General features: G+C 39.0%; 1 long non-coding RNA gene and 1 other non-coding gene across 4 annotated transcripts; one reads left to right on the top strand and one right to left on the bottom strand.

Moving 5' to 3' along the window:
- The first annotated feature begins 15,416 nt into the window (after positions 1-15,416).
- LOC108946584 (uncharacterized) lies at positions 15,417-38,074 on the top strand. Of its 3 annotated transcripts, XR_011408480.1 has the most exons (7): positions 15,417-15,567; positions 16,351-16,504; positions 17,135-17,194; positions 19,151-19,357; positions 33,445-33,537; positions 33,623-33,721; positions 33,807-34,189. It is a non-coding gene; the product is annotated as an uncharacterized lncRNA (long non-coding RNA). The 3 variants fall into 3 exon arrangements; XR_011408479.1 differs by lacking the exons at positions 15,417-15,567; positions 16,351-16,504; positions 17,135-17,194 and adding exons at positions 17,848-18,024; positions 37,839-38,074 and having other exon boundaries at positions 33,807-34,138; XR_001970898.2 differs by lacking the exons at positions 15,417-15,567; positions 16,351-16,504; positions 17,135-17,194 and adding an exon at positions 17,848-18,024.
- Positions 38,075-65,686: 27,612 nt separating this feature from the next.
- LOC117278861 (small nucleolar RNA R71) lies at positions 65,687-65,793 on the bottom strand. The gene has a single exon (XR_004509220.1). It is a non-coding gene; the product is annotated as a small nucleolar RNA R71 (small nucleolar RNA).
- Between the last annotated feature and the right edge of the window lie 6,296 nt (positions 65,794-72,089).

The following is a 72,089-nucleotide window of genomic DNA, read 5'->3' on the forward strand; positions in this document are numbered from 1 at the left end:
GAAATTATTCAAATGAATTATAAAAATAATCTTCGAAAGTAAATTGACTAATATTCCTTAGTAAAGGTGACTAATATGGTTTTGTTCGCGTATGCTAATTTCTTGTTCAATGCTATACAAATATGTTTTGGTTGAGTGTATATATATATATATATATATATATATATATATATATATATATATATATATATATATATATATATATATATATATATTAATTTTGTGCATGCATCAGATTATGGCACCTGATAAGCAATGGATGAAACTTATTCATGATCGGCTTGATAACACTTAGATACTTGGGGTGGAGAACTTCCTGGATTATGCTTTTAAAAGATTGAGAGAAACGCATGAAATACGTTGTCCATGCGTCAAATGTTGTAATGCAATTTCAGGCACACGTAAGCTAGTTAGGTCACATTTAATTATACACGGATTATCCAAAATTATACCCTTTGGTGTCACCATGAGGAGAGATTAGGTGAGTCCTCTTCAGATTATGAATTTGTAGATAATAATATCATTGAAGAGGGTGATAGGCTATTTGAAGAGGAACCAAATATTGAAGCAAAAAGATTCTATATGATCTTAAAGGATTCTGAGCAACCATTGTACCATGATTCAAAAGTTTCTAAACTTTCTACTATGGTAAAGTTGCTTCATATTAAAAGTATTGGTAATTGGAGTAATACGTTATTTACAATATTATTGAAGCTCTTGAAGGAAGATTTATTGCCGGATGGATCAAACTTGCCAGATTCATATTACGAAGCAATGAAGATAATTCGACACCTAGGGCTTTCTTACAAGAAGATTGATGCATGTAAGAATTATTGTATGTTATACTGGAAGGATGATAAGTCTCTTGAGTCTTGCAAAGTTTGCGGTGCATCTAGATGGAAGAAGGATAAACGTAGTGGGGAAACCAAATTTAAAAGTGAAAAAAAGATACCATACGAGATTTTACGTTTTTTTCCTCTAAAGCCAAGACTTCAAAGATTATTTATCTCCTCGAAAATTTCTTCTCTGATGAGATGGCATCATGACAAAAGAGTTGATGATGGAATAATGAGGTACCCGACTGATTCAATAGTGTGGAAAACATTTGATGAACTTCATCAATCCTATTGTAATGACCCGAGCGGTCGTTTTGAGAGTATTAGCCCCGAAACCCTAATTATAGCTCTCTCTATTTTATTTTTGGGCTTTGTGACTTGCCGGGAGGATTTGTTTTTGGTTTCAGAGTGAAATAGGAAACGTAGTCCCTGAATTGAGAGTTCTAGGAATTTACAGTAGTTTGAATTGTGTGAAGACGACTCCAGAATGGAGTTTCGACAGTTCCAATTACTTCGTAGGGTGATTTAAGTCTTAGGAGAGTGTCCGGATATTCATTTGGAAGTCCGTAGGTCATTTTAGCATCAATTGGCGAAAGTTGGAAAATTCAATGATTTTTAGAAGGTTTGAACGGGAATGGACTTTTTGATATCGGGGTCGGATTCTGATTCCGGAAGTTACAGTAGGTCCGTAATGTCAATTATGACTTGTGTACAAAATTTGAGGTCAATCGGACTTGATTTATTAGGTTTCGGCATCGGCTGTAAAAGTTTGAAGTTTTAAAGTTCATTAGGCTTGAATCGATGCCCAATTCATATTTTAACGTTGTTTGATGTGATTTAGAGGCTCAACTAAATTCGTATGATATTTTAGGACTTATTAGTATGTTTGGTTGAGGTACCAGGGGCCTCGGGTTGATTTCAGATGGTTAACGGATCAAGTTGAAGTTTAATGAATGGCTGAAGTACACCAATTGTGGTGCAACCGAACTTGCGCAAGATTGACCGTAAGTACGGGCCCACATACGCATGAGGCCAAGCGCAGAAGAGGACCTAGAGAAGGTGTCATGTGGTTGTAGATGCGACCTGAAGGCCGCAGAAGAGGAGTAGCTTCTGTGGAAGTATGAGCGCAGAAGCAGAAAGGCGAGAGAGGCATGTTGATCGCAGATGCGGACGAGGTCCGCAGGAGCACATGCGCAGAAGCTCACCTTGGTCGCAGGAGCGGAAGCGCAGAGGCGCATTTGGGTCTGTAGAAGTGGACGAGCCTGGACTAAGTTAGAACAGCACATGCAATGGAAATTCTGCAGGTGCGGAGCGCAGATGCGGCTGTGGGTTTGCAGGTGCGACTTCGCTGGGCAGAAAAGGGCCAATTACGAGGGTTTAATTTCATTCTCCATTTTGAGAACCTAGAGAGCTCGGATTGAGGCGAAATTCCGAGGGTTCTTGAGAGTACATATTTTGATAAGGATTCTTGACTCGTTTTTGATTTATTTCCACTAAGATATCATTTATTCTTACTTTAATTAAGAATTTGGGTTGTGAAAAAGGTGGAAAAATCCTTAGGCCGAATTTTGAGGTTTTGATCGAGAATTTTGTATCGGATTTGAGTAATTTTAGTATGGGTGAAGTCGATATTGAATGGGTATTCGTATTTTGTGATTTTACCTTCCGAGACGTGGGCCCGGGTACGTTTTTTGATTTTTTGCTAAAGTCGTAGATTTAATATTTAAATTAGTTTCTTGTAGTTGTATTCATGGTATGTAATTGCTTTTGGCTAGATTTGGGCCGTTCGAAGTCGGAAAGTCGAGGGAAAGGAATTCTTATATTGATTGAGCGAGATTTGAGATAAGTGACTTGTCTATCCTTGTGTGGGGGAACCTACCCTTAGGATTTGGTACTGTTGTAACAATTTGTGAGCGTCGTGTATGCGATGTGATGAGTGTGTACACATGCTAAATTTGGAAATTCCGGTTCTTGCTGAGTAATTTTCTTTTACATTCCTTAACTGAGTTGACTTAGCATGTGTAACTATCATGTTTAGCCTGGTATCGCATGTCTACGTGTTTTAATCCTTAATTTAAATTCGCGCAACATGCTTAGTTGAACTACATACTTCTATGGTCTTGTATTCAATCTTTAACTGTATGATTCATTGCTGTAAATTGTTCAATAGGTTATCAGTTGCATATTTACTTTTGGGACTACGAGGCGGTACCTCAGGAGATCCCCCTATTACATATTTACTTTTGGGACTACGAGGCGGTACCTCGGGAGGTCCCCCTGTTGTGTATTTATATTTGGGACTACAAGGAGGTACATCGGGAGTGCCCCTATTGTTTACTTTTATTTGCTGTTGTAACAACCCGGCCGGTCATTTTGAGAGTATTAGCCCCGAACCCCTAATTATAACTCTCTCTATTTCATTTTTGGGCTTTGTGACTTGCCGGGAGGATTTGTTTTTGTTTTCAGAGTGAAATAGGACACGTAGTCCCTGAATTAAGAGTTTAAGTTCAAGGAATTTACAGTAGTTTGAATTGTGTGAAGACGACTCCGGAATGGAGTTTTCGCGGTTCCAATGGTTTCGTAGGGTGATTTAAGTCTTAGGAGAGTGTCCGGATATTGATTTGGAGGTCCGTAGGTCATTTTAGCATCAATTAGCGAAAGTTGGAAAATTGAATGATTTTTAGAAGGTCTGACCGGGAGTGGACTTTTTGATATCGGGGTCGGAGTCCGATTCCGGAAGTTACAGTAGGTCCGTAATGTCAATTATGACTTGTGTGCAAAATATTAGGTCAATCAGACTTGATTTATTAGGTTTCGGCATCGGATGTAGAAGTTTGAAGTTTTAAAGTTCATTAGGCTTGAATCGATGCCCAATTCATATTTTTAGCGTTGTTTGATGTGATTTAGAGGCTCAACTAAGTTCGTATGATATTTTAGGACTTATTAGTATGTTTGGTTGAGGTACCAGGGGCCTCGGGTTGATTTCAGATGGTTAACGGATCAAGTTGAAGTTTAATGAATGGCTGAAGTACACCAATTGTGGTGCAACCGAACTTGCGCAAGATTGACCGTAAGTACGGGCCCACATACGCATGAGGCCAAGCGCAGAAGAGGACCTAGAGAAGGTGTCATGTGGTTGTAGATGCGACCTGAAGGCCGCAGAAGAGGAGTAGCTTCTGTGGAAGTATGAGCGCAGAAGCAGAAAGGCGAGAGAGGCATGTTGATCGCAGATGCGGACGAGGTCCGCAGGAGCACATGCGCAGAAGCTCACCTTGGTCGCAGGAGCGGAAGCGCAGAGGCGCATTTGGGTCTGCAGAAGTGGACGAGCCTGGACTAAGTTAGAACAGCACATGCAATGGAAATTCTGCAGGTGCGGAGCGCAGATGCGGCTGTGGGTTTGCAGGTGCGACTTCGCTGGGCAGAAAAGGGCCAATTACGAGGGTTTAATTTCATTCTCCATTTTGAGAACCTAGAGAGCTCGGATTGAGGCGAAATTCCGAGGGTTCTTGAGAGTACATATTTTGATAAGGATTCTTGACTCGTTTTTGATTTATTTCCACTAAGATATCATTTATTCTTACTTTAATTAAGAATTTGGGTTGTGAAAAAGGTGGAAAAATCCTTAGGCCGAATTTTGAGGTTTTGATCGAGAATTTTGTATCGGATTTGAGTAATTTTAGTATGGGTGAAGTCGATATTGAATGGGTATTCGTATTTTGTGATTTTTACCTTCCGAGACATTGGCCCGGGTGCCTTTTTTGATTTTTTGCTAAAATCGTAGATTTAATTTTTAAATTAGTTTCTTGTAGTTGTATTCATGGTATGTAATTACTTTTGGCTAGATTTGGACCATTCGAAGTCGGAAAGTCGAGGGAAAGGAATTCTTATATTGATTGAGCGAGATTTGAGATAAGTGACTTGTCTAACCTTGTGTGGGGGAACCTACCCTTAGGATTTGGTACTGTTGTAACAATTTGTGAGTGTCGTGTACGCGATGTGATGAGTGTGTACACATGCTAAATTTGGAAATTCCAGTTCTTGCTGAGTAACTTTCTTTTACATTCCTTAACAGAGTTGACTTAGCATATGTAACTATCATGTTTAGCCTGGTATCGCATGTCTACATGTTTTAACCCTTACTTTAAATTCGCGCAACATGCTTAGTTGAACTACATACTTCTGTGGTCTTGTATTCAGTCTTTAACTGTATGATTCATTGCTGTAAATTGTTCAATAGGTTATCAGTTGCATATTTACTTTTGGGACTACGAGGCGGTACCTCGGGAGATCCCCCTATTGCATATTTACTTTTAGGACTACGAGGCGGTACCTCGGGAGATTCCCCTGTTGTGTATTTACATTTGGGACTATGAGGAGGTACATCGGGAGTTCCCCTGTTGTTTACCTCTATTTGCTGTTGTAACAACTCGGCCGGTCGTTTTGAGAGTATTAGCCCTGAACCCCTAATTATAGCTCTCTCTATTTCATTTTTGGGCTTTGTGACTTGCCGGGAGGATTTGTCTTTGGTTTCGGAGTGAAATGGGACACATAGTCCTTAAAAGGGGAATTTTAAGTCGTAGGATTTGACCAAAGTGCAAACTGTGTGAAGATTACTCCGGAATGGAGTTTCGACGGTCCCAATAGCTCTGTAGATGAATTTGGTCTTAGGAGCGTGTTCGGATGTGAATTGCAGGTCCGTAGGTCATTTTAGCGTCAATTGGCGAAAGTTGGATGATTTTTGGGAAGTTTGACAGGGAGTGGACTTTTTGATATCGGGGTCGGATTCCGATTTCGGAAGTTGGAGTAGGTTCGTAATGTCATTCATGACTTGTGTGCAAAATTTGAGGTCAATCAGACTTGATTTGGTAGGTTTCGGCGTCGGATGAAGGAGTTTGAAGTTTTAAAGTTTATTACGCTTGAATCGATGTGCAATACGTATCTTTAGAGTTGTTTGATGTGATTTAGAGACTCGGCTATGTTCGTATGATGTTTTAGGACTTGTTGGTGTATTTAGTTGAGGTCGTGGGGGCCTCAGGTGATTTCTGGATGGTTAACTAATCAATTTGGACTTGGGAGAATGGTTGAAGTGCACCAGTTCTGGTGTAATCGCACCTGCGCAAGATTGACCACGGATGCGAGCTCGCAGAAGAGAGCATTTGGGCGCAGATGTGGGGCTGGAGGAAATGGTATGTGGTCGTAGGTGTGATGTGAAGGCCACAGAAGCAGAGTCTCTTCTGCGGAAGAGTGCTTGGGAGGCCTGTCCGCAGAAGCGGATGGGTTTGCGCAGATATGCGCCCGTAGAAGCGGAATTTGGCAAGGAAGCTGGGACGGAAGAAGCGGCTGGGAAGCTCACAGAAGCGAGTCCGCAGGAGCGGATGAAGAGATCGCAGGAGCGAGGGAAACCGCAGAAGTGGGTATGTTGTCGCTTCTGCGATGCCGAAGATGCGGCTAGGTTTTCGCAGAAGCAGAAGTGCTGGACAAAACATTTAAATACAAGGGTTCACTATTTTGCTTCATTTTAAACATTTTGAGCTCTGGTCTTGGCAATCTTTGAGAGCATTTTCGAGGTATTTCTTGAGGTAAGTCTCTTGTACTCATTTTTGATCAATAATATTGTTTCCCCGTTGATTTTCACACCTAGTTTGTGTGTTTTTAAGGCGGAATTTGGGAGTTTGAGGCTAGGGATTTGGAGAGTTTAGTTTGGGGATTTGAGTGGCGACTTGGTGTAAGATTTTAGTAAAATTGGTATTGCTGGAATCGTGGTCGAATGGGTGTTCGTATTTTGTGACATTTACTCGATTCTGAGACGGGGGCCCGGGTCGACGTTTTGGGGCGATTTTTTGTTTCTTTGCTAAAGTCGTAGTTTCATTATTTAAATTAATTTAATATAGTTGTATTTATAGTATGTAATTTCCTTTTGGTAGATTTGGGCCGTTCGGAGTTGGAAAGTCGAGGGAAAGGCATTCTCATTGACTGATTGAGCTTGATTTGAGGTAAATGACTTGTCTAACCTCATGTGGGGGAAATCCGCTTAGGATTTGGTACTGTTGTAACAATTTGTGATATGTGAGCGGCGTATACGCAAGGTAACGAGTGCGTACACTGGCTAATTGTGGAAATTCCGATTCTTGCTGAGTAGTCTTCTTTCAAATTCCTTAACTGAATTCCCTTAGCAAGTGTAGTTGTCATGTTTAGTCTAGTATCGCATGTCTACGTGTCTTAACCCTTTCTTGAAATTTGTGCAATATGCTTATGTGAATTACTTGTTTCCATGATCTTGTATTCAGTCTTTAACTGTATGATTCCTTGCTATAAGTTAGTTGCTCCATAGGTTATGAGTTGTGTATTTAATTTTGAGACTACGAGGCGGTATCTCGGGAGACCCCCCGGTCGTGTATTTACTTTTGGGACTATGAGGTGGTACCTAAGGAGATCCCCTTGTTATGTATTTACTTTTGGGACTATGAGGCGGTACCTCAGGAGATCCCCTGTTGCATATTTACTTTTGGGACTATGAGGCGGTACCTCGGGAGATCCCTTGTTGTGCATTTACTTTTAGGACTACGAGGTTGTTATGACCCGATAGGCCATCTATAGTTTTAAACCTTAAATCTTTGTTTCGAAGCCTTTAATAGCTCCTTTAAGCATTCCTCGATTTGCGTGAGCAATCCGGGTGTTTTTCCGTAAGGCTTTTATGTTAAAAATTGATAAAATATGAAATATTTCCTTAAATATTCATTTGAGTTAACTTCTGTCAACACTTTGAGCAAACGGATCCGGATCGGTGTTTTGAAGGGCCCGGTTGGTCCGTATCGTGATTTGGGACTTTAGCGTATGCCCGAAATCGAATTCGGAATTCCCTAGTTTGAGTTAACGCAATTTGTTGAAACTTTGAAGTTTAAAGTTTTATAGAATTTATAAATTGGACTGATGTTTGACTATGTTGAAACTATATTTATGACTTGTATGTCAAATTTGATGAGAAACAGAGTTGGTTTGACGTGATGCGGACGTCCGGTCGTTAAAATAGAAGATATAAAGTTTTATTGAAAATTTCATGTGATTTGGTGTCTGATTCGTAGTTATAGGCGTTATTTTGGTGTTTTGATCGAGGGAGCAAGTTCGTATGAGATTTTTGGACTTGTGTGCGTATTTCGTTTGGAGCCCCGAGGGATCGGGTGAGTTTCGGATAGCCTACGGACCTTAGTTCTTTCAAAAATCTGATTTTTCTAAACATCTGGTGGTTTCTAGTGTTCCCTTCTTCGCGTTCGCGAAGGCACTCCCTCGAACGCGAAGAGTGAATTGGGCTGGGTAGGATTTTCTTCATCGCAAACGCGGTAGCTGTGTAGAGAACGCGGAGCAATGGGGTCTTACCCTTCGCGATCACGACTAGATTCCCGTGAATGCGTAGGCTTGTGACCTGGGAAGGGGGGATCATTGTTTCTTCTGCGTGAACGCGAGCATTGGCTCGAGGACGTGAAGGCCAGAGGGGAGCAGCTTTCGTGAAGCCGTGGGAGGACTCGCAAATGCGAAGGCCATTTAGGCTGCTGTAGTTCGCGAACACGGCAGGCCCTTCGCGAACGCGGCAGACCCTTCCCGAACGTGAAGAAGGCCTGACGTCCAGTGATTAAAAACAGACGAAAACGGTATTCTTTCATTTTTTCATAAACTCTCCATTATAGCTCTGCCTAGAGGCGATTTTTAAGATAAAACTCAACATCAATTCATAGGTTTGTACACTTTAACTTATTTTCTTCTATTTCTAACATCACCCATTAATTTCTAGCCCTAATCTTTGTTCTTCCATGGTAGAAAACTAGGGATTTAGGAAGAATTGAGGGTTTTTGTAAATTAGGGATTTAGACCTCAAATTGAGGTCGGATTCCGATACTAATTACATAATCGGGCTCGGGGGTGAATGGGAAAATAGATTTTGGTCTGAACCTCAGGTTTTGACCAAGCGGGCCAGGGGTCGATTTTTGACTTTTTGGGGGAAACTGTGGAAATCCTAAATTTATGCATTGTAATTGATTCCTTTAGCAATATTTGACAGTATTGAATCAATTATGGTTAAATACGAGTGGTTTTGAGATGGATTATAGGGGAAAGGCTCTGGGAGAGCTTTGAGTCGACTTTTGGAGCAAGGTAAGTGTCGTGGCTAACCTTAACTCGAGGAATTAGGACTTGTTTGCCTATTTGCTACTTGTCTAAATGTTGGATACAATGTATATGTGAGGTGACGAGTACTTATGCATTGTTGTTGGGTTAAAGCATGCGGGTGGGACTTGTTCCTTGTAATTTATTTCTTTCTTTGATCTTAATATCCATGCTTAGACTAGTTAATTACTAAATTGATTGTTCTTTCCGCACTTATGGACTATCTGTGATAATTGAGCACTGATTCTGAAGTAGAGATTTGTATAGTTAAACCATTGTTTACATAAGACTTGATCTTGCTTATTCTATCTCCCTGTTGTTATATGTTCATTGTCACATGGTATGGGAGAGTGTTAATGCACGAAGGGTGATGATGTGCCGTATTTGAGTGTTAGTGCACGAAAGGTTATGTCGTGCTATAATTGAGAGTTAATGCACGAAGGGTTATGCCGTGCCGTATCTATTGTTCAAGATGAAATTGAGAGTAAAAGCACGATGGGTGATGCCATGACATATTTATAACTTTATAGTGAGATGGAGGATAAAAGCACGAAGGGTGATGTCATGCCCTTATTACTGTTTCATGGTGAGGCTGAGAGTAAAAGCATGAAGGGTGATGCTATGCAGGTTTATTCATTATGCTCGTTCATTTTGTTGATTGAAGGCTTATTGAACGATTCTTGATATTATTCCCTGCTATAGTTACCGTATCTTGTGCCCCTTTCGCATGTCCCCTCCCCACTAGTACTTGTTAATTCTTTATTTGTTGTAATTTTGTACGTATATTTTCATTCGTACAGGTTTATTTATGTGGGTGTCCTATCATAGCCTCGTCACTACCTCGTCGAGGTTAGGATTGACACTTATATAGTACATTGGGTCGGTTGTACTCATACTACATTCTGCACTTCTTGTGTAGATTTTGGTACTGGTCCCAGTTGTTCGTGAGGCGTACCAGCTCGGATTGGCATTTGGATACTCAAGGTAGATCTACTGGCGTCCACAGACCTTGAAGTCCCCTTCCACTTCCCCTATTTACTGTTCTTTTCATTCAAGACAATTGTATTTAATTGAAACCCTATTTATAGAAACTCTAGATGCTCGTGAACTTGTGACTCCAGATCTGGATTGTACTAAAATATTATGGGTTTTATGATATTCCGCATTCCGTATTGGTTTCATTTTGGTTTAACTAGTTTTACTTGTTTGAATTGATTAAAAATTGGCTTAAGGATCCTCTAACATTGGCTTGCCTAGCAAGTGAAATGTTAGGGGCCATCACGGTCCCAAAGGTCGGAATTCCGGGTCGTGACAAAGGAGATACCTCGAGAGCGCCCCTATTGTTTTCCTCTATTTGCTGTGCTATTACCTTTCTGAAATTTTCTTGTTGTTCATGTCTCAGTCACTTCATTGTATTTTTATATTTTCTGCCTCATTACCTTTTATTCCAGTAGGGTCCTGACTAGACCTCGTCACTTCTCTACTGAGGTTAGATTAGCAAAATTGTCACGCTTCGTGGTGTACCGGTATCTATCATCTCTGACCGGGGTACGCAGTTCACATCACGGTTCTGGAGAGTCGTACAACGTGAGTTGGGTACTCGGTGGAGTTGAGTACAACATTTCACCCTCAGACGTACGGACAGTCCGAGCGAACTATTCAGATATTGGAGGATATGCTTCGTGCGTGTGTGATGGATTTTGGGGGTGGTTGGGATCAGTTCTTTCCACTTACGGAGTTTGCCTACAACAACAATTATCAGTCGATCATTCAGATGGCATCGTATGAGGCTTTGTATGGTAGACAATGTTGGTCTCTAATGGGTTGGTTCCAGCCGGGCGAGGCTAGGCTATTGGGTACAGACTTGGTTTAGGATGCCTTAAAAAAGGTTAAATTGATTCAGGATCGACTTCATACAGCCCAGTCTAGGAAGAAGAGTTATGCGGATCGGAAGGTTCGCGATGTTGCATTCATGGTTGGGTGCGGGTCTTGCTCCAAGTTTCGCCCATGAAGGGTGTTATGAGGTTCAGAAAGCTGGGCAAGTTGAGCCCTAGGTATATCGGGCCTTTTGAGATTCTTGATAGGGTTGGAGAGGTGGCTTACCGACTTGCTCTACTACCTAGTCTCGCTGCAGTTCATCCAGTATTCCATGTTTTCATGCTCTGGAAGTATCACGGCGATCCGTCTCATGTGTTAGACTTCAGCTCAGTCCAGTTGGACAAGGATCTATCTTATGTTGAGAAGCCGATGTCCATTTTGGACAGGCATGTTCGAAAGTTGAGGTCAAAGAGCATTGCTTTAGTGAAGGTTCAGTGGAGGGGTCATCCAATCGAGGAGGCGACTTGGGAGACCGATCATGATATGCACAACCGTTGTCCTCATCTTTTCACCGCTTCAGGTATGTCTCTATACTCATTTAAGGACGAACATTTATTTTAAGAAGGTGAGGATGTAATGACCTGGTCGGTCATTTTGAGTGTATTATCCCCGAACCCCTAATTATTACTCCCTTTATTTTGTTTTGGGGTTACGTAACTTGTCGGGCTGATTTGTTTTTGGTTTCAGAGTGAAATGGGACACACAGTCCCTAAATTGGGTGTTTAAGTTCTAGGAATTTATCGTAGTTTGAATTGTGTGAAGACGACTCCGAAATGAAGTTTCGACGGTTCTAATAGGTCTGTAGGGTGATTTTTGTCTTATGAGAGTGTCCGGATGTTGATTTGGATGTCCGTAGGTCATTTGAGCGTCAACCGGCGAAATATGGAAAATTGACTGATTTTTGGAAGATTTGACCGGGAGTGGCCTTTTTGATATCGGGGTCGGATTATGATTCCGGAAGTTGGAGTAGGTCTGTAATGTCAATTAGGACTTGTGTTCAAAATTTGAGGTCAATCGGACTTGATTTGATAGGTTTCGACATCAGATGTTGAGGTTTGAAGTTTTAAAGTTCATTAGGCTTGAATCTATGCGCAATTTATATTTTTAGCATTGTTTGATGTGATTTAGAGGCTCGACTAAGTTCTTATGATGTTTTAGGACTTATTAGTATGTTTGGTTGAGGTCCCGGGGGCCTCGGGTTGATTTGGAGGTCTAGGTCCCAGTTTTAGGGCAACCGAACCTGTGCAAGATTGACCGCAGGTGCGGGCCCGCAGAAGCATGAGTCCAAGCACAGAAGCAGGCCTATGGTCGCAGGTGCGACGTGAAGGCCACAGAAGTAGAGTTGCTTCTGCTGAAGTGTGAGTGCAGAAGCAGAAAGGCCAGGGAGTCATGTTGATCGCACATGAGGAAGAGGTCCGCAGGAGCGCATGCGTAGAAGTGCTCCTTGGCCGCAGGAGAGGAAGCGCAGAGGCGCATTTGGGTTCACAGAAGAGGAAGAACCTAGGCTAAGTTAGAACCGCACCTGCGATGGAATTCCGCAGATGCGGGTGTGGGTTCGCAGGTGCGACTTTGTTGGGCAGAAAAGGGCCAATTCTTAGGGTTTAATTTCATTCTCCATTTGTGAAGTTAGAGAGCTCGGACTGAGGCGAAATTCCGAGGGTTTTTCAGAGGAAACATTTGGGTAAGGTTCTTGACTTGTTTTTGATTTATTTTCACTAAGATATCATTTATTCTTCCTTTAATTAAGGATTTGTGTTGTGAAATTTATGAAAAAGGTGGAAAACTTCTTAGGCCAAATTTTGCAGTTTTGATCAAGAATTTTGTACCTTTTGAGCAATCCGTAGTTTGTGACCTTTACCCGTTTCCGATATGTGGGCCTAGGGTGGGGTTGACCTTTTGGAGTGATTTTGATTTTTTGCTAAAATCGTAGATTTATTATTTAAATTAGTTTCTTGTAGTTGTATTCATGGTATGTAATTGCTTTTGGCTAGATTTGGGCCGTTCAGAGCCGGAAAGTCGAGGAAAAGGCATTCTTATCGATTGATTGAGCGAGATTTGAGGTAAGTGACTTGTCTAACCTTATGTGGGGGAACCTCCCCTTAGGATTTATTACTGTTGTAACAATTTGTGATATGTGAGTGCCGTATACGCGAGGTGACGAGTTCGTACACGGGCTAAATGTGAAAATTCCGGTTCTTGCTAAGTAGTCTTCTTTTAAATTCCTTAACTGAGTTGGCTTAGCATGTGTAGCTGTCATGTTGAGCCTAGTATCACAAGTCTACGTATCTTTACCCTTACTTAAAATTTTTGCAACATGCTTAGTTGAACTACTTGCTTCTGTGATCTTGTATTCAGTCTTTAATTGTATGATTCCTTGCAGTAAATTCGTTGTTCCATAGGTTGTGAGTTATATATTTACTTTAGGGACTATGGGGCGGTACCTCGGGAGATTCCCCTGTTGCATATTTACTTTTGGGACTACGAGGTGGTGCCTCAGGAGATCCCCCTGTTGCATATTTACTTTTAGGACTACGAGGCGGTACCTCGGGAGATCCCCCTGTTGTGTATTTATATTTGGGACTACGAGGTGGTACCTCGGGAGCGCCCATGTTGTTTACTTCTATTTGATGTGTTGTTACCTTTCTGTAAGTTCTCGTTATTGATTTCTCAGTCATTTCATTGTATTATTATATTTTCTACCTCATGTCCTTTTATTCCAATAGGGCCCTGACCTGACCTCGTCGCTACTCTACCGAGGTTAGGCTTGGCACTTAGTGGGTACCATTGTGGTGTACTCATACTACACTTCTGCACATCGTTTTGTGCAGATCCAGGTTCTTCCTATTAGACTAGATACCAGTGAGCTGGACTGTACGTGAAGACTTCAAGGTATATATGTCAACGTCCGCAGACCTCAGAGTCCCCCTCTATCCTTATTATGTTATTTTCCTTATTCATTTTAGACTCTGATGTATAGAGACATTTAGTATCATCTCTTAGAAGCTTGTGACTTATTTCTGCCAGATTTTGGGAGTTTTAAATTAATTGAATCGCAGTTCGTATTTATATTTCATATGTTGAGATTTGAGTTATGTTTTATATTCAGTTATTCCGCAAGTTGTTAGGCTTACCTAGTCTTAAAGACTAGGTTCCATCAAGATACTCTATGGAGGGAAATTGGGGTCGTGCCACTTTTGCATATGAGCCTCGTAATATTCGACTTGGACTTGCTAGCGATTGTTTTCAACCATTTTGAAATTCCAAAACTTCATATAGCATTTGGCATGTGATACTTATTCCTTATAATTTACCACCATGGCTATGCATGAAGAAAGAAAATTTTATTTTGTCGATGATTATTCCTGGTCCTGATAGTCCTAGAGTTGCTATTGATGTTTATCTACAACCTTTGATAGAGGAATTAAAGGAATTGTGGGAATCTGGAGTAGAGACCTTTGATGCGTCTACTAAACAAAACTTTATGTTACATGCATCTTTATTATGGACCATTAACGGTTTCCCAGCATATGCAGATTTATCTAGATGGAGCACAAAGGAAAAACTACCCATGTTGCAATAAAGAAACTCACTCAATTAGGTTACAAAATTATAAAAAACAGTGCTATATGGTCATAAACACTTTCTTCCTCTAAATCAAAAATGGAGGAATAATAAAACATCATTTGATGGCACTAAGGAGCGAAGGATCCAAAGAAGAAGATATACTTGATCAAGTGGCTGATTTAGATGGGTTACAACTAATGAAGGATCCAAAGAAGAAGATTAAAATATCACATGAGAGTAGGGGTGATAATTGGAATAAGAAGAGTATTTTCTTTGATCTCCCATATTGGAGAACTCTTTTATTGCGGCATAACTTAGATGTAATGCACATTGAGAAAAATATATATGATAATATTTTGGGGACAACTTTAAATATCAAAGGAAAAACAAAAGACACCATAAATACTCGGTTGGATTTGCAAGCAATAAACATTAGGAAATAATTGCATTCGATAAAATTTGGGAATAAATATGACTTACCAACAGCATGTTATACATTATCTCCTGAAGAGAAGCACAAGTTTTTCAGTTTCTTGAAGAACTTAAAGGTCCTAGATGGATTTTCATCAAATATTTCGTAGTGTGTCAACATTAAAGATCGCAAAATTTCAGGTTTAAAAAGTCATGATTGCCATGTTCTTCTACAATATGTACTCCCTCTTGCTCTACGGGGTATGCTATGCAAATCTATGTGTGAACTGCTTATTGAGTTGCCTTTATTTTTCAACGTGCTTGGATCGAAATGTTTAAGTGTGGATGAACTAGAGCAGATAGATGCCCAAATCCCCGTTTTTGACGTCATAAATCACTTGCCAATTCATTTAGCTAATGAAGCTAAGATTACTGGACCTTCTCAATATCGATGGATGTATCTAATGGAGCGATATATATACTTAGCAATTGAATGTATGACCTTATATTCAAGGTATATACATATAATGGAAACAAAGTTTAATCGCTTTGAACGAAATTATGATGGTGGTATTATAGAATCTGATAAAGATTTAACAATTTTTTGTCAACCTGGAAGAGCTTTAAGAGGTGGCAAACCACACAAACTTGATTCAAATGAACTGGAGCAAGCACATTTTTATAATTTGAAGAATTGTGATGAAATTCAACCATTTATGGAGTAAGTAATGACTTGTTTCAATAATTTACTTTTATATATTTCTCTATTCTTTTCATTAAAATGACATGTTGTTATGCTTTAATTATTTGTAGAGAGTTCACTAACTCTAGTTGATACCTCTCAAGAAAATTATGATAGGTAATTCATTAGTTGGTTAAAAGAAAAGGTGAGTGCTAGTTAACATTAATATTTTTTAAACCATGTATGTAAATATTATTTTCTAAACTACGTGCTTAACCGCCAGCGATTTCTGAAAACAACCAAGCCTTTTGTATTAGCGAACCAAGCATCACAAATTTTTTACGTTGACGATCTTTCCAATAAAGGTTGGCATGTTGTACGAAAAGTTCAACCTCGTGATACTTTTGAGGTTCTGCAAGAAAATATTGATGATTTAGAGGAGTTAGATAATTCTTCAAAACTGAAAAGGAAAAGATCTCATGAAGGTTTGGATATTTATCAACTCCTTCATTTTATTAGGCAATTCACTTGTGATAATGGAAGTTTCGTACTGGATTCCATTTGATTTACAAGTTCAGAAAAGGTATCTAAAACTATAACTGTGAATTTTCTCTTAACTGATTATATACTCTTATATGATGAATTTGACTTGCTAAATATTTTCTTATCTCCAGGTTTCTATGCGTCATATTTCTGTAAATTTTCTTTATTACTGTTGTCTATGGCTATCTAATTTCCTAGCTTCTTTTAAAGACATTTGTATCTTCATATATGATAAAATTGACATGATAGACATCTGTTACTCAATTATTTCTATGCTAGGTTGACATGAATCCATCAAAATATCAGAAGTCTAATATAAAGTCAAGTTCGAAGACAGTTAAGCATGTGTACGTTCCACCTGGTACCTTAGCAAGGGGGCGAGGGCAAAGCTTCAGAGCATTGGGTTCTATAAGAGTAAATGTTGAACAACGAGGTTTGATTGGCAAAAGTAAAGCTTTTAATGTATTAGATTCTGATATGAAAAAGTTAATTCATAATGATAGTCCTGCACCTCCTGATTTTGATCAAATATTCGAAGGAAATACTCCCCTTCCTCATGAAGAAGAAGAGATGTGGGGCACTCAAAGAAGTAAAATATGTATTTTATTATCTCAAGCTATTAGAGTTTTTTATAGTTATTGTACAAGAACTATTTTTATATTTGTTTTAAATTAGAATTTGTAGGGCTATGTGAATCTGAAAAGATAAAAAAAGTGAGAGGAATGAATAGGTGTAAAAAGGTTGCAGGACCCAAAGTCAGAAAAATGTTGTGCTTCCTGTTTTTGATCAAATATTGGAAGGTGATACTCCCTTTTCACATGAAGAAGAAGAGATGCAGGGCACTCAGAGAAGTGAAATAAGTATTTGATTATCTCATGCTATAAGACTTTTTTATTGTTATTGTACAAAAATTATTTTTATATTTGTCTTAAATTGAAATTTGCAGGGCTATGTGAATCCGAAAAGGTAAAAAAAGTGAAAGGAACGAGTAGGTATAAAAATATTGCAGGACTCAAAGTTGAAGAAAATGTTGCGCCTCCAGGTTTTGATCAAATATTGAAAGGTGATACTCTCCTTCCTCGTGAAGAAGAAGAGATGCAGGGCACTCAGAGAAGTGAAATATGTATTTCATTTTCTCAAGGTTTTATAGTTATTGTACAAGAACTATTTTTATATTTGACTTAAATTGGAATTTGCATGGCTATGTGAATCTGAAAAGGTAAAGAAAGTGAGTGGAACGAATAAGTGTAAAAATATTGCAGGACTCAAAGTTAGAGAAAATGTTGTGCCTCTTGGTTTTGATCAAATATTGGAGCCATTTCCTCGTGAAGAAGAAGAGATGTAGGGCACTGAGAGAAGTGAAATAATTATTTTATTATCTCAAGCTATAATTTTTGTTGTTGTTATTGTACAAGAACTATTTTTATATTTGACTTAAATTAGAATTTGCAGGGCTATGTGAATCTGAAAAGGTAAAAAAAAGTGAGAGGAAAGAGTAGGTGTAAAAATATTGCAGGACTCAAAGTTGGAGAAAATGTTGCTCCTTCTGGTTTGGATCAAATATTGTAAGGTGATGCTCCCCTTCCTCGTGATGAAGAAGAGATGCACGGCACTCAGAGAAGTGAAATAAGTATTTTATTATCTCAAGCTATGAGATTTATTTATTATTATTGTACAATAACGATTTCTATATTTGACTTAAATTTGATTTGTTGGGCCATGTGAATCTGAAAAGGTAAAAAAAGTGGCAGGAACGAATCGGGATAAAAACTCAAAGTTGGAGAAAAGTTGCAAGTCACTTTCTACCACAATAAGGTTGTTGGACAGCATCATGTTTCATTTACCAGATACTTAAGTATATTGGTTCGTGATCGTAATATGTGCCCATTGCGGGTACACTCATGGGCAGACATCGAAGAATATAAGCTACAACACACATGGGAAGTTGTTACTGTAAAGATTTAAAGCGTTACTTTCTTGATTTGCCTTCTCCATTTCTTCTTTCACAAATGAAAGAAAATACATGTGAGCTTACATCATTGCATTCAATGGTTGGTTAATTGCATATCATATTAGTATATTTTCCAGATGTGCTCTGGGGTGTTTCTTGCTAGATTGAATGATTTCACATCATGGAAGCCACACTCTTAGAAGCTATTGAATTGATAAATTCTTGGTAGTACACAAATGGAAGTTCAGTTCAAAGTGCATCAGAATACATAGACTACCTTATCATTAAATTGTCCGACGGAATATCTACCTTAGCATTCACTTCAAAGTGCATCAGAATACATAGACTGTAAGTCTTAGCTAGGACCTCTGCCTATGCTTTCCATTTCGTTCGGATGAATATCTGCTATATCAATCTATATCTAGCTGAATGCATTTGACAGATGAAGCATTGGTGTCCATTTAGAAAATCACCAAGTACTCTCGTACGAATTTTCAAGTAAACCCTTTGTGTTCTTGCCCTGGTTGCATCATATTATGATTGGCCAGTATCCACTACACATTGTATTGTAGGATCTATGGTTGGTTTTGGTCTTGTTTATGGGAGAACTAGTTAGCCTACGCATGACTAATGTGAATCTTGATAAGTTAATAAAAGTTTGGCTATACATGGACACTAGCTTTTGATTCAATAGTTTCCAAGTCCTCAAAAAAGGACTTTCAGAATAATTAAGATAAATCTAGCTCTAGTATTTTATGAGATTATGTAGATGCATGTATTTGTAATTGATTAACTAATCTTCCTCATTTTTAATTGTGGCATACACCTGACTCTTCTAGTATCAATATCTAATCATGCATATTTGCTGCTCCAAATTTGTCTAACTTTTATTTCGACTATTGCAAGTATATTTATGCATAAGCATACTTCCTTTGCCTGTTAAATGGAACTAAATATACACTCATGGTCGCTTCACTTTTTTCTTTTAAGAATCTTCCCTATCTATCAATTAGAACCCGTATAAACTTTTTAAGCTTTATCATGTCTTTTGATACATACAGTTAAATTTCTATTTTTCTAGTTTATAAAAAAAGCTTCATATTTAATGATACTTGTGAAATATTGTAGGACAAATTTGACAGTGATGACATAAATGATCAACGAGATCATGTCTTGAAATATATCAAAAAGTTATGGAACAATTGGAGAGGATTGATGCACAATAATATTATGTCTAAGCCATTCCTTTATGCTCTGAAAGATGTACCAAATGGGGTAGACAAAAGTGATTGGGAATGGCTAGTCAAGTAGCATTGTTTTACTGAAAAATTTAAGGTATGAATTTATAGCTATTGTAACGACCCGACCGATCGTTTTGAGCTCTAGCACTTCGTTCGGAGATTTGAGGCCATAAGTAGCTTCACTTCAGGTATTATGACTTGTACGCGTGGTAGGGATTGAATTTCGGGAAGTTCGGAGTTGAATTGGAAAGAAAATTCTCATTTCAAAAGCTTTAAATTGGAAGAATTGACTAAGATTGGATTTTAGAGTAAACGACCTCGAAATCAGGATTTGAAGGTTCCAGCAGGTTCGTATGATAATTTTGGAGTTGGGTGTATATTCGGATCGGGATTTGGATGCCCCGGGAGCGGTTCAGTACCTATTGTGGAAGTTAGCATTTTGCAAGAATTTCCATTAATTTGAGTTGAAGTGCATTTCAATCTTATCGATGACCGTTTAGAATTCCAAGTATGAGAATAGTTCTGTATGGTGATTCCGGTATTGGGAGCATGTCCGGAAGTGGATTTGAAGGTCCGTAGGTCATTTTGGAGTCGTTTGGCGAAAGTTAGAAATTTGAAGGTTTTTGAGAAGTTTGACCGGAAGTAGACTTTTTGATATCGGGGTCGGAATCTGATTCTGGAAGTTGGAGTAGGTCCGTAATGTCAAAAATGACTTGTGTGCAAACTTTGAGGTCAATCAGACGTGTTTTGATAGGTTTCAACATCAAATAAGGAAGTTTGAAGTTCTAAAGTTAATAAAGGTTTAATTGGAGTATGATTCGTGGTATTAGCATTGTTTGATGTGATTTGAGGTTTCGAACAGGTCTGTGTTATGTTATCGGACTGGTTGGTGTGATTGGACGGGGTTCCGGGGGCCTCAGGTGGATTCCGGGTGGTTAACAGATCGAATTTGAATTTGAGGAAGAGTTGAAGAAGCTGGGCAGCTGGTGTAACCGCACCTGCATGAAGAGGGCCGCAGGTGCGGGAGATACTTCGCAGATGCGGGAGGAGCCAATGCTGATGAGAATCGCAGAAGAGAAATGATTTGCGCACCTGCGATGGCGCAAGTGCGATGTCAGTAGTCGCAGAATCGGCAAGGGCCGCAGGTGCGGATGGAGTTCCGCAGAAGCGGCCTAAGAGCCGCAGGTGCGAAAAGGTCACTGGGCAGTGTGGTTTCTTTAAAACAGGACTTGGCCCATTTGTCTCCCATTTTTCATTTAGTTTGGGCTATTTTGAAGAGCTTCAAGGGGAGATTTCAGCAAGCAACTCAAGGCTAGTGATCCCCACTTATTATAAGTTAAATACATGATTTGAATAAGAATTTAAACATGAAAATTAGTAGAAAGTGTGTGTGTGTGTGTGTGGGGGGGGGGGGGGGGGATTGGTAAAATTTGGTATTTTGGATTTTTACCATGAATTTGGGCATGAAATTGGGAATAAATTCTACATTTGAGTTCGTGAGGTTAAGGGTAATGGTTATCTTCAAACAATTTCAGAATCCGAGCACGTGGGGCCGATGGTGCTTTATCGACTTTTTGAGCGAAGTTGGAAATTATTGTAAATATGATTATAATGAGTATTAGAGTATATATTTATGGATTTGCTCATTTATTGGCTAGTTTTGGAGCATTGGGCATCAATTTGAGTTGATTGAATGGCCTGGGAGCCAGTTATGAAACTTCATAGCGAGGTAAGTCTCATTTCTAACCTTGTAAGAGGGAATTTACCCCATAGGTAAAATAAATCAATATGTGCTCCTATTTGTGGGGGCTACATACGCATGAGGTGACGAAAGTCCGTGCGTAGCTGCTATTATGCTTAAATCCGGGTAGTCTAGGACCCAAAAGCATGCTCTACTTGTAATATTTGCAACCTTGTTGTCAATTTAAAATGCTTAAACAATATCGAACTTGGTAAATAATTTTTTCTAAAAAGCTAAACATCATTTCTTGACTATAATTGCCATTTTCTTGGATAATTCACCCTTGATGAATTCTCAATTGACTGTTTGAATGTGATTATCTTTGTGGAACGGGCCGAACGCCTCGGCAGATTAAATAGATGCATTTATGGTTCGCGTCATTCGTCCCTCTGGCAGTGCACAATTTACTTATTTGTTTGATCAGGCCGTACGACCTTGGCATGATTTGCGCATGACTTAATTGATTTTTTTGTAATTATGGATAATTGATATGGCCTCATTGGCTAGAGATATAAATTGTTAAAAAATGAAAATAAATTTGGAAATCCCCTATTAACAAGAGAATTATTTAATTGCCTCATGTTATTGTGTTTACCGTTGCCTCATAAAATCCATAATTTATCATATCATTGGTATATTAATTATAGCCCATAGTAAGTGTTCTAGTTGACCCCTCGTCACTACTTCTTCGAGGTTAGGCGGGATACTTACTGGGTACACATTGATTTACGTACTCATGCTACACTTGCTGCACAGTTTTGTGCAGGTACACATATGTTTAGCGGTCTTGGGGGCGCAGAGGCGCGATTATGGAGGGGACTTAGGTGTGCTGCATTCTATACGACGCTCCGCAGCCAACAGAGTCTCCTTCAGAGTACATAGATTTTTCCTGTCCAATTTGTATTCCGGACAGCTGTTGTATTTTATTTTACATTCCTAGTTAATGCTCATGCACTTGTGACATCATATTTTGGGATGATTATGGGTTGCACTGTATTAGAATTTTTAAAGATATTATTATGTATTTTGTAAAATCCATCTTCTTTAGTATTTAAATTAAAGGAAAATATGATTTCAAAAGTAACAAAAATGAGAAACCAATTAAGTGTTTATTGTTGGATTCCCTGATAGCGGTGTCTGGCGCCATCATGACCTTTATGGATTTTAAATAGCTGTCACGACCCGACCAATCCTTTTAAGCATTTACACTTCGCTCGATGTTCGAGGGCATGAGTAGCTCTGTATGATGTATTTTGACTTGTGTGAATCATCAGTTTTCACTTTCAGGTTATTCGGAATCGAATTGGAAGAAAGAATTTCATTGTTGAAGCTTTAAATTGGGAGAGTTGACCAAGTTTGACTTTTTGGCATTTGACCTCGAATTGGAATTTTGATGGTTACGTTAGCTCCGTTGGGTGATTTTGGACTTAGGATAGCGTCTGGATTGTGATTTGGAGGTCCGTGGTTGAATTTGGCTCGAAATGCAGAAAGTTGAAATTTGGAAAGTTTGACCGGGAGTGGACTTTTTGATATCGGGTCAGATTTCGATTTCGAAAGTTGGAGCAGGTCCGTAACGTCGAATGTGACTTGTGTGCAAAATTTGAGGTCAATCGGACGTCATTTGATAGATTTTGGCATCGATTGTAGAATTTGGAAATTTTGAAATTTCTTAGGCTTGAATCTATGTGTAATTCGTGTTTTCGATGTTGTTGGAGGTGATTTGAAGATTCGATAAAGTTCGTATAATGTTATAAGACTTGTTGGTGTATTTGGTTGAGGTCCCGGTGGGCCTCGGGTTGATTTCGGGTGGTCAACGAACTTGGAATGTGATTTGAGAACTTGCTGAAGTCGCAGGTGCGGCAGGTTGAGCACAGGTGCGGAAAGGGTGGAGACCAGCAGGGGTCGCATGTGCGATGGTTTCTCCGCATATGCGATAGCGCACATGCGGACCATGGGTCGCAGGAGCGGAGCTAGCCGGAGTTAGTCATTTTCGCAGGTACGCCCAGATGCTTTGCACCAGCGGGCGTGTATGTACGAGCCCAGGCTCCGCAGGTACTTAAGTGCCTGGGCAAAACCTATATCAGCGAGGTCCGAGATTTTTGGCTTCATTTCATCATTTTGAGCTTGGATTTTATAGATTTTGAGAGGGCTTTTCAAGTGGAATTCCTGAGGTAAGTTCCTTGTCTTCATTGTTTCTTTAATAATTATGTTTCCCCACTGATTTCCCACCTAGAAGGTGTATGTTTGAGGTGTAAACTGGGGATTGAAAGCTAGGGATTTGGAGAGTTGGTTTTGAGGATTTGAATGACCGATTGGTGTCAGATTTTGATGAATTTGGTATGGTGGGGCTCGTGAGTGAATGAGCTTTCGGATTTTGTGACTTTTATCGGATTTCGAGATGTGAGCTCGAGGGTCGACTTTGGACCGATTTTGGATTTTTACTATAATTTCGTATTTTGTTTGTGGATTAATTCCTTAGCCTATATTGATTGTATTGAACTGCTTGTGGCTAGATTCGGGACGTTTCTAGACAGATTTGAGTTGTTTTTGGTTAGTTTTGAGCCGTTTAGAGGTCGGAATGCGCGGGATGGCATCTTTGGAGCATCGCTTGGCTTGCTCAACATTGGTATTAGCTTGTTCGAGATAAGTAACTCTTCTAATCTTGGAGATGAGGATATAAAACCCTGAAATACATGTTATGTGATTTGTATTGAGGTAACGCACATGCTAGGTGATGGACGTGTGGGCGTGCACCATGTGAATAGGGACTTTATTGTTTCCATGGCACTGAATAGTGGCCCTATTGTGCTGATATCCTTATTTTCACCATGTGATAAAGTAATTGAGTTTTCAATCATGCTAGATATCATGTTTAGGCTTTATGCCAATACTATTGGGACCCATAGTGGTCGTTTCTTGCTGTCATCTCACTGATTTCATTGATATTTCGTACTCAGTCATATTCATGCATTCATATCATATCCCAGTCTCAGTTGTTATTTATTAATACATCATATTATTATTGTCGTGCTAGTTTCATGACATTTTGAGCCCGTGAGTGAGACTCGAGAGATTGATGAGTGAGTGAGACCGAGAGCCTGATTATGAGTGATAGTTATGGGATTGGGTTGCACGACGTAGCATGCTATATTGATTTATGCATGGATCTGGCTTATGATAGTGCTTGGGCTGTAGGAGCCCCTCCGGAGATTGTAACACATCCCTAATGAGCGCGGATGATATTATTGATGGATGGATTTCCCTGGACATGGATTTGTCCGAAGCATTATATAATTGGAGATGGATTTTCTCCATGGGGCCGGATTGGCCTTCCTCGATACTAAGTGACTGATGGTCAGTGATGTATATATTCCGGGATGGATCTTTCCTAGGCCGTATAGGCCATATATAGTATCGAGTGGTTGAGCATGATGAGTGAAAAGTGTGAGACAGTGAGATTGAGTACTCTCAGAGTATGAGTACATGATTCATCTCTGAGATACATGGTATTGGCATGCACCCATGGCATACAGGCATAGAGATGCATTTTCCCTCATGTTGTACGGTATCACGTCATTTATGACTTTTACACACATTGATATGTGAGCATAGAGAGGTATTTCACACTTGCTATCTAGAAAGGAAATGAAACATCTTACTTATTTTGGAACGCGCGGGATGGCATCTTTGGAGCATCGCTTAGCTTGCTCAACATTGGTATTGGCTTGTTCAAGGTAGGTACCTCTTCTAATCTTGGAGCTTAGAGTATGAAACCCCCAAAATACGTGTTATGTGATTTGTGTTGAGGTGGCGCACATGCTAGGTGACCGGCGAGTGGGCGTGCACCATGTGAATAGGGACTTTATTGTTTCCATGGCACTCAATAGTGGCCCTATTGTGCTAATATCCGTATTTTCACCATGTGCTAAAATAATTGAGTTGTCAATCATGCTAGATATCATGTTTAGGCTTTATGCCAATACTATTGGGACCCATAATGGTTGTTTCTTGCAGTCATCTCACTGATTTCATTGATATTTCGTACTCAGTCATATTCATGCATGCATATCATATCTCAGTCTCAGTTGTTATTTATTAATAAATCATATTATTATTGTCGGGCTAGTTTCATGACATTTTGAGCCCGTGAGTGAGACTGGAGAGATTGATGACTGAGTGAGACCGAGAGCCTGATTATGAGTGACGGTTATGGGATCAGGTTGCACGCCGTAGCATGCTATATTGATTTATGCCTGGATCTGGCTTATGATAACGCTTGGGCTGTAGGAGCCCCTCCGGAGATTGTAACACACCCCTAGTGAGCTCGGATGATATTATTGAGGGATGGATTTCCCTGGACATGGATTTGTCCAAAGCATTATATAACTGGAGATGGATCTTCTCCTTGGGGCCGGATTGGCCTTCCTCGGTACTGAGTGACTGATGGTCAGTGATGTATATATTTCAGGATGGATCTTCCCTGGGCCGTATAGGCCATATACAATACCGAGTGGTTGAGCATGATGAGTGGAAAGTGTGAGACAGTGAGATTGAGTACTCTGAGAGTGTGAGTACATGATTCATCTCTGAGATACATGGCATTGGCATGTACCCTTGGCATACAGGCATAGAGATGCATTTTTCCTCATATTGTACGGTATCATGTCACTTATGACTTTTACACACATTGATATGTGAGCATAGAGAGGTATTTCACACTTGCTATCTGGAAAGGAAATGAAACATCTTACTTATTTTGGAAAGGATTTATGGAAAAATTTACAGTTTTCAAACTATCTCATATTTTTTGACGATTTCGGTAAAGGATTTAGGTTTTCACTGTTATTCTTGAAAGCATAATTTTTTCAAGAAATTGTGATAAAGTTGAGCATTTTTTTTCTAAATTGCTTTCTTATTTATATGCCCTACGTTGTTATGAACTGCTATTGGTTATTTGTGTTGGACCCGACCTATGTTCCAGCTCGTCACTGCTTTCAACCTAAGGTTAGGTTTGTTACTTACTCAGTACATGGGGCCGGTTGTACTGATACTACACTTCGACATGTTGCGTGCATATGTTGGTTGTTGTTGTTGTTGTTGTGCTCAATGGTTGCTGGATTATGTACATGCGTTCCTATTTTAGCTGCCTCTTGTTCATGGCAGACATAGATTTATAAAGACTCTGTTTATATACTTTTCAAACAGAAGATGTATTTTACTTCATATCAGCTTTGTAAATTCTATTCTTAGAAGTTCATGATTTATACTACCAGTTCTTGGAAAATGTATTAGTTTCATATAATTTCTTTGAATAATTGTCTTATTAATATTATTGGAATTGGATAGTTGTTATTTGGATTACCTAGCGGGTTGGGTTAGGTGCCATCATGACTAGTTGGATTTTGCGTCGTGACAAGGTGGTATCAGAGCTCTAGGTTCATAGGTTCTACAAGTCATGAGCAAGTGGCTAGTAGAGTCTTGCAGATCGGTATGATGACGTCCATACCTATCTTTGAGAGGCTACAGGACATTTAGGATATACTTCCCATCTTTCTTTCCTTATCGTGCGACATTGATTCAGCTTGAAGCGTAACCCTTTGAATTTCTTCCACGCATTCGTATGCGCATGTTAGTGCTCGATATTGGTTGTGCACCGGCGGCTCGTAATTCCATGGTTGAGGTGCGAGATGTGATTTTGGCATGCTGATGATGGGCCAGTCTGGATGACTTAAGGCTGGGTTTTGACGGTAGCTTGAGCACGGAGATTTTGATTGTGTGAGCACATGCTTTTGGGAATTATAGGTCCGTTGGTATCCCTATTAGTGGGATTTGTGAATGTATGACTATGTGGTGAGTATGATGTAACTGCGAGACGTGTTTAGATTGTTCGAATGTGACGAGAAGAGTTTACTTGAGATGTAGCAAGGACTATGGGGTGTCTGATTTCTATCTTGATTTGGCATATGGTCTCGAGTTATGGGTGTGTTGAGGGATCTATCATGTTATTTAGTTGTGGAGTGAAGTAGATTCTCATGTCTTGTTGATGAGTATCGAGAAGATTAAGTGATTGCGTAGTAGTTGTTACTGTGGGAGAGTATAGAGAAATGTCAGTTTGAGGCAAGCCGGTGGGTTATCTCCTACGAGGTGTCCTGAGGTTGTGTGATCCCTATGATATTTTGTAGAGAGTTCTCCTTTACCAATGAATGATAATTGTGCGATTTGAGTTTGGATTGGTTGTAACAGTTGACCCGACTATCACGAGGATGAATGCGAGATTTGCAGATGATTTGAGGTATTATATGGTTTGTGTTACATGAGCATACGAAGGATTTAGTTGAATTTCAGTGCGGGATTCTGGCAGTAATAGAGTATGGGTATCGTGATGTCTTCGAGTATTTTGTTCTGTGGCTTTGAGCCTAGTGGGGGAGTCTTCTATCTACGAGTTGATTGCACGATTATGTGTTGTATTGGTTTCGGTTCGGGGTATACTGGTGAATCAATTATGAGGAAATTCGGGATGCAGGTTGTATTACACTCTATGTGTATATGGGAATCATAAAATAATTGAGTGGTTATTCGTGAAGGGTGTAATGTACATGAAGTAGGAATCTGCTCATTTGCTTAGGAGTGTAGGTTACTCCCTTGGGTGTTGGTGTGCTAATGGGGCACGGGTCGTTCGGTCTGTTTGGTCGATTTAATCGAGATTTGAGTAGAGTGGATGATTCTTGAGAATGGTTTTAATGGATTCAAGATTTATATGTAGCGATTTGGAATTTTCAAGATTTGTATATGGGTAGAAACTGAGAGTTACATTGGATGGTGTCGAGACTTATGGCATTTTTATACCGTTGTAGATTATGCATTTTAGCATCAAGAAGGTGAAGAAAACAGTTTTAGGTTCACGTAAGGTCTCCTTAGAGTGGGTGTCGCGATTGTGGTGCTTAGGGCATTGTGGTTTTATACTAGGGTCTCTTGTATGGTGAATTTTGGTTAAGGATTGTGGTGTTCAAGCAAGGAGAAGTATCAATTCGTAGGCAATTTGGAAGGGACTTGGAGAAATAGGACAGCATGGTAGTAGGTTGGATCAGCACAATAAAGGATATAATCAGTTCTTTAGGTACCTATGATGTGGCTAGTCTCCACAGGTGTTTCGTGGAAATGCTCTTGGGTTTTGGCGAATTGCGTGGCTTGGTTGAGTTAGAGAGATTCGGCTCTGATAGCTTACTTATGTGCAAATGGGTTTCAAAGAGTTCTCAATGGTTTTTACCACGGTTCGAGGAGTATATTTCCTATCGGCATGAGGAATATGTTGCATATTGGAATTTTCTCTGTGATGAGATCAAATGGAAGGTTTATGAATGATCGGGTATGTATTCTGCTTGTGACTTAGAGTTGATTATAAGATTCTTGTACTCTTCGTAGGATGGCATGGTAGACGCGGTGTATTGCGTGTGATTGAGATTTGCTTGTGCAAGGTCATAGTTCAGTTTTAAAGGGAAGGGCATAAATTCGTAGGCAGCATGGACGGTTTCAGATGACTAGGCAAATGATATTACTAATCAGTATGGCCTGATGAGAGTAAACATTTTAGAAGGGGCAATGTGTTTTGATTTATGGGCACTTCATTGGTATTGCAACGCTCTCCTGGTTGATCGACTGCTGATATTCAAATTTTTCCATGTGGCATAGAAGAATTTTAGAAGTACTCCTCGTGGGATGATCGTGTATGAAAGATGTGTTAGACATTCTGGCGGTGGAGTTGGGATCAAATATAGAATTCGTGTGTTCTATGGATTTGGAGATTGGGAGTTCTCAAGAGAATGTTGTTTTCATGATTGTGGATTGTGAAGTCATGGACGAAGCTAGCTAGATGATAGTATGTGTTATGATTCAGTCATTTTGGGCCTTCAGAGGGTTATTTATCCATGTGTGGGTGCCCAGAGTTGAATTTGGGGGCCCAATGGTAGGCCCAACTAGGATGGGTATTCTATGTCTAGTCGGATTGGTTGGCTTCGTACTGCTATTATTGAGGGATGTGCCATTCGGCTGTTGTTGAACTTATTCGTGTTCTGAAATGATCTGTGAGTTACTCTTCTATGCTATGAAGGGTTGCGATTCGTGGGTTATATGCACACACGGTGTGGTTCTATTTGGGCTTTATAGCAAAATTTGAGCGAGGTGAATATTTGAGTATTGCATGATTGTTTACGCGTTGGCTATCTTCTTTCTGGATTGTGGTATTGTGCTATTGGCTCTCCAGGGTTACAGTAATGCACTTTGGGCATGGTGGCTGAAGTATTGTGGTATTGTGCTATTTGATGTCGAATTTCGTGTGGTTATTGATTTTGAGCATGGTGGCTGAAGTATTTCATATGGACTAGTGTTTGGACGGGGTCACGTATTGCAGCAGAGTTACGTTGAGATATGATCCCTTGTGTTACATTCATGTATTTTGGTTCTACGGTGTGTGATAAATTCTTAGCATTGTCTTGTGGTGGTACTTTTTGAGGTTGCAGGATAGTTCTCCCGTCTAAATCAGTTTTCTATGATTTGAGTATATATGGAAGGTGCTTATTGGTGCACAGATTGCATGTGTTATGGCGTCATATTGTATTGATGTGGCATGTCACTAGAGTGGTCGTGTTGGATGAGATGAGATCAATGGACCTAGAATGGATACTATCGGAATTGATTACAGCATGTTTGGAAGGATAATATCGAAAGTCTGCTTAGAATTTGCTATAGTTCTTGTCGAATGAGAGGGAATTCCAAGACTGGTTGATCTAGTGAATGGTTATGAGTTCTGCATGTTTCTTTCATCATCGGCAGTGTATGAAGGATTTAGAATGAGGTTTTGTTTGATATGAGGTTGATTACTGGTATTGGGTTGTTTTGAGCAGCTACTATAAGTTGAAATTATCACTATGAGTATTTGAGTTATGTGGTACATCATGTGATTACATCTTGGGTTATGGTGAAGGCTTGTTACAAGTTGTTCAAACTTATACAGTATGTAGATGCGATATTCTGATCATATAGAAATTTTGGATGTTGGAAATTGTATTTTTAAAGTTTATGGGCTAGGTTGAATTAAGAAACTATAGTTATGCTATGTTGCCGGGCCTATATGGGATAGGGTGACGTGAGATGACCCCCGGGGTATGTGCATGGTAAGGTTGCACGGCGATTTGATGGCTTTAGGAACAACTCTTGGCACGTTCGAGGATGAACGTATGTTTAAATGGGGGAGGATGTAACGACCCGACCGATCGTTTTGAGCATTTACACTTTGCTCGGTTGATTGAGGGCCTGAGAAGATCCGTATGATGTATTTTGACTTGTGTGAATCATCGGTTTTGACTTTCAGGTTATTCGGAATCGAATTGGAAGAAAGCATTTCATTGTTGAACTTTAAATTGGGAGAGTTGACCACAGTTTGACTTTTTAGCATTTGACCTCGGATTGGAATTTTGATGGTTCTGTTAGCTCTGTTGGGTAATTTTACTTCGTAGTGCATTCGGATTGTTATTTGAAGGTCCGTGGTTGAATTTGGCTCGAAATGGCGAAAGTTGAAATTTGGAAAGTTTGTCCGGGAGTGGAGTTTTAAATATCGGGGTCGGATTCCGATTCCGAAAGTTGGAGGGAGTCCGTAATGTTGAATGTGACTTGTGTGCAAAATTTGAGGTCAATCGGACGTGATTTGATAGGTTTTGGCGTCGTTTCTATAATTTGGAAATTTTGAAGTTTCTTAGGCTTGAATCCGTGTGTAATTCGTGTTTTCGATGTTGTTAGAATCCGTGTGTAATTCGTGTTTTCGTGATTTGAAGATTTGATTAAGTTCGTATGATGTTATAAGACTTGTTGGTATGTTTGGTTGAGGTCCTGGGGGGCCTAGGGTTGATTTCAGGTGGTTAACGGACTTGGAATGTGATTTGAGAACTTGCTGAAGTCTGAGAGCTGCTGGTGTGACCGCAACTGCGAAGAGGGGACCGCAGATGCGATGCCGCAGGTGCGGCAGGTTGAGCGTAGGTGCGGAAAGGGTGGAGACCAGTAGGGGTCGCAGGTGCGATGGTTTCTCCGCACCTGCGATAGCGCAGATGCGGACTATGGGTCGCAGGAGCGGAGGCAGCCGGAGTTAGTCATTTTCGCAGATGCGCCTAGATTTTTCGCACCAGCGGGCGCGCAGGTGCTGAAGTGCCTGGGCAGAACCTATATTGGCGGAGTCCGAGATTTTTGGCTTTGTTTCATCATTTTGAGCTCGAATTTTAGAGATTTTGAGACTGATTTTCAAGTGGAATTCTTGAGGTAAGTTCCTTGTCTTCATATTTTCTTTAATAATTATGTTTACCCACTGATTTCCCACCTAGATGGATTTTGATGAATTTGGTATGGTTGGGCTCGTGAGTGAATGAGCTTTCGAATTTTGTGACTTTTGTTGAATTTCGAGACGTGGGCCCGGGGTTCGAGTTTGGACCGATTTTCAGATTTTGGCTATACTTTCAAATTTTTCTTGTGGAATTAATTGTTTTAGCCTATATTGATTGTATCGAACTGTTTATGGCTAGATTCAGGACGTTTGGAGACGGATTTGAGTTGTTTTTGGTTAGTTTTGAGCCGTTAAGAGGTGGAACACGCGAGATGGCATCTTTGGAGCATCGCTTGGCTTGCTCAGCATTGGTATTGGCTTGTTAGAGGTAAGTAACTCTTCTAATCTTGGAGCTGAGGATATAAAACCCCGAAATAGGTGTTATGTGATTTGTATTGAGGTAACGCACATGCTAGGTGACGAGCGTGTGGGCGTGCACCATGTGAATAGGGACTTTATTGTTTCCATGGCACTGAATAGTGGCCCTATTATGCTGATATCCGTATTTTCACCATGTGATAAAGTAATTGAGTTGTCAATCATGCTAGATATCATGTTTAGGCTTTATGCCAATACTATTGGGACCCATAGTGGTCGTTTCTTGCTGTCATCTCACTGATTTCATTGATATTTCTTACTCAGTCATATTCATGCATTCATATCATATCCCAGTCTCAGTTGTTATTTATTAATACATTATATTATTATTGCCGTGCTAGTTTCATGACATTGTGAGCCCGTGAGTGAGACTGGAGAGATTGATGACCGAGTGAGACCGAGAGCCTGATTATGAGTGATAGTTATGGGATCGGGTTGCACGCCGTATGATGCTCTATTGATTTATGCCTGGATCTGGCTTATGATAGCGCTTGGGCTGTAGGAGCCCCTCCGGAGATTTTAACACACCCCTAGTGAGCGCGGATGATATTATTGATGGATGGATTTCCCTGGACATGGATTTGTCCGAAGCATTATATAACTGGAGATGGATCTTCTCCATGGGGCCGGATTGGCCTTTCTCGATACTGAGTGACTGATGGTCACTGATGTATATATTCCGGGATGGATCTTCCCTGGGTCGTATGGGCCATATACAGTACCGAGTGGTTGAGCATAAAAAGTGAAAAGTGTGAGACAGTGAGATTGAGTACTCTGAGAGTGTAAGTACATGATTCATCTCTGAGATACATGGCATTGGCATGCACCCATGGCATACAGGCATAGAGATACATTTTTCCTCATGTTGTACGGTATCACGTCATTTATGACTTTTACACACATTGATATGTGAGCATAGAGAGGTATTTCACACTTGCTATCTGGAAAGGAAATGAAACATCTTACTTTTTTTGGAAAGGATTTTTGGAAAAATTTACAGTTTTCAAACTATCTCATATTTTTTGACGATTTCGGTAAAGGATTTAGGTTTTCACTGTTATTCTTGAAAGCATAACTACTTTCAAGAAATTGTGATCAAGCTAAGCATTTTTTTTTCTGAATTGCTTTCTTATTTATATGCCCTACGTTGTTATGAACTGCTATTGGTTATTTGTGTTGAACCCGACCTATGTTGCAGCTTGTCACTGCTTTCAACCTAAGGTTAGGTTTGTTACTTACTCAGTACATGGAGTCGGTTGTACTGATCTTACACTTCTGCATATTGCGTGCATATGTTGGTTGTTGTTATTATTGTTGTGCTTGATGGTTGCCGGATTTGAAGATGTACATGCGTTCCTATTTTAGCTGCCTCTTGTTTATGGTAGACTTAGATTTATAAAGACTCTGTTTATATACTTTTCAAATAGAAGATGTATTTTATCTCATATCAGCTTTGTAAATTCTATTCTTAGAAGCTCATGATTTATACTACCAGTTCTTGGGAAATGTATTAGTTTCATATAATTTCTTTGAATAATTGTCTTATTAATATTACTGGAATTGGATAGTTGTTATTTGGATTACCTAGCGGGTTGGGTTAGGTGCCATCACGACTAGTTAGATTTTGGGTCGTGACATTAACTTTGTATTATATTAAGTGGCTGACCAGAATTTTGCTGGTGTGTTGTTCATTTAGGAGACAAGTACAAGAAACTCGGTCAATAGGTCTAATTTGAGTATGCCTCATCGTACGGGTAGTAAGCCAATTAGGGAGATCATTTATGAATTGGTGAGTAAATATTATAGTTATATTCTATTAAGAAACCTCATCTTTGTTATAAAGATTTCTTTGACTTATTTATTTAAATGTGAAGGGAGGTAAAGATGGTAATCCACCAGATGTGGCAATTATTTTTTTTGAGACTCGTAAGAAGAACAACAAGCTTGTCGAACCTAAAACCAATGAGAAATATGTATGTTTATTGATAAATTTTAATTTACATTATTTATTTATTTATTGTGTTGTATTATTTTAATTGAATTAATTTTATTTTACAGGCTAAAATCAAAGAATTGGTGTAATCTGAATCGTCTCTTACGATCATTGAGGTTGTAGAAAGGTGCTTCGGACCTCAACGAAAGAGTCATGTAGTTGAATTTAGTATTGGAATAACCGCTAAGGAGTTGAAAGGTGGTAACTCCTCTAAAGATGCATTGTTGGAAAAACTGAATGCTACTGAAAAAGAAAATGAATCACTAAAAGGACGCCTAGAAAGTCTAGAGAGTAAATATGATGAGCTAGGGAGTAAATACGCACATCTTGCAAAGATAGTGTTTGATCAGCCCTCATCACCATCTTCAAATGATCAATAGATTGAATCATTTAACAGGTTAGTAGATTGAAAATCCTTTTTTACTCTGTGATGTGTGAGATCGATTTACCACCGTCCAATATCGTCCTTTGAATTGTTGCATAGCTGGAGAAACTGATTCTATGGTGTCAGCTGTCTGCTTCTCATTCTTATCATATCTAAACCCATCAGTAACATCCAATTATAGAGCTGCTGCTATGGGAGTTTGTCTAGATTTGCCTTGAGTGTGAAGCACCTGCCTAGATGTTTTATCCACACTAATCTGCCCCTGTTCAAAATTTGATTACTGCACGGCTTCATTAAGTTTTTCCTTAACCCCAATTGCTTCATTACCTCAACAAACTTGAGTACATCCTCGATCTGAAACACGATCAACAATAGGGTCTTTAGAAATCTTCTTTTCCTCCTCGTAAACCTGAGATACCCTATTCACAGTTGTAGCTTTAGAACCTGCTGTTTTTTTCAAACAATTCAGCAGGTACAACAACTGGTTGATCATGTACATGCACCAACTGTTGATATGGGCAATAGAGGGCCATCACCAATGGTTCCTTCACTAAATGTTGGGTTTCTTAGTCTGCTCAATTTTTGGCCAACAATTTCTAGCATAGGTGGAGGTGCCACCATTGTTCTTCTAACATTGTTATTTCCTATCTCCTTGACACTTGTTGTATACTTGCTGTCACTATTCATTCTTATACAAAGTGTATCAAATGCTACCTATTAGGAAAGCAGTACTGGTTTTGTAGAATATGACGGAGAAGGTTTCTTTAGTGTAGGGACCATGCTCCAAGTTATCCTCTTCTTATTTTTGTACAATTTGATGGGATAAGTTCTCTTTTTACTTTTAATTTTTTATAATTAGTAAGATGATAAAATTATCACTTTTGTTAGAGATGGAATAAACAGAGCGCATAGCAGATTCTTTAGACAAACAGAACAAAATTTACACTCTGGACACTTCCTTAATGTTTTGGAATCTCAGTAGGAAATTCCAAAACCTTTGTACCATATGTTGCCTTAGGATCCTTCAAAGCAGCAATAGCTTCAGGAGATGATTGAGCTCGATTCCCATTAGGAGTTGGAGCATCAAGTACCTATCCAGCTCTTTTCTCCTTCCTATCTATTGATAGTTGCATCTTAGATTATTCAAGTTCCTTAGTTATCAACTGTCCAGCTGCATTAGCGTATTGCTCAGCATCTTCAGTTATAGCAGTCCTTTCGATCAACCACAGATGCTTTTGCATTCTTCAGGACCTGTAGCAGCACTAGAACCAGCTGTTATAGGCAGTAGCTTACAAATATCGCATCATTTAGCTACATCATCTGATTCTTGCCCCTCACTAGCCACAACAGAAGCTTTAAAACCTGTTGATTTATCAGCTGGTTCACCAGCTGCAACAGTAGGTTGATCACACCGTGCCACTGCCACCGCCCCATTACCATACATCTTAGGATTAGTTTGTAATGCTGAGTTCAGAGCCTTGTAAAGCCTCACCAAGGCTGTAGTAGCACGGACATCACCTGTAGGTTTAGATTGACCCTTCACCACCTTTGAAACATCACCTACAGGAGTAACTGGACCACTATTAGTTAGTTCTTTTCTAGTTTTTGCGACCTGCTGCTGCCCAGATTTATTCTTAGCAACAACTGCTGTATTTTGCATCTTATTAACATCATATCCTTGATGAACTACAATGGACTTGTTCCCATTACTATTAGCAGCATCCAAACCTGTTCCCTCAACCACCTACAACTGTTATTTATCATTCAACAATTGCCTCAGATCACCTTGAAACTTCCCCACCAAAATTTGATCTTCACAATCCTCGTCTACCCCATTCCTTACACTGTCTTGAGTCCTTGACCAAATCAAATACACGACGCCTACAACAAGTATAATATAACGGCAGTTTTCATCACAATGACATCATATTAGTCCCTAAAAGGAAATTATTGATTGTGTCCAACGTGACGAAGACACCCCTGATTATGTTAATTTCTTGTTGATTTGGCCCATTATTATTAGTAGTATAATTTTCATAACCCATTTTTATTTAGCAGGGGGAACAAAGGGCGACCTGATCAAAACCTCAAACTCTAGAAAAAACGTCTAATTCGTGCCGTGAACACACCAAAATTATCTTTAAGCCCTAATTGTTTGTACAATTTCAAGTGTTGTTTCGTAATGAGCCATAGAAAAAAACAAAAACTAGCTGGGTAATAATAAGAGGGCACATTACTAAGCCACATTAATCTATATACAATTTAGTTAACATAAAATATGTTCTGTATCAAACTGAGACTCCTTACCAAAAACACTACTAGAAATTCGGTAAAAACTGACCAAAAAAACCGACCAACGTTGGTCGATAATGGCCAAAAACCGACCAAAACGTGACCATTTACGTGTGGACGGTATTATTGTGGTCGGAAAGGAATACCGACCAAAGTTGGTCGGAAATGACCGACCAACTTTGGTTGGTCAATTAAATTCAAAAAAAAAAATATTGCAAAACAAACCGACCAACTTTGGTCGGTCAATTAAATTAAAAAAAAAAAATATTGCAAAACAAACCGACCAAAGTTGGTCGGTTTTTTCCGACCAAAGTTGGTCGGTATTTTAATTATGTAATAAAAAGATTCACCATCTGGGAATCGAACTGGGGTCTGTACTGTGGCAGGATACTATTCTACCACTAGACCATTGGTACATTTCGTTTTAAGATTGTCTTTTATTTGATTTATACTCTTTAATTGTATGTTCGCACGAAAATAACCGACCAAAGTTGGTCGGTTTTATTAAAAAGTAAAATTACCGACCAAAGTTGGTCGATTTTTTTAAATGACCTGCCGAATTAACCGACCAATTTTGGTCGGTTTTTTAAATATTAATTTTTATTTATTTTAATTGAAAAACCGACCAAAGTTGGTCGGTTTCTTGAAACATAAATTTCGCGGGACTCAAAAATAATTTTCCGCATTTTTGCGCCAAAGAAAACTGACCAAAGTTGGTCGGTTTCGTAAAAAAAAAAATTAAAAAAAAATATTTTGAAAAACCGACCAACTTTGGTCGGTTTTTTGGTCGGTTTTTTGACCGACCAAAGTTGGTCGGTCGACCTTGGTCGGTTTTTGTCGAGTTTTTAGTAGTGAAAAAGTATGTTTGAACACTAAGGATCGTTGGAACACATTCAGTGATATTCCTATGTTGACGTCATATACTTAATATAATGTAAGGCCTTTAATTGTACTATTTTACCCAATTTAAACTCTAATCTCATTGAGTTGAATTCTTGAAATAAATATATTAATACGTAATACTAGTATTTGTTTGTGAGTGAAGTTTTAAATTTTGATTCCAACAAGGAAATGGGATTGAAGTCTAAGAGTCGTTATTTCTATAAACCCCCACTTGTTATCTAAGTACCAGATCATCGAACTGAAGTCTGCATTGTGAGTCATCCTTTCCCTTTCTTCTTTTTCTGGAAATTTTAAGCTTTAGACTACATTTTCAGAAGTTGAGCATATGCCTATAGGATCAACATAGAAAAAGATTTTATAGTCATTCGAATAGGCCGGTTCATCAATTTCAATTTGTATTTTTTCACTTCAAAATTTTCATCTTTATATTATACTTTAGTATGATCTTCTTTAGTTATTTATTCTTTGTCACTAAACTAACATAAATTTGTTATTTTAACAAATTAAAAATTTGAAGTCCAAAGAACCTATCCTTGAAGAAAATGTAGAGAAAGTTGAAGTATAAGAGATTTTTGGTTTGTGAGGGATGATTTAAAGACATTGTCTTATGTACAAATATATGCTGCAATTTTACTTTTTTTCTTTTCAGGAATTATTAAAAATGATGTCTTACAATTTGGATTGGTTTCTGCTAAATATGATACTTTAGTTTATTATACTAAAAAGATATCAAGTATTTGGTTTATTTTCTAATATTGTTGAGCGTGTATGAAAGCATATAAAGAATTATTACTATTCATGTAATTCAAATTTTAGTAATTATATTTATTACATTTTCATAGTAGCGAAGAAAAATGTGGTCATTAAAATTCTTTAACGACAGGTTTCTCAAATAGATAAATGACCATTAACGAAGGAAATTTTGTCTGTTAAAAGTAATTATACAATCAACAAAGGGAATATCGGCCGCTAAAATCACTTGAATTGACTTAATTAGTTGTTGTGATTAGAGTTTTTTAACGACCGGATAACATTTTAGCGAGGGAAAAATCCTGTCGCTAAGCATGTATAACGAACGAAAATTATATTGTTGCTAAAGAACCTTTAACGACAGGATTGTAAAACCAGTCGTTAACTTTTAACGTCAGAGCTTTTAACGACCGGTGACGAGCGAATTTTTTTCGGTCGTTATCAACTTATAACAACCAGAATTGGACTTTTAACGACCAAATTTCCTCTCTCTAAAGGCCTATTTTCTTGTAGTGCATTCTCATCAAAATTGTCGCTTTATTGAATATCAAGTAGGAGACAAAGTGATAATGAAAATCCCAAAGCGATACTTGTTTGCATTGTTCCGCGACCCTCGCCTGTACATTGGACCCTTCTCCATTAAGAAGCGCATTGGGAAAGTTACATATCGGGTGGATACCCCAACCTGGTGGAAGATTCATCTAATCTTCCATGTCAGCCTTCTGAAACCTTTTGGAAGACATGGAGGATCCTTCGTAGAGACAACTCACAATACCTAGTATTCTAGGCCCTAATTCAATTGGGAAAAGGCATGTAGAAGCTATTCTCGATGACCGAGTAATTCATGCTTCAAGGAAAGATCACCAAAACTTCCTGGTGAAATGGCAAGGCTTGTGATACACGGGAGAATACTTGGGAGTAGGGAACAAACCTCAAATCCTACAAGAGCCTGATCGATGATTATATTACAAATAAGGCACCGAGGACGTCGCCAACTCAGGTAGGGGAGAATGTCATGGGTGGCTTTCCAGCCCATGACCCCTTGGATGTGCCCCATGGTATCCTGGAAAGCCTCCTAACTCCTAGCACCATGGACGACCCCGTGGTCTTGGCTGTGCCAGGTGACAAGCGCTCTTGTGCCTGTGTCGCCCCATCGATTGGCCTCGACAGGGCCAAGCCGCAGGCAGATGCCAACAGCGCCGCGCGCGCAGACTCTGATGCTAAAGACAAGGTTGCTACCAACGGACAAACTTCTATCTTGTAGGAATCTATGTCCTTTTATTCTAAATATAGAGTAGGTTTACTTCCTGTATTTTCACTATGTCTCTCTAGCTTAGTTATGTCAAGTCCTGTAACTTTGGTTTATTCTTTTTAAGCATTATTAAGGGGGTCAAGCAATCAAACATTCAAACTAGCAAACAATTTTCTGTATTAGTGTCTTTCCCCTCGACACCGTGTTGCCTTTCGGTAATAGCTTTCATTAATGCAATTAAGATTTCTTTCATTGTCATTCTCTTTTATTTTCTCTCAATTACTCTTGACATTGGTTTTCCCGTACTGTACTGACAATCTCGTCTAGTGTACAGAGGGGACCCTAGTTTGCAGATAGTAACTGCACATACATCAGTTTCTTAGCCTTACGGTGCCCTTCCAAGAAATCTCAGGAAGGCGCCGCGTAACAACATACGTGATCGAAAAATAATAAGTTGATATGTAGAGTATAGTTCTCATGAGAACTTGTGATTAACTATCAACTAAATTAAACTTAAATGGTTAATCTATTCAAGTGAGCTTCTAAAGTGTGAATATTTAACTAAAACTAATCTATAGTAGTAAACTAAAAAGTTAAGGAAAAACAAGTCGGGAAGCTTAGAGATGAATTCAACGAGAGAGAATATTCCAGAGCCATGGGTCGGCTAATAATCCCGTTGATTCATTCTCTAAAATTGTCTAATTAATTTATCTAATTTATTGATTGACAGTGTTAATATTATTCATATCACTCTACTAATGTATTACTTACATATTCAAGCTAACCTAACGCCTATATTTCTATGGAGTTAAGATTAGAAAGAACTCCTTAATAATTCATTCATAACAACCAAGCAATGTGATTAGGTGTAAGCCTATCTTAACCACAAATTCATTGCCCGTGGTTTAGGTTCAAGATCTTGCTGTATTCAATCGTATATGCAACCAAGAATTCTCACCTTTGAGTTCAATCCTAAATTCATATATTGTATTTAATTGGTAATCAAGCAATAAAATAATTAAGTAAGATTGAATAAATAAATCAATATGATAAAATAATAAAAACTATTCAAGCTTCAGATACAACGTTCATGTAGTATTCATAACCCAAGAACTAATAAACTATGAGATTAAAAGAAGAGAAGAGAAGAAATACTAGTCGAAAGCTTGCTAATGTACTCTTGATGTGAATTTTCCTTCAAAGTGATGTCTCATCCTCATAATTAGGTTTAGAACCCTTTTATACAAGTTAGGGACGTTTAAGGCCCAAAATTATCTTCTCTATGTTGAAATAGGATAATTCCCGAGATTGGGCACCCTGGAAACCACATCGCACTAGCCTGGGTGTTCAAAATTTTGGAGTAATGTTTCTAGCACCACATATAACTGTAGGTACTAGCCTGGACACTAGAATTTGTCACTTTTGCTTTTTCAACTCCGACTCGTGTGTATTCATTATTTACTTTGGATTGATTCCTAAACATATAAACATCAAAAATTATCTCAACGTATTACAATTACACAATAGAACCAACAAGAATAGAGCAAAATGTGAGGTGAAGCACATACAAAAGTATATATTCTTGGCCAGACATCAACACCCCACACTTAGGCTATTGCTCGTCCTCGAGTAACCTAAACTTTACTACCTTAATAACACAACTCAAGATACCACATCACGAGGGAGCATATAGCAATTAAATATACTACATCTATTAATACGGTTGAGGCCAACAATTAAACATGGGCATACACAATTCATACACTTCCCAACTTTCTCATGCCTACGTATAAGTAAACAATCCAAACATTCAAATAACTTTCCCATAACCACCTCACCTCAAAGACCGACTCGTCACCCTAAAGCATTCTCAACTTTCACACTTTCTCCAACAAGAGAAGCTTAATAATATCACCTATCGGTCATGAGATCATGTGCCATCACCATCAAAGACGAGAGTTTATATAGTCCACACGTTCAAATATGAATTCGAAAATAATTTAAGGACATCACATATATGAATAAAAATTACTCCCTTTCACAAAGAAATTCATGTGCATCCCGAGGTTGTACCATAGGATTGCCCATAGTGTATGTCTCTACTACTTTAAACTTGCCAAGTCTAGGATTAATTAGGTCTTTATAGGTTGTAATGTATGGTAGGATATATTTGGATATTTGTGACTCATCCTCCTAAATACTTTAATACATCACACATCAACTTCAAGCACATACTCGTCATAACTAATTCAACAATTTTCCACAGAACCATAGACAATTAAGATCTTTTCCTTTATGGACATCTATATCTTTTCCTTTTTGGCATATTATCTTTTTTTGTACATTTCGGCATTTTGTTTTTGCTTGTAGTGTGGATGTCAAAGAAAAGGACTACAGGTTCAAATAGGCTAACTAGAGATAATTTTATTAGTGAACAACAAAGTAAATCAATGATCAATCAAAGAAACTCCTACATCATCTCGCAAAAATTAATTATTTCACCTCGATTAACACACGGGGAAAGTTCGAGATTAACACAAGATATCACAGAATGTCAAGTAAACCTCACATCGCACAATGCACATGACTCACTTAGGATGATTTCATATCAAATCTCAGGTCAAAGAAAGTAATGACATAGCCAAAACATATTAAGCAATAAAGCACTAGATGACGTACGAGTCAAGAAATTGAGAAAAGACGTCAGAAAACAGGATATTCAATTCAACTAAGGCCTCACATTCAAATCATATCAGGAAGGTGATTCACATGCCAAATACTAAATATGCTAGCATCAATTAAATCAATAGGCATCTAGGAAAAAAATTAGTTTTCCTTCCTATACTAATCATAAAAAGATAAAAATACCCGGTTCAATTTATATCCCCTGAAAAAAGAACCGGTACCCGAAGAAAAATTAAGGAGAATTATTACCTACTTAATACTAACTAAAAACAAAAGAAAAATATTTTTGAATTTTCTTGTTGGACCTTAATCCCTCAAGAAAGTTGTCCAAGAAATCCATTGTCGGGAAAAGGGCAAATTTTCTATTTTTGATTTTTGATTTTTTCCTCTTTTTCAAAAAATAATTTTTTTGATAAAGCAATCACTAAGCTAGAAAGGAGTACTACAGCCAAGCTAAAAATAGCACTGAAAATTACCAGAGAATCTTTCCACCCTACACTTAGAATTGTGCATCGCCCTCAATGTACGCCATAAATAACAAGAGGGCAATAGAGACTCTCTGGTAGGCCAAAGGCCGAAGCGTTAGCAGCTTACAATATACTCTGACTTCTCCTAGGCCTGGTCTTCGTGTGGGAACTCTTATATTTAGTTTCAACCATTTGCTCGATTTTTCACACGCCTACTGGCTTAAATTTCATGCTCCTACTCCTACAAAATAAAAAATAACACTACAAAAATAACATATTAAAAAAAATAAAAATAAAGGAAAGCAGTAGACTTGGTTCCTCCCAACGAGCACCTTATTTATAGTCGTGGTTATACCAACTTTACCACTTTTTCTTCCACCTCGAAGATATCAATTGTATCCCCAATTTTGGTTCAAGCTTGCGGTCATGGTCTGGGGTGGTGGTACAAGGCCAACATAACCAAGTAACCAATATCATATTTTACACTTCTTGGCATTTAAGTGAGAGATGCCATCCTGTCTCCTTGGAATCTTTTAGAATATATGCACTGTGTTCTCCATTCTTAGACTCCTTCATAGGCTCGGATGACTCAATTTACATGTCACCACCCAACACAATATTGAAAAATATTTAAAATGATGTCTAATGAGCTCCAATTCTGAAATTGCATTATTTTTGACATTTCCACCTTCACACGCACTAGAGTCACAAGAATGATATTGTCTAGTAAGGTCCCATAAAAGTTTGTCAAGGATTTAAGGATTTATAATGCCAAAGTCAGGCTATATTGTTCAGATTTGTGGACTATGAAATGCATCGTCAAGTGGGTAAAAAAAAGTGGCAGGAGAAGACGATTTTGCGATCAGTTATGCGGACCACAAATCGGTTCCACTGACCACAGAATCATCACGGACTGAGGCAGGAGTAACTAAATTTTGAGAGGTATTTTGTGGTGGGTTATATGCACTGCATAGCCATTTTGCGGACTGCATATCCGTCATGGAATCAGTAGGAGAAATTTTGAAGGAGATTTTGCGGTATAATATTTGGCTTAAAGTATGTGTATTTATATGCATGTCGCCTCGCATTTTACTCACATTTAATAGATTTCGGATGTATAATATAATAATTTATTCTAATTCATGGAAATATTTTATGTAGGAATCATCCGGAAGAATGTGGGATGAAAGTGCACGAGTTGAAGTAAAAAGAGAACAAAATCGGACAATGCAGTGCCCAGGCCAACGCGTCTCGCTACCCGTGGCGTAACTTACATGCCTGAATAATTTTGGACACTACTCAGCACCAGGGCTAGCGCGTCGTGCTACACTGGAAGCTGGGTGATGGAAAGTCTCCTATTTTGCTCAGGACAAGGTTCTTTCGGCCCTACATACCCCCAACTCATATAAAAGGAAGTCTAAACCACTTTTGGATGGGGAGATGCTGCTTTGAGAGGGAAACACAAGCACAAAACACTCAGGAGCAAGGATTCTCAGTTTTTCTTTAGCTTTCTTTGTATTTTCAACTATTCAACACTTATTACATTATTTAACTTTATCATGAGTGGCTAAGAACCTTATTATTCTAGGTTATGGGTCATTATTGAGTACTGTAGTTTGACGGTTGATTGTGTTGCTTGAGTCTATCCGATTAATTTGTTTATTCAATCTTGCACTTAATTATTCTATTCCGTAGCTAACAATAGAGTACTATCTATGAATTTATAGTTGAACTCGCAAGTGAGAACTATAAATTGCATATAGGATTGAATAGAGTAAGTTCTTGAATTTGGGCATCGGAGAATAGATTCGCAATTAGGATAGATATATTCTAGTTGTCTTACTTGGTTATTTTTGCAGCAAATGCACATGCATTTTCGTTAATTCTGATTCTATAGATATATAGTCTTAGGTTGGTTTGAATAGGTGAGCGGAGCATCGAAAGAACTTCACGAGCATAATAAACCTTGCTAATCAAGAAATTATATAAGTCAAGTGATTTCATCAACTGGAATAACGCAATAGGAGAGACATTAATCCCATAAACTCGAAATATACCCATCTCAGTGAATTCTTTCTAAGTGTTTGTTTGCTCTACTTGTACAACGATCCGACCGGTTGTTTTGAGCATTTACGCTCCTTTATATTTTCTACGAGGTATTATGACTTGTGTGAATTGTCGGTTTTGGTTTTAAGGTATTTCAGAGTTAGCTTGGAAGAATGAATTTTCATATTGGAAGCTTAAGTTGAATTAGTTGACCGGATATTGACTTATGTGTAAACGACCTCGGAATTTAATTCTGATATTTTTAATAGCTCCGTATGATGATTTTGGACTTAGGAGCGTGTCCTGAAAATTATTTGGAGGTCCGTAGTGAAATTAGGCTTAAAATAGCGAAAGTCGAATTTTTGAGAAGTGTGACGGGGGGTTGACTTTTTGATATCGGGGTCGAAATCCGATTTTAAAAATTTTAATAGGTCTGTTATGTCATTTATGAATTGTGTGAAAAATTTGAGGTCAATCGGACATGATTTGATAGGTTTCGGCGTTGTTTGTAGAAATTAAAATTTTCAAAGTTCATTAGGCTTGAGTTGGGGTATAATTCAGGGTTTTAGCATTGTTTGAGGTGATTTGAGGGTTTGAATAAGTTCGTATGATATTTTAGGACTTGTTGGTATATTCGGTTGAGGTCCCGAGGGGCTCGAGTGAGTTTCGGGAGGTAAACGGGTCGATTTTGGAATTAACATGTTGGTTGAAGACTGTTGGTGTATTTTTCTGGTTTCCTTCTTCGTGTTCGCGAGTGGGCCCTCACATTCGCGAACGGGAATTTGAGGCAGGCGATATTTTCCCTTCGCTTTCGCGAGAGGGTCTCGAGTTCGCAAAGAGAAGCTGGAGTCAGACGAGGTTGTTCATTGCGTTTGCGATTGGGTATCGCGTTCGCGAAGGGGAGCTCGCATTCGCGAAGAATAGTTTGATAAAGCATCGCATTCGCGAGCAGTGTCAGGCGTTCGCGAAGAGCAATGGCAGCGCAATTTTTTGCTTCGCGAACGCGAGGCACTGACCGCGTTCGCGAAGAAGAAATATCTGGGCAGAGAGTTTAAGTTCAGAAAATGGGACTTTGTCCCATTTTCCATTTCTGATGGATTGGAGCTCGGGAAGAGGCGATTTTCGGGAGTTTTTCAAGGAAAAAAATGGGGTAAGTGTTCTTAACTTAAATTACCTGAATTCATGGTTGTTTTTATCATTTAATTGGTGAATTAAGTTGGAAAAGTTTGAAAACCCTCTTGGATAAATTTGGGGATTTGAGGGCCGAATTGTTATCGGAATTTAGTAATTTTGGTATGATTATTTTCGTGGTTGAATTGGTGATCATGCGGGCCCCACAGGCAATATTTTAGCTAAAATTCGAACTTTTATGGAAAAATTATATTTTTATATGGAATTAATTTCAATAAATTTTATTGACTACAACGAATTATTTGTGGCTAGATTCGAGGCGTTTGGAGGCCAATTCACGAGGCAAAGGCTTAGCGGAATAAGAATTTCATGTTTTGAGGTAATTAACAGTTTTAAACTTGGTCCCACGGTTATGAAACCCCGGAATTTGGTATCATGTGATTACTTTGGTGGTGCCGCACATGGTAGGTGACGGGCGTGTGGGCGTGCACCGAGGGGATTTTAACTTGGTCCGTCCCGTGGAAATTGTAAAGTTGAATAACTTGTTGTTAGCTATGTGCTCTCCATGTGTTGTGTAAATGTGATTGTAAGTCATGTTAGACACCATGTTTAGACTATATGTTGGTATCGTTGGAACCCACAGAGGTCGTGTACATGTTGAACTATCTGCTTAATTGTCGTTTTGTACTCAATCACAATTTACTTGATTATTTTATCCCAGTCTCTATTGTTCATTATTGATGCATCATATCATTGTTGTTAGGCTGATTTCATGATTTCTGAGAGCTCGAGAGACTGGAGAGATTTATGACTGAGTGAGGCCGAGGTCCTGATTGTAAGATATTATTGTAGCACGTGAGTTATCCGTGCAGCACGTGAGTTATCCGTGCATCACGTGAGTTGTCCGTGAAGATCCAGATATTATACTATAGAATGTGAGTTGTCCGTGCAACACGTGAGTTTTCCGTGCAGATCCAGATATTGATACCATAGTATGTGATTTGTCCATGCAGCACATGAGTTGTCCGTGCAGATTATAGTGCTTGGGCGGTAGATGCCGTGTTTCGCAGACCTTGTCTCTTCTTCCCTATCTCCTTGTTTACTGTATTTAGTTAAGACTATCATAGACCGTATTTTCCAGACTTGTAATCATATTAGATGCTCATGTACTCAGTGACACCAGGTTTTGGGAGTATTTATATTTGTACTTGTGAGATTTCTTCCACTGAATTTAAATCATTCTCTTTTCAAATTTAAAAGAATACGTAGTTTATTGATATTGTCGGCTTGCCTAGTATTGAGATAGGCGCCATCACGACGGGTGAGAATTTGGGTCATGACAAGTTGGTATTAGAGCCTAGGTTGCATAGGTCTCACGAGTCATGAGCGGGTTTAGTAGAGTCTTGCGGATTAGTACGGAGACATCTGTACTTATTTCTGAGAGGCTGTAGAACTCTTAGGAAAATTTCCCTTCTTGTATTCTATCGTGCGGAAGTGATTAAGCTTGAAACATAACTCTTTGAATTCCTTCCACGCATTCGTGTGCGCATGTGAGCGCTCAGTATTAGTTGTGCATCGCTGGCTTGTGATTTCATGAACGAGGTTCGAGATGAGTATTCTGTATTTTGTTGATAGGATAGTCTAGAGGACTTGAGGCCGAAGTTAGACCGCAGCTTAAGTTCGGTAGTTTCGGTTGTAAGAACCTGTGCGATTGGACATATGCATTTGGTAGTATTCCTATGAGTGGAATTTGTGGCTCGATGAGTGGTTCAATGACTATATGATAAGTATGATGTGAATGTGGGATATGTTCAGATGGGTTGAATGAGACAAATAAAGTTTACTTGTGACTCAAGATTTTGCTATTGGGTACTTGATTTCTGTCTTGATTTGACATATAGTCTCGAGTTGTGAGTGTATTGAAGGATCTTTCACGTTGTTAAATTGTGGGACAAATTAAATTCTCATGTCTTGTCAATGAGTTTGGACTCAATAAAAGTAAGGGGTTATGTAGTAATTGTGGTTGCGAATGGATATTTCTAATATTGATGGCACGAGAAAGATGATCTTCGAAGAGGCTTAGGGTCGGTAACATTTTATTGGTTCAGGTACGCAGAGATACATTTTGATTTTATGCAACAGTTGGGCAGTAAAGTGTGAGGGAAGACATGACGGGAAGTGTTTCGCGGTGGTTGAAGTACAAGCAGGTCAAGTAGGAGAAGTAGAGGTTGAGAAGTTTCTTAAAGGAGATGTTTTAACCAATGCAAGAGTGGCAGATCAACATATGGATTCTGTGGTAGGGTAGTCACCTGCCTTGAGAAAGTGTAGAGCGGTTTGGAATCGTGATAAAATGTGATTTGGCCTACAGGATTTATTTGGAGTGATGGTTACTGTACGGAGAAAGATTGAATATGGCAGAAAAGAGTTTGTTTGAAATGAAGAGGGATGTGAAGATCTGATTATCATTTCAGGCGCAATATGACTTAAGTTCGGAAGGTATTGTTGAACTTTTAGTTGATGTAAATAAGGAAAGTGCAGACTTATACAAATGGTGGGCGAGCATGAGCTCATTAGAATTTACTGATTACGTAGTCGTTTCACCCAATGCAACGTAATTGGAAGATATCGGTAAGGAATTCCACAGGTGGGTTATCTCTGGTAAGCAGTTAGTGGTGGCGTGATGTTGATGAATCTTCTAGGAGGAATATTACTTGCTACCCGGTAAGAGGTCGAGTGTGTGACTATGGCTGGTGATTCAGAATGTCCATGAGAAGCTTAACAAAAGACTTCGAGAGGCTTGGCGGGTTAACGGTACGAGATCTTAGTAATTGAGAAGGGGAAATCCTTGCGGGTTCTAATTTTATATAATTGCAGCTTAAAACTAAGTGGGGGAGCATGCTATTGACAATTTGATTTTATGGTTATGTATTAAACTTTAGTTTTTGGTCAGAGTCATACTCGTGGATCAGTTATAACTTGCGGAGATGGAGATCGAGGATTACTCGAGTAAGGAAATTCCTGAATACGGGTTATATGGAATTTTATAGAAATATGAAAATTATGGAATGATTAAGTTGTTATTTTGAAGGATGTAGTGCACACGAAGTATGAATTTGATTGGTCGAATTAAGGCATGGTTACTTATTTGAGTGTTGACTGTGACAAAGGTGCACATGTTTTTAGGCCCGTTTGGGGCGGAATAAATTAGATTTGAGCAGAGTGGATGACTATCGAGAGGGTTCTAATGGATTCAAAATGTATATAAGGAAATTGAAACTTTTTCGAATTCGTATATCACTAGAATCAGTTACTCATATTGGATGGTATCGGGACATGCAGTAATTCTGTTTGACTATGGATTCTACATTTCCGTATAAGAAAGGAAAGAGGAACAATTTTAAATTCGCATAACGTATTTTAAGAGTGAGTGTTGCGGTTGGGGTATTTATGAATGTGCCTAAGAAGAATACAGTGGCTTATGGGCCTTAGTGAGATGTGGTTTTATGTTAGGATGTCTTGTAGTGAGCTTTGGGCAAGGATAGTAGTGTTTTGACAAGGAGAAATGTCGACTTGAGGGTGATTCAGAAGAAACTCGGAGAAAATAGGACAAAAGGGTAACATGCTGGATCAGTATGGTAATGGTATTCTCGGTTCTTTTGGTTCTTATAATGACGTTGGGCTTTACGGGTGTTTTGTGGCAATACTCTCGGATTTGGCAACTTGTGTGGCTTGGTGGAGTTAGAGGAATTCAGTTCTGTTAGCTTGGTTATGTCCAAATGGATTTCAAAGTGTTCATGATGGTTTCTACCATGGTTTGAACCGGATATTTTCTACCGGTGTACGGAATGTGTTGTGTATTATGATTTCCTCCTGGAAAGAAGCAAGAGAGAGGTTTCTAACTAATAAGGTATATAATTTGCTGGTGACTCAGAGTTGATAATGGGATTCTTATGCTTGTCACATGATGCCATAATAGATGTGGTGTGTTGTGCGGGAATAGGATTTACATGTACAAGGTGACAGTTCGGTCTTGAAGAGAAGGTAACGAATGTTGGACAGCATGGTCCATTTCAGATATTTCGATGAATCTTATAACTGCTCGGCAATTCCTGAGAATGGTGCGCATTTCAGAAAGCGTGTTGTATTTTGACTTACGGATGTTCATCGGTATTGCAATACTCACCTGGTTGATAGACTGCTAATATTCAAATTATTTCTATGTGGCACGGAAGAATTATGAAAGTATTCCTTATGGGAAGATCGTGAATGGAAGATGTGTTAGTCATTCTAGTGTTGGAGTTGGGATCATTTATGGTGATTCATGTATTTGATGAATTTGGAGATTGGGAGTTCTCAGAAGTATACTGTTTTAGGTTGCGGCCTGTTGGCGGTGAGTATTTTATTTTAACTCAGTGTAGGCACTAGTAGTGTTAATTATTTGTGATAGCTATGCGCTATAAGTGTGCATATATGTGAGGTTTGAGCCAATGTGCGGGCATCGGGGCAAGTATTCATACCCGAAAGAATGCTTAGGCTATGATATGCCTAGAGTTGACTGTTAAGCGTAAAGTTACAACGTTTCTCGTGTTCGTACCTTTGTTGAGAACTATATGGGCTGCATTTGAAGTTACAAATAGGCTAATTCCCCTGAATAAATGGGGTAGTTACTATTTCCGCGTTAACTTGCCCATTTGAAGTGTGATAATAGACTTTGCACATGCTTACACTATGACGTGCTACTTATGCCAGTCCAGGAGCATGAGAATCTTATTTCATTATCATATACAAGTGTAGTTGTTTAATTGCTCATGTATGATATGCTGGGACTGGAGGCCTGTGACCATGCCTGGCGATTCATATAATTGGCACGTGAGTTGTCCGTGCCGTGAGTGGGAATTCTATTTTTATAATGATTTATCTGATCTATTTATTTCCTTCTTCTACAATTATGCACATGCACCTATTGTTATCCTCTTCCCGAAATTTGAGGAGTTGGTTGTAACATTGCGGTGGTGGTGATGCTTGTTGAACTTGCAATATAGTTCTCTTCCTTGAAACATCTCCCATATTTGGGTACACGGATTACGCAGTTGTGGCTTGAGTTATATTGATGTGGTGTGTCCGTGGGATAGTTGTGTTTAATAATATTAGGTCATTGGACCTAGAATGGGTATTAACAGACTTGATTATGATATATTTGGGAGGATAATATTGAAAGTCGGCTTAGGAGAGGATTATGGTTCTGGTTGGGGCGAGAGAGCTCCATGGCTAATTGATCTGATGAGTGGTTATGAGTTTTTGATTGTTTCTTTCATCATTGGCAGTGTACGAAGGTTTTGGAATGAGGTTTTGTTGAATGCGGGGTTTTATACTAGTACTTGGTTGGTTTTGAGTAGTTACTATGATTAGAAATGGTGCTACGAGTATGCGAGTTGTGTAGTATATTATGCGATTATGTCTGGGATTATGGTTATGGCTGGATCCAACTTGTTCAGGCTTATACAGTGCGTAGATATGAGATTAGAGTCTTGAAAAGAATTCTGAATGTTAGAAATTTGGCTCCAAGTTTTAGGCTAAGGTTAAATTAATGATTTTCAGCTGTGTTATGTGGTCAGGCCTATATAGAATAGGGTGACGTGGGATCACCCCCAGGTATGTGCATGGTAAGGTGGATTAGTGATTTAAAGGCTTAGGAACAACTCTTGGCACGTTCGAGGACGAACGTATGTTTAAGTGGGGGAGATTGTAACGACCCGACCTGTTATTTTGAGCATTTACGCTTCTTTCAACTATTTGAAGTCTTGAATAACTTCCTACGAGGTATTATGACTTGTGTGAATTGTCGGTTTTAGTTTTAAGGTATTTCAGAGTTAGCCTGGAAGAATGAATTTTCATATTGTAAGCTTAAGTTATATTATTTGACCGGATATTTACTTATGTGTAAACGACCTCGGAATTTAATTCTGATGATTGCAATAGTTCTGTATCCGAAAACTTATTTGGAGATCCGTAGTAGAATTAAGCTTAAAATGGCAAAAGTCGAATTCTTGAGAAGTTTGATTGGGGGTTGACTTTTTGATATTGGGGTCGAATATGATTCTGAAAATTTTAATAGGTCTGTTATGTCATTTATGACTTGTGTGAAGAATTTGAGGTCAATCGGACATGATTTGATAGGTTTCGGCGTTGTTTGTAGAAATTAGAATATCAAAGTTCATTAGGCTTGAATTGGGGTGTAATTTAAGGTTTTAGCGTTGTTTGATGTGATTTGAGAGTTCGACTAAGTTCGTATGATGTTTTAGGACTTGTTGGTATATTTAGTTGAGGTCCCGAGGTACTCGAGTGAGTTTCGGGAAGTTAACGGGTCAATTTTAGACTTAGCATGTTGGCAGAAGACTGCTGGTGTATTTTTCTAGTTTCCTTCTTCGGGTTCGCGAGTGGGCCCTCGCATTCGCAAGGAGAAATTTGAGGCAGGCAAGATTTTCCCTTCGCATTCGTGAGAGGATCTCGCATTCTTGAAGAGGAGCTGGAGTCAGACAAGGTTGTTTATTGCGTTCGCGATTGGGTATCGCGTTCGCGAAGGAAAAAATAGTGGGCGTGGGTATTTTTCCTTCACGTTCGCGAAGGGGAGCTCGCATTTGCGAAGAAGAGCTCGGTAAAGCATCGCGTTCGCGAGAAGTGTCTCGTGTTCTTGAAGAGCAATGACTGGCAGCGCAATTTTGTGCTTGGCGAATGCGAGGCACTGACTGCGTTCGCGAAGAAGAAATGCCTGGGCAAAGAGTTTAAGTTTAGAAAATGGGACTTTGTCCCATTTTCCATTTTTGACGGATTGGAGCTCGGGAAAAGGCGATTTTCGGGAGTTTTTCAAGGAAAACAACGGGGTAAGTGTTAACTCAATATTGGTTAAATTACTCAAGTTTGAAAACCCTCTTGGATAAATTTGAGGATTTGAGAGCCGAATGGTTATCAGAAATTAGAAATTTTGGTATGGTTAGATTCATGGTTGAATGGGCATTCATATTTCGTAACGTTCGTCGGATTCCGAGATGTGGGCCCCACGGGTAATATTTGAGCTAAAATTTGAATTTTTATGGAAAAATTGTATTTTCATATGGAAATAATTCCAATGAATTTTATTGACTGAAACGAATTATTTGTGGCTAGATTTGAGGTGTTTGGAGGCCAACTCACGAGGCAAAGGCTTAGCGAAATAAGAATTTCACGTTTTGAGGTAAGTAACAGTTTTAAATTTGGTCCCACGGGTATGAAACCTCAGAATTTGGTATCATGTGATTACTTTGGTGGTGACACACATGCTATGTGATGGGTGTGTGGGCGTGCACCGAGGGGATTGTGACTTGGTCCATCCCGTGGAAATTGTAAAGTTGAATAACTTGTTGTTAGCTATGTGCTCTCCATGTGTTGTGTAAATGTGACTGTAAGTCATGCTAGACACCATGTTTAGACTATATGTTAGTACCGTTGGAACCCACAGAGGTCGTATACATGTTGAACTATCTGCTTAATTGTCGTTTTGTACTCAGTCACAGTTTACTTGATTATTTTATCCCAGACTTTATTGTTCATTATTGATGCATCATATCATTGTTTTTGGGATGATTTCATGACTTCTGAGAGCTCGAGAGACTGGAGAGATTTATGCCTGAGTGAGGCCGAGGGCCTAATTGTAAGATATTATTATAGCACGAGAGTTGTCCGTGCAGATCCAGTTATTATACTATAGCATGTGAGTTGTCCGTGAAACACGTGAGGTTTTCGTGCAGATCCAGATATTGATACTATAGTACGTGAGTTGTCCATGCAGCACGTGAGTTGTCCGTGCGGATTATAGCGCTTGGGCTGTAGGATCCCCTCCGGAGTCTGTACACCCCCAGCTAGCGCGGGTACCCATTGAGTGTGAGTGTTGAGGGCTGGAAGCCCAGTGAGTTATTGATGTCGTGAGAGGTTGTACTTGTTTTTCATTTGTTGTTGCATTAAGTTGCTATCTGTCATTATTGTGAAATTCTCTAAAAGATTTTTATATCTGGATTACATGAGCTTGAATTGTATAAAACTGATTTGACTTTAACTGCTGGAATTGATAGCATGTCTACTCTCTGCTGGAATTAGTAACAATGAACTATAATTATGTAGCTCGTCATTATCTTCGGTTCCCTAGTTATTATTATTACTTACTGAGTTGTTTTTACTCATACTACACCCTGAACTTCGTGTGCAGATCCAGGTATTTCCGGACATAGCGGGTGTTGATTCTTTCGCGCAGTTGATTTTCAGAGATTCTGAGGTAGCTGCCATGTTTCGCAGACCTCGTCTCTCCTTCCCTATCTCCTTGTTTACTGTATTTTGTCTCAGACTATCATAGACCGTATTTTCCAGACTTGTAATCATATTAGATTCTCATGTACTCAGTGACACCAGGTTTTGGGAGTATTTATATTTGTACTTGTGAGATTTCTTCCGCTGAATTTAAATCATTCTCTTTTCAAATTTAAAAGAATACGTGGTTTATTGGGATTGTCGGCTTGCCTAGTATTGAGATAGGTGCCATCATGACGGGTGAGATTTTTTGTCGTGACAACTTGTGATCTTATTTACTTATTAATTTCGTATTAATTTAGTTAATAAAAATCACAATCATTTACTTCATAACCACTTGAGCAATAAATTTATAAATAGCTTAGATCAGACAACAGTTGATCATACATCTCCGTGAGAACGATAGTTCCTCATCACTTTATTACTTGTTGACCGCGTATAATTACGTGTACTTTTAGACCCAGCAAACGATCATAACTGGGAAGGTGAGGGTGAACCAAGAAGTATGATAAATAGAAAGCATCAGATACACTCGAACTAGATGAGATGTCAGCTATGCGAGCATAAATTTCTAAACTAACCAACCAAGTGGCTAAGATGGCAATGGGTCAAGGGCATCAAATGCAGCAAGTTCAGAGGATGGCCATATGTTGTGAAATTTGTGGAGAAGGTCACACAAGTGACCAATGTCCGGTGAATAAAAGATCTATTTATTATGTGGGACAATAAAGTAGAGGTCCAATGAACCAAAATGCATAATACAGGAATACCTATAATCCCAACTGGAGGAATCACCCAATTTTCTCATGCGGTGAAAACCAGGCCACTCAAAATCAATACAGGCTTCAAGAGAACTACAATCAGCCTCAAACGACACCCTAATAGGTAGAAGAACGCACCAATGATATGTTGAAAAGTTGTTAATTGACAACCAGTAACTTTGAACAGCCAGCTAGCAATTGAGCACTGAATATTGAAATATAGAGAGGCAAATTGGGTAGTTGGCTGAACAACAAAATACTCAACCTGCAGGGGCCCTCCCAAGTGATACAGATAATAATCCTCAATTAAATGCTGTAACTTTGAGGAATGGCAGAGAATTGGAAGAAGTTCCAAAAAGGAAGAAAAAAAAAGTCACTCCTGAGGGAAAACTTATTTCTAAAATTATGGTGGAAATTGAGAAAGAAAATGAGAAAAGTGACAAGACTCCAGTTGCAAGGCCACCACCTCTCTTCCGACAAAGATTAAAGAAGAAAAGTGATGACATGATGTTCAACAAATTTCTTGATATGCTGGGCCAAATTCAATTGAATCTCCCATTGGTTGATGCATTACATGAAATTCCAAAATATGGCAAGTACATCAAAGATATTGTGGATAATAAAATAAGATTGACAGAGTTTGAGATAGTGCCATTTACTGAAGAGTGCACTTCACAAATTCAAATAAAGTTGCCCTAAAAGTTGAAGGATCCGAGGTGCTTCACCATACATGTTTGAATTGGTGAGGTAGATATGGGACGAGCATTTTGTTACTTGGGGGCTAGCATAAGTTTGATGGCCCTTTCAGTTTTCAGTCAATTGGGGTTGGAGGCCCCAAGGCCAACCAATGTCATGTTATAGGTTGCTGATAGATCTATTGTCCATCCCGAAAGGGTGATAGAAGATGTGCTACTACAGATTGGGCAATTTATTCTTCCAGCACATTTCATTATACTAGACTATGAAGCTGATGAACACGTTCCCATCATCTTGGGACGACCTCTCTTAGCCACCGCCGATGTTGTGATAAAAGTTCGTGAAGGAAAAACAATTCTCCGATTTGATAATGTGGAAGTAATCTTTAATGTGTACAAGGAAATTCAGCTGGCAAGTCACTATGAGGATCTAGCTATGATATATGTGATTGAAAAAGTAAAGAAAAAAATGATGTGGGTGCATATCTGGATGACTCTCTATAGAAAGCACTTATGTTGTTTGAAAGCATTGACTTGGATGATGAGGTTAAAGAGATAGTGCATCATCTGGATGCATGTGCTTACATAAAAGGAATGATCGATTTTGAGCCTCTAGATAGATCAACTGGGCCACCCCCAAGTCGTCTATCAAGGAAGGTCCCAAACTGGAATTCAAGACTTTACCCTCTCATCTTCATTATGCTTATTTGGGTGCTGATGAAACTCTACATGTTGTTGTGTCTTCTGAGTTATCTGTTTTGTAGGAAGAAAAGTTACTTTGCGTGCTTAGACAGCACAAACGGGCAATTGGGTAAACCATGGCTGACATTTGTGGTATTAGCCCAGCATAATGCATGCACACAATTCTCATAGAGGATGATCACAAACCAAGTGTGGAACACAAATGCCGCTTGAATCCAATTATGAAGGAAGTGTTAAGAAAGGAAGTCATTAAGTGGATCGATGCATGTATTATCTTTCCCATCTCTGACAGCAAGTGGGTAAGTCCAGTACAGTGTGTGCCTAAAAAGGGTGGAATAACGGTGGTCATAAATGATAATAATGAATTAATTCTAATTAGGACGGTCACAGGTTGGAGAATTTGCATAGACTATCGAAAATTGAATAATGCTACTAGAAAGGATCACTTTCCCCTTCCATTCATTAATCAGATGTTAGATAGGTTGCCCGAACAAGAGTATTATTATTTTCTTGATGGATATCCTGGCTATATCCAGATATAAATTGCACCAGAGGACCAATAGAATACCACCTTCACTTGTCCTTATGGAACTTATGCTTTTAAGCGAATGCCATTTGGGTTGTGCGATGCACGTGCGAGTTTTCAAAGATGCATGATGGCAATCTTCACTGACATGGTAGAAAATTTTATTGAAGTATTTATGGATGATTTTTCAGTCTTTGGACCATCGTTTGATGAATGCACGAATTTGAGTAAAGTGCTTGTTAGGTGTGAAGAGACGAATTTAGTGCTGGATTGGGAAAAGTGCCATTTTATGGTATGAGAGGGAATTGTACTCGGGCACAAAGTGTCCAAAGATAGGCTGGAGTTGGATAAGGAAAAACTTGATACAGTTGATAAATTGCCACCTCCAATCTCAGTCAAAGGAGTCAAAAGCTTTTTGGGACATGCAGGTTTCTACCGTAGACTCATTAAAAATTTCTCTAAGATTTCTGCTCCCTTCTGCAGGTTGATTGAGAAGGATACGCCTTTCAAGTTTGATGAGCATTGCTTGCAGGCATATGAGGAGCTTAAAATAGATTGGTGACAACACGAATTATCACCTCCCCAAGCTGGGGAGAGCCTTTTGAGTTGATGTGTGATGCTAGTGACATAATAGTTGGGGTCGTACTGGGACAGAGGAAAAACAAAGTGTTCCACTCAATTTACTATGCTAGGAAAACTCTAAACTGAGCACAGATAAATAATGTAGTTACAAAAAATAGTTGCTAGCGGTAGTATGGGCGTTTGATAAATTTAATGCCTACTTTGTGGGAACTAAACTCACCGTCTACACAAATCATGCAGCAATCAGGTATTTGTTTGAGAAAAAGGATGCTAAGCCTAGACTGATTCGTTGGGTTCTTGTTTTGTAGGAATTTGACATGGAAATCAAGGATAAAAAAGGGATAGAATATCAAGTAGCAGACCACTTGTTGCGCTTGGAAACTCACGGACATGTTGATGAAGGGGGCGAAATTCAAGAAAGTTTTCCTGATGAACAATTACTAGCCAACACAACTGGCACAACCCTATGGTATGCTGACTATGTGAATTTCATTGTAAGTGGGGCAACTCCGTCAGAGTTTTCACCGGATGGTAAGAGAAAATTCATGCACGATGTTAGATTTTATCTATGGGATGAGCCATTTTTGTTTAAGAATTTTGCAGATCAATTGGTGCACCGATGTGTCCATAAGGAGAAGATGGAAGCAATTTTGAATAATTGTCATGCATCACCATATCGAGGGCACCATGGTTGCGACAAAACAACTGCAAAGGTATTGAAGTTAGGATTCTATTGGCCCACGCTATTCAAGGATGCACATGCTTTTGTGAAAAGATGCTATAGGTACCAAAGAACATGTACAATTTCAAGAAGGCATGAGATTCCATTGAATGGCATACTTGAGGTCAAAAGCTTCAATGTTTTGGGAATAGACTTCATGGGGCCATTTTGATTAGTGATGGAGGTACTCACTTTTGTAACAAATTATTGGGCAACCTCTTGGCTAAGTATGGGGTGTGACACAAGGTCGCAACTGCCTGTCATCCGCAAACCAGTGGTGAAGTTGAAGTTTCGAATAGGGAGGTTAAGCAAATTTTGGAGAAGAAAGTGAGCGCAAGTCAGAAGGATTGAGCTAGCAAGCAGGATGACCCTCTATGGGCATGTTGCACTGCCTACAAAACTCCAATTGGCGCTTTGCCGTATAGGTTAGTTTATGGGAAGGTGTGTCACATTCCTATTGAGCTTCAGCATAAGTCATATTAGGTGATCAAGAAATTCAACTGCAATATGGATCTGGCTGGGGAAAATGGATGTTACAACTGAATGAGCTTGAAGAGTTTCGCTAGCATGCATATGAGAATGTGAAGTTGTTTAACGAGAAAACAAAGTTATAGCATGACAAACATATTTTGAATCATGAGTTCGAACCCGGTCAAGCTATTCTATTGTTCAATCCAAGGTTGAAACTGTTTCCTAGGAAGATCAAGTCTAGATGGTCGGGTCCATTTGAAGTAGTGCGGGCTATGAAGCATGGAGCTATTGAGCTAAGGGAAAGCGATGTCACATTTTTAGTCAATGGGTAGAGAGTTAAACACTATTAGGGTGATGACGTTCATCGTCACAAAACTTTCGATATATTTGGTGGATGCTTGAGGAAACATGTTGTGTCGTGCCGCGACATTAAATCAGGCGCTTGTTGGGAGGCAACCCAATTTTTATTGCTTTCGTAGCTTAGGTTTGCTCTTTTTAGTTACAGTAGACTAGAAAAATAAATAAATCGAATCCAGTGTTCAGGCCAGCGCGACGCGCTGCCTGGCGAGCAAAAGAAAAATTTTCCCCCATCCAGCACTAAGCCTAGCACGATGCGTTGGGCTAGGGGTCTAGCTAATTTTTTTATTTTTTTCCAGGCCAACGCGAGCCTGGAATGCAAAAAATAGGAACCTTTCCCCCATCTAGCGCTGAGCCTAGCTCGACGTGCTGGGCTGGGGTCCAGGTAAACTTTTTTAGTTTTTTTTTATTTATGTTTTCTTTAAAGTTCCATTAACTCTTGACCCCAACCCGGATACTCATTTCACTATTCTAATAAACCATACCCATTTACTTTAAAACAAAATAACCCTAACCCCTCAATTCCCTCTCACCCACTACCCATCTCTCTCTCTCTCTCTCCCCTCGCTTGTTTCAACATTGTTATTTCTTGGTTTCATCTCCAGCACTCCAGTTATGTTCTCCCCTTTTTCCCTTTCTTTAATTTTGTTAGTTGTAATCTCCCTCCCCACCCTAAACGACCTCCATGCCAAATTTCCCCTAGTTGTTTTTTCAAACTTGTGTTGATATGGTGGGTGGTACCAATATGTGAAATTGGTTGTTGAATTTGGTTGTGAATGAGTTACACGTAGTAGTAAACTACAATTCCCTCAACTTCGTTAAAATTTTGGGAGGGTAAACATGTTCCACCATTGTTGAATTAAGTTGCACACACTTGATGCCCACCACATGTTCGACAAAATGCTTGAAATAATAAATTATGCATTGGTGAAGTCTGAGTAGCTGACTTTGTTTGTATGTGATTTTGGGATAAGTGTGGGGGTAGTTTTACATAGCCCGAAGCGTGGTTTCAATGACCACAATGCCATAACAACCCTACCCACAATTTATATCATATATCATGTATGTTGTCGCATCTTGTTAGAAATAGTTAGTGTACGGTATTAGTTGTAGTAATTGAGATCATGTGTTGCTTTCTTGCACTAAGGATAAGTCGCATTGTCATGGTCGATTACTTGTTGTATATGGGATAGTACTCAGAATATAATTGTATTGCATGGGAAAGTCTTCAGTACCTGTGGCCTCTATGGTGTAACTCGTGTGTATTTGTTGAACAACTATTGTGAGTATATTGTGTAGAGCCTTCGGTTCTAAGTGTGGGGTCATCTTTTACTTTCACTTTAACCTTAGACGACGTTTCTTGATTCGTTCTCACATTCAAGTTGATTTTCTTTGTAGGTTGCAATGGCTCGTGACAGTGCTAGAAAAGGAAAGGAGTGGGGAAGTCCTCTACTAGTGCTCCCCCTCCTAAAATGTGCAAGCAAGGTGAGGGGTCATCTCGGCAAGCCAAAGGGAAGCAAGTTGTTGAAGGGTCAATGAGGGCATCTTTGGGACCACGACCCCAATTGGATTTGGTTTGTGAGGATGTTGTCTAGTGGTATCACAACTTTGAGCCATATGGGTGGTATGTATCTAAGATGGGGATCAATGTGACCATTTTGGAGAGGAATTTTCCCGATGTGGTTGACCGGTTGAAGAGTATGAAGATGGACAAATTCATTGAGTTCCCTGGACATGTGAATTTAAGCATGGTAAAGGAGTTGTACGCAAAATTGGAACGAGCACTGGTTCATATCCTAGGTCCGAGGGAAGGAAATGCCATTGGATAGAGAGTCATTGTGCAAATTCTTATGAGTTGATTGGGCAAACGCGAGGAGGCTGTAAAAGTTTGTGAGATGCCCTATCTACACAGCTATTGATCACACTCTCTGTGGCTTAGATTTTAATGCTAAGTTGACGAGGACAAAAATGATACCCACAATGAGCTGCTCCAGATTGACTTCACCAGAACTGCCAAGGTGTGGCAGCACTTCGTACAAGCTAGACTAATGTCAGTGGAGAACAACACTGGGTGCACTCAAGCTAGGGTGTGCTTGATCTTCTTTTCGATGAATGGGAGACCAGTCAATGTGGGTGATATTATGTTGGGTGAGATGGCCCGCACTTGATTTGGGAAGAAGATAAAGAGGTATTTTTATGGTAACATGCTAAAACAATACATGATATCTCATGGCGTGCCTGAGTACCCTGGTTATGATGATATGGTGGAGGCTCCGAAGGGTCTACTGCCAAGCTGAGCTCGGCTGCTAGGAATGAGCGGGAAGAAAATTTCAACATATACATTTATGGTTCGCTGAACTTGATGATGAGCTGGATGTGAGTGACTAATGAGGAGCAGATGCAGCTGCGTAATGATCTATCTAGTTCTTCAAAAGAAATGTTGGGGATTGCGCCTGGCAGTTCCATTCACCCATCGAAGGATGAAAAAACCAACAAGGGATCAGATGATGAGGATGATATAGATGCTAATGTCACGGGGATAATGGCTTTGGTACCCCTTGAAGCAGATGATGATGATCCTAGAGCTTCGGCTGGTGGGCGTTCTGAGGATAAAGGTTCAGAGTATGACCCGAATGGGTCCGAGTAACAGGTATTATTTCTCTCCACCTTACTTTTATTTTGAATTCTTATATGCATCGAGGACTATGCATAACATAAGTGTGGGGTGCGGGAACTACTTTCTGAGTGTAATTGTATAAAATATTTTCTTTTTCATTAGTATTTTTAGAGCTCGTAGTTAGTAGTATTCTAGTTTAGAGTAGTAGTAGACAATTATTTAATAATAAATGAAAATATAGAAAAATCAAAAGAAAAAAAAAATCATAAAAAGCTCGGACTTCTACCGACGATGGATCTATTAGACAACTTTCTTAAGGGATTAAGGGCCGATTAAAAGCACCAAAAAGTTTTTTTTTCTTTTTAGGATAGTTAGGTAGTATCCCTTGATTTTGCTTTGGGCGTCTATTCTTTTCCATGGTGTAGCCTGAACCAGGTATTCTGGTTTTATTTTTTAGGAGTAGGATAGGAAGAAAACTGAGTTGCTCTAGATACATGTTGACATGTTTGATGCTGATCCATTAGGGTATGATATGCGCTCTGTCTTCCTATTATACTTGATTTAAATTGTGATTTCTAAGTTAAATAAATAGACTACTCTGTGACGCATGTTCTCAGTTGTTTATTTGTATGTCACCTAGTGCATTATTGCTTAAATTTCTCAACCATATGTGCTTGCTTGACTTGAGAGTTGAACAAAACCGTCTTGATTAACTCATGTGCCTTGTGTGTGTAAGGATTCGTGATATTCTGTGCTATCTAGAACTTGCCATGTGTGCTAGTCAAAGCGAAATCTTTAAGTTGTGCTAGTCTATGAGATGGCGTAGGCAGTTCGTTGCTTGATCATAGATGTTCATGTCACTTACAAATAAATATTTTCTGTTGCTAGCCCCTTTGAGCCTATAGACCTTTTCCTTGGCACCCACATTACAAGACATATCCCTATTTTGTTCTTAACTTGAGCTTGCTAAACCTTTATCTCCAAAAGCACTTACCCGCTAAAAGAAGTAAGGTGAGAGATTGGGAAGTAGCTTTCGAGTGGAACCATGGAAGGGCCCACAAGGTGCACTAATATTATAGAAAGGCCACTAGCCGATGAACTTTAATATAAGGAGTGTGTGTAGAATAAAAAGAATAAAAATGCAAGGAAGGAAATACAAATAATGTTGATAGTCAAAAAGAAGAAGAAAATGCACACACACCACATAATCTTACTAATTCGCGCTAGCGGAGATGTAGAAGTGCTTAATTCAAAAAAGTCTATGTTGTGTATGGTTTGTGGTAAGTGAATTGGTTGAGAAGAATATGTGCTCGACTTGTGAGTGTAGTGTATTAAAGTGCTTAGGAGGGTTAGTCACTATTTCTAAATCTATCCTACCTATCTCATAGCCTACATTACAACCCGAAAAGACCTAATTGATCCTATACTTGGCTAGATTAGATTAGTAAAGATCTACAGTACGAGCAAACTTATGGTACGATCACGAGATGCACATTAATTTCTTTGTGAGAGGGAGCGAATTTTGTTCAATTATGTAATGTCCTTAGTTAATGTTCAATGTGATAATTGAATGTGTGGTCTATTTCTATATTCACTCTCTTGTTTGTTGGTGAGGGCATATATTCTCATGACGGATTGGTAATGTTGTTAACTTCTCTTGTTCGATGAGTGCGCGAGTTGAGGGTGCTTAGTAGTAACGAGTCAGCTCTTGAGGTATGGTGGTTATGGGTAGATTGTTTGAATTGGTTAAATTGAAATGTTTATACTTGGGCATGTCTAAAACAGGAAGGATGTGAATTTCGTATGTTCATACGTGATTGTCGTTATCGACCATAGTCAAACGTAGAGTGTATGATTGAAACATTGGAGTGCTCCTCCATAGTTGATATGTAAGTTGTTTGGGTGTAACTGATAGTCCAATTGCTTGAGGGCGAGCAAGGGTTTAAGTAAGGGGCATTGATATTAAGATTAAAGTATTTATATTTATATGCATGTCGCCTCGCATTTTACTCATATTTTGTGGATTTCGGATGTATAATGTAATGATTAATTCTAATTCGTGGTATTTTTATGTGTTGGAGTCACCCGGAAGCTATGTGAGACGAAAGTGCACGAGTTGAAGCAAAAGGAGAAAAAAAGAAAAAATCCTGACGGTGCAATGCCCAGGCCAGCACGTCGCGCTACCCTGGAAATTAGGTGACGGGAAGTCTCCTCTTTTGCTCGGGACAAGGTTATTTCGGCCCTACACACCCCAACCCGTATAAAAGGAAGTCTAAGTCTATTTTGGAGGGGGAGATGCCACTTTGAGAGAAAAACACAAGCACAGAGCACTCGGGAGCAAGGATTCTCAGTTTTTCTTCATCTTTCTTAGTATTTTCAACTATTCAGCACTTATGAAATTGTTTATCTTTATCATAAGTGGCTAAGAACCTTATTATTTTTGTATTATGGGTCATTATTGACTATTGTAGTTTGACGGTTGATTGTGTTGCTTGAGTCTATCATCTTAATTTGTTTATTCAATCGTACACTTAATTATTCTATTGCGTAGCAAATAATAGAGTACTATCTACCAATTTATAGTTGAACTCGAAAGTGGGAACTATAGATTGCATATAGGATTGAATAGAGTATGTTCTTGAATCCGGGCATCGGAGAATAGATTCGCGATTCGGATAGACATATTCTAGTTGCCTTGGTTATTTTTGCAGGAAATACACATGCATTCTCGTTAATTCTAATTATATAGACATATAGTTTTGGCTTGGCTTGAAGAGGCAAGCAATGTGTCGAAAGACCTGCTTTTATATGAGTTGGGCATCTTGGGTCGAGAGACTTGGGAGCAAGGATTCTCATTTTTTCTTCATCTTTCTTAGTAGTTTCAGCTAATCAACACTTATGAAATTGTTTTGATTTTATCATGAGTGGCTAAAACCCATAAGTTCTGGGGTTGTGATTTAGCCATGAATATTGTTGTTTGAAGTTGACTTAACCTTGATTATAATTTGCTAATATATGGTTGTTTCTTCAATTCTATCATTAATTGCTTAATTGTCTGGCCAACAGTTAGGTTCTATTTACTATCTATGCTATGCTTGGGAAAGCCACGTCTAGATTAGAGAAAATTGAAGAGGGCATGATCTTAACTCTAAGCGGGGGCAGATTTGTGGTTAGGATAGAAATATACCTAGTCACCATGCTCAATTGAATATTATAATCTTAATGCGTTCTTAATAGATTGATTCTATAGGAATATACGCATTAATCTATTTTGAATAGGCGAGTAGTAATTCAGAAGAATACTATGAGAAAAATTACTCAATAAATTAACAACCATGAGCGAATTGTGTGAGAGGAAGAGTTAATTAGAATGCAACAAGATTGGTGAATCGATCTCAAGCCTAGAATATTCATCTCAACCGAATACACAACTATTTTCTGCATGATTAATTAGTTACTTGTTACATCTCTTCCTTAGTATAATAACACTTTTGAACTCTGATTGACTCGACTGAATAACAATCTTGGTAAAATTAGTGGGTAGTTAACACAAGTCTCTGTGGGGTCGATACTCAACTTATCATTTTATTACTTGTACGACTATGTATACTTGCGTATTCGCTTGGGAGCAACAAGTTTTTGGCGCCATTGCTGGGGACTTGAATATTGACTACTTTACTTGCTTTAACTTTAGTTGTTTATTTCGTCAAGTCTAACATTTCTTATTGGTTGCTATGCTCTCAGAAACTTTGATAGAATGGAAAGGGTCAGGAGCCAGAATAAACTTCAAGGCTTTGACCCCGAACCCGAGAGAACATTTCACTGGAGGTTGAGAGAAGCAAGGGATATAGATAATCTTCATGTACTTGTTCAATTACCTGTGAACATGGAAGATGAGCAACATATGGTTGTTCAGGATGTGGCGATGCCCAGTATTGCTAATCACCTCCAACATTATGAAGCCTAGAATCACTTGGCTCTTTGAGCTAAAACTGAGCATGATCCGGTTACTACATGCAAGCCGTCAATTTATGGGTCTTCCATACGAGGATCCACAACAACATATTGTAAAATTCTTGGAGATTAGTGATACTTATATCACTAACGGAGTCACTCCAGACGATGTGAGTCTCACACCGTTGCTATTTTCTCTATTGGGCGAAGCAACGCGGTGGTTGAAGGAGGAACTAAATAATTCTATTACAACAAGGAATGATCTGGCTATGAAATGTTTGGCACGATTCTTCCCTTCAGGCAAAACTGCAAAGATTAGAAGCAAGATAGTAGCCTTTAAACAGAAATCAGGGGAGTTTTTATATTCAACTTGGGAGAGGCTCAAGGGGCTGCTCAGAGATTTTCCTCATCACAACTAGACAAATGAAGTGTTGGCTCATACATTCATAGAAGGGTTACATCTAGAGACAAAAAATGTGGTGGACGCTGCAGCGAGAGGTCAATTGTTGGAGAAACGCTTCGATGAAATTTATGCATTATTCAACAAATTCTCCAAAAGTAAACCTGATTGGCAAGGAGATATGGGCAGAGACACAGTTCAAAAATCTGCAGGGGTCCTCGAGTTAGACGTTATTTCTGCATTATCAGCGCAGGTTGCCACCTTGGCCAACCAAGTCAATAAGATGACCTTGGTCATTAATAAGCAACAAGCTCAGCCAGTGTAGTAGGTTCAGATATTTTGTAAAGTCTGTGGAGAAGGTCACATGAGCAATCTATGCCCAGCAAATCTAGAGTCTGTATAGTTTGTGGGTAATGCAAATCGAGTCCATGAAAATTAGTATGGGGACACTTATAATCCTAACTGGAGAAACCACCCAAACGTTTCTTGGGGTGGAAATCAAGGTGCTCAGAATTAGTACAGGCCACAAGCTCCTGAGCAGCAATATAGACCACTGCAAGCTGAACAACCTACGAAATTGACGAGTCACATTGAGGGGATGATAAAGAAATATATGGCTGTGCAGTAGCCCACTTAGCAGCTATTCAGAATTTTGAGCGACAAATGGGGCAACTTACCAGTGTGCAAAATAATCGGCCACTTGGGGCTCTTCCTAGTGATGCTGAGCCTAATCCTAAGGCTCAAGTCAATGCGGTTGCCTTGAGAAATGGAAGAGTCTTAGAAGAAGTTCCAAGGAAAAAGAAGTATACGGCGAGGCCTGAAAGAGAATTGGTTCCTAAGCCAGTTGAGAAGAATGAGAAAGAAAGTGAAAGATCAGAGCAAGTAATTATGACAAGGCCACCACCTCCGTTTCCACAAAGACTGTAGAAGCAAAAAGATGATGCTAAGTACAAGAAATTCTTAGATATTTTGAACCAAGTGCTTGTGAATTTTCCTTTGGTGGAAATTTTGCAGGGAGTTCCTAAGTATGCAAATTATCTCAAATGTATTGTGGCAAACAAACGAAGACATGCAAAGTTTGAAACAGTTGAACTTACTAAAGAATGCAATGCTAGAGTTCAGAGTAAACTTCTTCCTAAGTTGAAGGATCCTGGGAGTTTCACAATTCCTCTGTCTCTTGGGAATCAAGAAGTTGGTAGAGCCCTATGTGATTTAGGGGCTACTATAAATTTGATGCCATCATCTTTGTTCAAGCAACTTGGATTAAGGGTCCTTAGACCGACTACAATCACTTTGTAGTTGGCAGATAGGTCACTAGTGATGCCAGAAGATATTATTGAGGATGTGTTAGTCCGAGTGGTAAAGTTTATTATTCATGCTGATTTTGTTGTTCTTGATTACGAGGCGGATGAGGAAGTGCACATTATTTTAGGGTGACCGTTCTTAGCTACTGTTGGAGCGATTATTGATGTGAGAGAAGGAAAGTTGAAGATGAGAGTTGATGATGAGGAAATCACTTTTAATGTGTATAAGGCACTTAAGCTCCCTAAACATTATGAGGACTTGTGCATCATTACTGTGATGGAACTGAAGGGGAAAGAGCAGAGCCATTACGTGAATTGTAGTGATCCAGATGGGAAAACTGAGATAGAGGAGGTGATGTTGCAAGTTGAGTGTGTAAAGACGATTGAGAAAAGAGCCAGAGATTAAAGAGGAGACCTTCCTAGAGCGTGCAAAAAGGCTAAACTTCATGGGATAAATAAGAAGAGAAAGGACCCATCTTGACCAGAGTAGCAGAGTCGTGCCACGACTATAAATAAGGCGCTTGTTGGAAGGAAACCCAGCCTGTAATTTATTTTTTTTTTATTTTTTTATTTTTTAAGTGTCACGTTTTGTTTTGTTTTGTTTTTGTTTTGCAGATTAGGGGAAGTCTGAGTACCCGGAGTTGAAGCTGAGGAGCATGTTTGAGCTTAAGTGTGAGGTCATCCCGACCCTTAATATTTAGGATCATGTGCTAGATTATCCCTAGAGGGTCCCAGGGAGTATTTCTCACGATTGTTTTGATATTTTTCTCTCTGCTCATGCATCGAGGACTATGCATGTCGTAAGTGTGGGTGGGTTAACTGCTTTCTGAATGAAGTCGTATGAAATTTTTTTTCTTTTTCATTAGTCATTTCTAGAACTTGCGGTTAGTAGTAGTCTAGATTCAAAAAAACAAAAATAGAGAAAAATCATAAAAAGCTCAGGCTTTTCCCGTCGATGGATCTCTTGGACAGCTTTCTTGAGGGATTAAAGTCCGATTAAAAACACCAAAAAGATTTTCGTTTATTTTATTAGGATAGTTAGGTAGTATCCCTTAGTTCTTTTTGGGCACTGGTTCTTTTCCAATGGTGTAGCCTGAACCAGGTATTTTGTTTTTACCTTTTTAGGACTAGGGTAGGAAGAAAAACTGAGTTTCTCTAAGATACATGTTGACATGTTTGGTGCTGGCATATTAGGATATGGCATGCTCTATGTCTTCCTATTATATTTGATTTGAAATGTGATGCCTAAGTAATATAAATAGCCTACTTTGTGACGTATGTTCTCAGTTGTTTGACTTGTATGTCACCAAGTGCATTATTGCTACAAATTTCTCAACTATATGTGCTTGCTTTACGTGAGAGTTAAACAATACTGTCTTGATTGAGTCATGTGCAATGTGTGTGTGAGGATTTGTGTTATTCAATGCTATCTGGTGTAGTCTAGAACTTGCCCCGTGTGTTAATCTAAGTGAAATCATTAAGTTGTGCTTGTCTAGAAGATGATGTACGCAGTTCTTTGCTTGATCATAGATGTTCTTGTCAGTTACAAATAAAATTTTCCCCTTACCAGCCCCTTTGAGCCTATAGACCTTTTCTTTGGCACTCACAATACAAGCCATAACCCTATTTTGTTCTTAATTTAAGCTTGTTGAACTTTTACTGCCAAAGGCACTTAGTCGCTAAAAGAAGTAAGGTGAGCGATTGGGAAATAGCTTTCAAGTGGAACCATAGAAGGGCCCATAAGGTGCACTAAGTTGTGAAAAAGGCCACTAGCCGATGAACCTTAATGTATGGAGTGTGTGTAGAAATAAAAATAGAAAAGAAAATTTAAAGAAAACAAAATATACAAATAATGTTGATAGTCAAGAGGAAGAAAAACACACACCTCCTAATCTTACTAATTCGTGCTAGTGTGGATGTAGAAATGCTTAATTGAAGAAAGGGCTATGTTATGTATAGTTCGTGGTCTGTGAATTGATTGAGAAGAATAAGTGCTCGATTTTTTAGTGTAGTGTATTAAACTACTTAGGAGGGTTAGTCACTATTCCTAAATATATCCTACCCATCCCTTAGCCTATATTGCAACCTATAAAGTCCTAATTGATCCTAGACTTGGCTAGCTTAGATTAGTAGAGACGTACATTATGGGCAAGCTTATGGTACGACCACGGGATGCACACAAATTTCTTTGTGAGAGTGAGCGACTTTTGTTCGATTGTTTGATGTCCTTAATTTATGTTCAAAGTCATATTTGAATGTGTGGGCTATTTCTATATTCACTCTCTTATTTGTTGGCGAGGGAACATGATCTCATGATGGATTGGTGATGTTGTGAATTTCTCTTGTTGGGTGAGTTCACGAGTTGAGAGTGCTTAGTGGTAACGAGTTGGCTTTTGAGGTAGGGTGGTTATCAATAGGCTGTTTGAGTTGGTTGAATTGAATGTTTATACATGGGCATATTTAAAACGGGAAGAATGAGAATTTTGTATATTCATTCTTGATTGCCAGTATCAACCATGATCAAGGGTGGAGTGTTTGATTGAAAAATTGAATTTCTCATCCCTAGTTGAGATGTACGTTGTTGGGTGTAACTTATAGTTTCATTGCTCGAGGGAGAGCAAGATTCTAAGTGTGGGGTGTTGATATTCGGCTTAAAGTATGTATATTTATATGCATACTGCCTCCCATTTTACTCACGTTTCATAGATTTCGGATATGTAATGTAATAATTTGTACTAATTCATTATTTTTTATGTGTATGAATCATCCAGAGGCATTGTCGGACGAAGGTTCACGAATTGAAGCAAAAAGGAAACGAAATAAAAAATTGCCATAGTGTAGCGCCCAGGCTAGCGTGAGGGGCTACCTGTGGCGCAATATCTAGAAGCACAAAATTCCCAGTGCCACAGCCAGGGCCCCACGCTATCATGGACGCTGGGTGACGGGAAAGTGTCTTACTTCGCCCGTGACAAGGTTATTTCGATCCAAGATTCCCCCAACTCGTATAAAAGCAAGTCTAAACCTATTTTGGAGGGAGATACGCCACTTTGAGAGGAAAATACACACACAGAACACTTGGGAGCAAGAATTCTCAGTTTGTTTTCATCTTTCTTAGTATTTTCAGCTAAACAACACTTGTGAAATTGTTTTGATTTTATCATGGATGGCTAAAACCCATAAGTTCTAGGGTTGTGATTTAGCCATGAATATTATTGTTTGAAGTTGACTTAACCTTGATTATAATTTGCTAATATATGATTGTTTCTTCAATTCTGTGATTAATTGCTTAATTGTATGGCCAACAGCTAGGTTCTATTTACTATCTATGCTATACTTGGGAAAGCTATGTCTAGATTAGAGAAAATTGAAGAGGACATGATCTTAACTCTAAGTGTGGCAGATTTGTGGTTAGGATAGGAATATACCTAGTCACCATGATCAATTGAATATCATAATCTTAATGCGTTCTTAATAGATTGATTCCATAGGAATATAGGCATTAAATCAATTTTGAATAGGCGAGTAGTAATTCAGGAGAATACTACGAGAGCAATTATTCGATTAATTAGCAACCGTGAGTAAATTGTATGAGTGAGAGAGTTAACTAGAACACAATAGAATTGGTGAATCGATCACAGCCATGGAATATTCATCTCTGCTGGATACACAACAACAATTTTCCACCTAATTAATTAGTACTTGTTACATCTCTTACTTAGTATAATCACACTTTTGAACTTTGATTGACTCAACTGAATAACATTCTTGATGAAATTATTGGGTAGTTAACACAAGTCTGTGGGTTCGACACTCGACTTATCATTAGATTTTGTATGATCACATATACTAGCGTATGCGTTTGGGAGCAATAAACGCAATAGGATAGACATTAATCCCATAACCCCGGGATATTCTCATCTCAGTGAATTCTTTCTAAGTTTTTGTTTCCTCTACTTGCGATCTTATTTTCTTATTTGCTTATTAGTTTCGTTGTAATTTACTAATTAAAATCTCAATCATTTTCTTCACAACCACTTAAGAAATAAATTTATAAATAATTTAGATTGAACAATAGTTGATCATAAGTTCTCATGGAAACGATACTTCCTCATCACTTTATTACTTATCAACCGCGTATACTTGTGTATGCGTTTGGACCCAACACGGTCCAATGTGCAGACCGCAAAACTTTTTGTGGACCACGTATCTACCACAGATCTATCCAGTTCCAACTCAAATAAGGAGCACCATTCTGCGGTCCATTTTGCAGACCGCATTGCTATTTCACGATCCATTCCGCGATCACAGACCCAACTCGGAGGGTTATCTTTGGAAAAATTTTACCCGACTCCATTTTTAATATAAGGCCTAAGGGGTCATTTTAGAAGGCAAAATTTGGTATTTTGAGAGAGAGAAACACAATAGAGAGAGTGTGGGGGAGGGGGGGGGAAGCTTAAACACGTCTAAACTACCATTTCTTGCTATAATCTTGGGGATTCAAGGAGGGAAGAACACAAGATCTTCCACATATAAGGTAAGACTTCATCCCTAGCTCTCATGCAAAGTTTAATAATGGGTTTAAGTAGGATTTTATTATGTTGGGGGTTTATGGGATAGTGATTGTGTCACGACCCAAACCGTAGGGCCGCGACGGGCACCCGATGCCTTCTTACACAACCGAGTACTAACGTAACATATCTTTCTTATCATATCATCATGGGTAAGTGGGCTAGAAGGGCCGTCATGAAATAACGGGAATAAAATATAAGGGAATACTAGACATAGGACGACCCAACATAATATAGAAACTTATACATGTGACATATGGGCCTATAAAGCCGACATAATCATTTGTATACTCAAAACGTAGGCCTATAAGGCCATACAAGTATCCATATACATGACATTTATCTAAAAGCCTCTAAGAGTACATAAATGTCATAAAGGTCGAGACAGGGCCCCGCCATACCAATCAATACATATTCAAATCATACTGACCAAATATGCAAC

The sequence above is a fragment of the Nicotiana tomentosiformis genome, chromosome 6 (genome assembly GCF_000390325.3).
Source record: "Nicotiana tomentosiformis chromosome 6, ASM39032v3, whole genome shotgun sequence".
Lineage (NCBI taxonomy): Eukaryota > Viridiplantae > Streptophyta > Magnoliopsida > Solanales > Solanaceae > Nicotiana > Nicotiana tomentosiformis.